Here is a 72,089-nt window from a genome sequence, read left to right as displayed (position 1 = left end):
AATAACAACAAAAAAATCCAGAAAAATGCATGTCAGAAATGTTATAAATTGATTTGCATTTTAATGAGGGAAATAAGTATTTGACCCCCTCTCAATCAGAAAGATTTCTGGCTCCTAGGTGTCTTTAATATAGGTAATGAACTGAGATTAGGAGCACACTCTTAAAGGGAGTGCTCCTAATCTCAGCTTGTTACCTGTATAAAAGACACCTGTCCACAGAAGCAATCAATCAATCAGATTCAAAACTCTCCACCATGGCCAAGACCAAAGAGCTCTCCAAGGATGTCAGGGCAAAGATTGTAGACCTACACAAGGCTGGAATGGGCTACAAGACCATCGCCAAGCAGCTTGGTGAGAAAGTGACAACAGTTGAAACACAAAATAACTGTCAATCTCCCTTGGCCTGGGGCTCCATGCAAGATCTCACCTCGTGGAGTTGTAATGATCATGAGAACGTTGAGGAATCAGCCCAGAACTACACGGGAGGATCTTGTCAATGATCTCAAGGCAGCTGGGACCATAGTCACCAAGAAAACAATTGGTAACACAGTACGCCGTGAAGGACTGAAATCCTGCAGCGCATGCAAGGTTACCCTGCTCAAGAAAGCACATATACAGGCCCGTCTGAAGTTTGCCAATGAACATCTGAATGATTCAGAGGAGAACTGGGTGAAAGTGTTGTGGTCAGATGAGACCAAAATCGAGCTCTTTGGCATCAACTCAACTCGCTGTGTTTGGAGGAGGAGGAATGCTGCCTATGACCCCAAGAACACCATCCCCACCGTCAAACATGGAGGTGGAAACATTATGCTTTGGGGGTGTTTTTCTGCTAAGGGGACAGGACAACTTCACCGCATCAAAGGGACGATGGACGGGGCAAAGTACCGTCAAATCCTGGGTGAGAACCTCCTTCCCACAGCCAGGGCATTGAAAATGGGTCGTGGATGGGTATTCCAGCATGACAATGACCCAAAACATACGGCCAAGGCAACAAAGGAGTGGCTCAAGAAGAAGCACATTAAGGTCCTGGAGTGGCCTAGCCAGTCTCCAGACCTTAATCCCATAGAAAATCTGTGGAGGGAGCTGAAGGTTCGAGTTGCCATACGTCAGCCTCGAAACCTTAATGACCTGGAGAAGATCTGCAAAGAGGAGTGGAACAAAATCCCTCCTGAGATGTGTGCAAACCTGGTGGCCAACTACAAGAAACGTCTGACCTTTGTGATTGCCAACAAGGGTTTTGCCACCAAGTACGAAGTCATGTTTTGCAGAGGGTCAAATACTTATTTACCTCATTAAAATGCAAATCAATTTATAACATTTTTGACATGCGTTTTTCTGGATTTATTTTTTGTTATTCTGTCTCTCACTGTTCAAATAAACCTACCATTAAAATTATAGACTGATCATGTCTTTGTCAGTGGGCAAACGTACAAAATCAGCAGGGGATCAAATACTTTTTTCCCTCACTGTACCAGTAGGAGTCACTGTTCAATCAGGAATCGTTGGACTGTGGTTTCAGATTTTATTTCAATATAGCAGGTGGAGGCTCTTCAGAGGAGGAAGGGGAGGACAATCCTCTTCAATGAAATTTCATAAAAATAAAAATAGTGAAACATTTAAAAATGTATCCTTTTTAGATAAAACTATACTAAATATATTCATATGTTACCAAATAATTGATTAAAATGCACTGTTTTGCAATGAAGGTCTACAGTAACTTCAACAGCACTGTCTGGGGTAGCACCATGGTGTAGCCGGAGGACAGCTAGCTTCCGTCCTCCTCTGGCTACATTGACTTCAATACAAAACCTAGGAGGCTTGTAGGCTTCACCCCCTTCCTTAGACATACAGTTGAAGTCGGAAGTTTTCATACACTTAGGTTGGAGTCATTAAAACTCATTTTTCAACCACTCCACAAATTTCTTGTTAACAAGCTATAGTTTTGGTAAGTCGGTTAGGACATCTACTTTGTGCATGACACAAGTAAGCAATTGTTTACAGACAGATTATTTCACTTATAATTCACTGTATCACAATTCCAGTGGGTCAGAAGTTTACATACACTAAGTTGACTGTGCCTTTAAACAGCTTGGAAAATTCCAGAAAGTTATGTCATGCTTTAGAAGCTTCTGATAGACTAATTTACATAATTTGAGTCAATTGGAGGTGTACCTGTGGATGTATTTCAAGGCCTACCTTCAAACTCAGTGCCTCTTTGCTTAACATCATAGGAAAATCAAAAGAAATCAGCCAAAATGTAGACCTCCACAAGTCTGGTTCATCCTTGGGAGCAATTTCCAAACACCTGAAGGTACCACGTTCATATGTACAAACAATAGTATGCAAGTATAAACACCATGGGACCACTTAGCCGTCATACCGCTCAGGAAGGAGACACCTTCTGTCTCCTAGAGATGAACGTATTTTGGTGTGAAAAGTGCAGATCAATCCCAGAACAACAGCAAAGGACCTTGCGAAGATGCTGGAGGAAACAGGTACCAAAGTATCTATATCCACAGTAAAACGAGTCGTACAGTAGGGGAAAAAAGTATTTAGTCAGCCACCAATTGTGCAAGTTCTCCCACTTAAAAAGATGAGAGAGGCCTGTAATTTTAATCATAGGTACACATCAACTATGACAGACAAAATGAGAATGTTTTTCTCCAGAAAATCACATTGTAGGATTTTTAATGAATTTATTTGCAAATTATGTTGGAAAATAAGTATTTGGTCACCTACAAACAAGCAAGATTTCTGGCTCTCACAGACCTGTAACTTCTTCTTTAAGAGGCTCCTCTGTCCTCCACTCGTTACCTGTATTAATGGCACCTGTTTGAACTTGTTATCAGTATAAAAGACACCTGTCCACAACCTCAAACAGTCACACTCCAAACTCCACTATGGCCAAGACCAAAGAGCTGTCAAAGGACACCAGAAACAAAATGGTAGACCTGCACCAGGCTGGGAAGACTAAATCTGCAATAGATAAGCAGCTTGGTTTGAAGAAATCAACTGTGGGAGCAATTATTAGGAAATGGAAGACATACAAGACCACTGATAATCTCCCTCGATCTGGGGCTCCACGCAAGATCTCACCCCGTGGGGTCAAAATGATCACAAGAACGGTGAGCAAAAATCCCAGAACCACACGGGGGGACCTAGTGAATGACCTGCAGAGAGCTGGGACCAAAGTAACAAAGCCTACCATCAGTAACACACTACGCCGCCAGGGACTAAAATCCTGCAGTGCAAGACGTGTCCCCCTGCTTAAGCCAGTACATGTCCAGGCCCGTCTGAAGTTTGCTAGAGTGCATTTGGATGATCCAGAAGAGGATTGGGAGAATGTCATATGGTCAGATGAAACCAAAATATAACTTTTTGGTAAAAACTCAACTCGTCGTGTTTGGAGGACAAAGAATGCTGAGTTGCATCCAAAGAACACCATACCTAATGTGAAGCATGGGGGTGGAAACATCATGCTTTGGGGCTGTTTTTCTGCAAAGGGACCAGGACGACTGATCCGTGTAAAGGAAAGAATGAATGGGGCCATGTATCATGCCCTTCCATCAGCAAGGGCATTGAAGATGAAACGTGGCTGGGTCTTTCAGCATGACAATGATCCCAAACACACTGCCCGGGCAACGAAGGAGTGGCTTCGTAAGAAGCATTTCAAGGTCCTGGAGTGGCCTAGCCAGTCTCCAGATCTCAACCCCATACAAAATCTTTGGAGGGAGTTGAAAGTCCGTGTTGCCCAGCGACAGCCCCAAAACATCACTGCTCTAGAGGAGATCTGCATGGAGGAATGGGCCAAAATACCAGCAACAGTGTGTGAAAACCTTGTGAAGACTTACAGAAAACGTTTGACCTGTGTCATTGCCAACAAAGGGTATATAACAAAGTATTGAGAAACTTTTGTTATTGACCAAATACTTATTTTCCACCATAATTTGCAAATAAAATCATAAAAAATCCTACAATGTGATTTTCAGGATTTTTTTTTCTCATTTTGTCTGTCATAGTTGACGTGTTTTATGATGAAAATTACAGGCCTCTCTCATCTTTTTAAGTGGGAGAACTTGCACAATTGGTGGCTGACTAAATACTTTTTTTCCCCACTGTATATCGACATAACCTGAAAGGCCGCTCAGCAAGCAAGAAGACACTGCTCCAAAACCGCCATAAAAAAGCCAGACTACGGTTTGCAACTGCACATAGGGACGAAGACCGTACTTTTTGGAGGAATGTCCTCTGGTTTGATGAAACAAAAACAGAACTGTTTGGCCATAATGACCATCGTTATGTTTGGAGGAAAAAGAGGGTAAGTTGCAAGCTGAAGAACACCATCTCAACCGTGAAGCATGGGGGTGGCAGCATCATGCTGTGGGGGTGCTTTGCTGCAGTAGGGACTGGTGAATAGATGGCATCATGAAGAAAGAAAATTATGTGGATATATTGAAGCAACATCTCAAGACATCAGTCAGGAAGTTAAAGCTTGGTCGCAAATGGGTCTTCCAAATGGACAATGACCCCAAGCATACTTCCAAAGTTGTGGCAAAATGGCTTAAGGACAACAAAGTCAAGGGATTGGAGTGTCCATCACATAGCCCTGACCTCAATCCTATAGAACATTTGTGGGCAGAACTGAAAAAGTGTGTGCGAGCAAGGAGGCCTACAAACCTGACTCAGTTACACCAGCTCTGTCAGGAGGAATGGGCCAAAATTCACCCAACTTATTGTGGGAAGCTTGTGGAAGGCTACCCAAAACGTTTGACCCAAGTTAAACAATTTAAAGGCAATGCTACCAAATACTAATTGAGTGCATGTAAACTTCTGACCCACTGGGAATGTGACAAAAGAAATAAAAGCTTAAATAAATCACTCTCTACTATTATTCTGACATTTCTTAAAATAAAGTGGTGATCCTAACTGACCTAAGGCAGGGAATTTTTACTAGGATTAAATGTCAGGAATTGTGAAAAAACTGAGTTTAAATGTATTTGGCTAAGGTGTATTTAAACTTCAGACTTCAACTGTACATGGTAATCATGACCACTTCCGGAGCACATCCTCCAACCAATCAAAGCTTTTGCAGTATGAACTGACATGTTGTCCATCCAATCATAGAATTAGGATAAGAGAATGAACCTAGTGTGTTGTATTGGGATTGTGCCACAGAGCATTATGGGGGTTCTATGTGTTGAGAAGCTTGGTGACATTGTTGGATAGATATTAAGAGTGAAGAGTGATAGTTGAGCATTTTTTGGATATTATTAAATTGAAATGAGTTTTTTCAAATTACAGGAGACGGAGGAAGTATATTATAAATCGTTTTCTTGGTTTTAGAACTTTTTTAAATTTGCCTTGCTAACTTCAGTAGCTAGCCAGCTTGCCTGCCTGAGATCAGTTTCATGAAGAAGGATGAAAAGGTGAGGGGGTTCAATACCAACTGGTATCAAAAGTATAGCTGGTTAACAGGGAGCCTTTCATCAAGCCGCCTGTTTTGCTGGCCAAAAGGTGCGTACAGTGACCTGAAAAACATTGATCGTTCACTTGATTAGAATATTCCACAACAACAGACACAAGCAAAAACTCATGACATAAATGTTGCAGCAACCTAGAATACACCTAAACATTAGACATCTGACATGCTCTATGGGATGAAAACGAGACTATTTTTCAGTTTGATCAAGTGTAGGCTACTAATAAGAGCAGCTGCCTATGTGTCCTGTCCATCTGGTCAGGGTAAACTAATTGGTAACGTTATGCATTTATAGTCCAATTGTGTGTCAGGAGAAAATGCGATGTAGTCAAATTTAGTTTGTATTCAAAATTGGGCTGGCTAGGCTGCCTATACATTTATAATCCACAATTATTAACTGGAATTAATCAATCAACATAATAGTGATGACAGATGTGAGTAAATTTTTTTTAAGGCCTGCAACTGCATAGGCCTGCATGATGCAAACATGCATAAAACAAGCTCTGCCCTGTGAGTTCTATTGTCTATCAGTTGTTGTCCAGTTGTCTGGGTAGAGGAAATCCCCCACCTAACAAATATAAGGTAGCTGCAGTTTGACAGGGTTTGACTGGTCCCATCATAGCCCATATAAAACCTTTTTTACAACTGATTAATCACTGTCATACCTCATAGGATCCAGAGTTTTCCTAGTTAGGTTAACATATAAGGAAAAACTCCAGGCCCCAGGGGGTAAAAATTGCCCCACCGCTCTGGGACCTATGATGCCACCAGTCTGCTTGCTGTTGTCAGTTATCGTCAGGTATGTGGATGATCAGGGCTTTATTCAGGAACGTTTCTTGGGCTATTTTGATGTGTCAAGTGGGCGAAATGCGCAGACTGTGTTTGACTTTATGAATTTTGAGATGTCTGAGTTTAACTTCATAGAGAAACTTGTTGTGCAAACCTACGATGGTGCAGCTGTAATGGAATGTATATGCTATTTGTATTTACAGTTATGTTCCCTCCTATTCTCTGATTAAGAGGTGATGACTACTCCACTCCACTACCATTGTCAACTTTCTCCTGACATGAACTGAAGCCATGTCTCATGTGCCCGCTCATCCACTGGCACATTGAATGTTTCCCCTCCAAGCACTGTGAGTACCCCTATCAAGTATCTCTCATTACTGTATGTAGAGTCAATCACATACACAAACACAATCACATTATTACACATCAATGATTTTACTCCTTGTTTGGACTAACTCATGCTTAGCTCTTTTGTCTAACTGTGTAGTGTGTTGTGTTATTGTTTTTTGTCTTCCCAGTCAAATCCTGTCCTGCACTGGTCAAGCCTCTGAACACCTCAATTCATGTCTCATACCCTCATTCAATCACTGCTGTGATCCCTTTCCAACACTGTAAGTAGCTCTCTCATTCCCATTCCCCATAATATTGTACTATAAATGTCTTTATTAAATGCTTTACGTTAAAATAATTAGTCTTTGATGATTTTTGAAAGATACTTTGTCGTCTCTGTGCGTTCAGCGCCTATACCTTGGGTCTCCCATCCACCCAATTTTTCAAGTCACCAGCCTCCACTGCAATATAGGTATCTGTTTATTTAGGTTCATGGCATGATGATGAAACAAGGTCGTTGATTCAAACATACCATTTTACTATCAACATTGAAACAAGGTCAAATAAAATGTCTAATCAAATATGAAATTCAACATAATTTCAACCACCCGTTTACAAAAAATATAAACGCAACATGCAACAATGTCAACAATTTTACTAAGTTACAGTTCATATAAGGAAATCAGTCAATTGAAATAAATTCATTAGGCACTAATCTATGGATTTTACATGACTGGGAGGGGAGCTGCCATGGGTTGGCCTGGGAGGGCATAGGCCCACCCACTGGGGAGCCAGGCCCAGCCAATCAGAATTAGTTTTCCCCCACAAAATGACTTTATTACAGACAGAAATACTCCTTAGTTTCATCAGCTGTCCGGGTGGCTGGCCTCAGACGATTGGCCAACGTGCAATCATTGGAAAAATGGATGATCTACGATTAAGACTATCCCACCAACGGGACATTAAAAACTGTAATATATTGTTTCACCGAGTCGTGGCTGAACGAAGACACAAATAATATAGAGCTGGCTGGGTTTTCTGTGCATCGGCAGGACAGAGAAGCTACATCTGGTAAGACGAGGGGCGGGGGTGTGTGTCTATTTGTCAATAACAGCTGGTGCGCGATGTCTAATATTAAAGAAGTCTCAAAGTATTGCTCGCCTGAGGTAGAGTACCTCATGATAAGCTGTAGACCACACTATCTACCAAGGGAGATCTCATCTATATTATTCGTAGCCATCTATTTACCACCACAAACCAACGCTGACACTAAGACTGAACTCAACGAGCTGTATAAGGCCATAAGCAAACAAGAAAATGCTCATCCAGAAGCGGCGCTCCTAGTGGCCGGGGACTGGCAAACTTAAAACCTAATTTCTACCAGCAAGTCACATGTGCAACCAGAGGAGAAAAAAAAAACTCTAGACCACCTTTACTCCACACACAGAGACGCATACAAAGCTCTCCCTCGCCCTTAATTTGGCAAATCTGACAATAATTATATCCTCCTGATTCCTGCTTACATGCAAAAACTAAAGCAGGAAGTACCAGTGACTCGCTCAATACGGAAGTGGTCAGAGGATGCGGATGCTACGCTACAGGACTGTTTTGCTAGCACAGACTGAAATATGTTTCGGGATTCATCCAATGGCATTGAGGAGTATACCACCTCAGTCACCGGCTTCATCAATAAGTGCATCGACGACAGTCCCCACAGTGACCGTACTTACATATCCCAACCAGAAGCCATGGATTACAGGCAACATCCGCACCGAGCTAAAGGCTAGAGCTGCCGGTTTCAAGGAGCGGGACACTAATCCGGACGCTTATAAGAAATCCTGCTACGCCCTCAGACGAACCATCAAACAGGCAAAGCGTCAATACAGGATTAAGATTGAACTCTACTACACCGGCTCTGACGCTCGTCGGATGTGCCAGGGCTTGAAAACTATTATGGACTACAAAGGGAAACCCAGCTGCAAGCTGCACAGTTATACAGCTGCACCATCGAGAGCATCCTGACCGGTTGCATCACCGCCTGGTATAGCAACTGCTCGGCATCTGACTGTAAGGCGGTACAGAGGGTAGTGCATACGGCCCAGTACATCACTGGGGCCAAGCTTCCTGCCATCCAGGACCTATATACTAGGCGGTGTCAGAGGAAGGCCCAAAAAATTGTCAAAGACTCCAGTCACCCAAGTCATAGACTGTTCTCTCTGCTACCGCACGGCAAGCGGTACAGGAGCACCAAGTCTAGGACCAAAAGGCTCCTTAACAGCTTCTACCCCCAAGCCATAAGACTGCTGAACAATTAATCAAATGGCCACCCCCCCCCCCCCCCTTCCATTTGTTTTTACACTGCTGCTACTAACTGTTTATTATCTATGCATAGTCACTTTACCCCTACCTATATGTACAAATAACCTCGACTAACCTGTACCCCTGCACATTGACTCGGTACCGGTACCCCCTGTATATAGCCTCGTTATTGTTATTTTATTGTGTTACTTTTTATTATTTTCACGTTAGTTTATTTAGTAAATATTTTCTAAACTCTTTCTTGAACTGCTTTGTTGGTTAAGGGCTTGTAAGTAAGCATTTCACGGTAAGGTCTACACCTGTTGTATGCCGCGCATTTGACAAATACATTTATTTTTATAATTTTTTATGTGGAGGTCCTGGGCTGGCATGGTTACACGTGGTCTGCGGTTGTGAGGCCGGTTGGACATACTGCCAAAGTCTCTAAAACGACGTTGGAGGCGGCTTATGGTAGAGAAATGAACATTAAATTCTCTGGCAACAGCTCTGGTGGAAATTCCTGCAGTCAGCATTCCAATTGCATGCTCCCTCAAAACTTGAGACATCTGTGGCATTGTATTGTGACATAACTGCACATTTTAGAGTAGCCTTTTATTGTCCCCAGCACATGCTGTTTAATCAGCTTCTTGATATGCCACATCTGTCAGGTGGATGGATTTCTTGGCCATGGAGAAATGCTCACTAACAGCGATGTTGTCACGACTTCCGCCGAGGCTGCCTCCCCTCCTTGTTCGGGCAGGCTTCGGCGTTCGCCGTCACCAGAGTACTAACCACTGCCGCCCCAATCATCATATCAATTGTCTTGTCAATCACACACACCTGGTTCTATTCCCCTAATTAGTCCATGTATAAGTGTTCCCTCTGCCCCCTTGTCCTTGTGGGTGATTGTTTGTTGTGGAGGTTAGTAGCTCGGTGGAGCTCTTTGGTATCGATGGGAGTATTTGGTATCGATGGGAGTATTTTTCCCGTGTGCCTTGTATTTTCCAGTGCACCTGTTTTGTGCCCCGAAGTGTGTTTGACGCATTTCTGCGTAAACCTGTATTTTTCAAATTAAAGCCTATTTCTGTGATTTACCCTCCTGCGCCTGACTCCTTCAACACCACCTTATCACAGATGTAAACACATTTGTGCCCAAAATTTGAGAGAAATACGCTTTTTGTGCATATGGAACATTTCTGGGATATTTTATTTAATGAAACATGGGACCAACACTTTACATGTTGATTTTATATTTTTGTTTAGTATACATTGAATTTAGGATGAAAAACAGACGTTGATTAAACAGTGAGAATATGCAAACATTTTAACATAACAACATTTTATGAAAATGTGACGTGGATCTGAGGTTGCATGTTCAACGTATTTACAATAACACATGACATAAATTGTGTTGCAATTACCACGTAGATTCTACTTGAGATTTTTAACCATTCTACGTAGAATTTTGAACAACATTTCAATGTATACATAGCTTGGATGATTACGTTGAAAATAGATTGATGTAACAACCTGTTCGTCAGGTTAAGTCATTGTATTTAAATTGAAGTTTTACCCTAATTTCAATGTTTGGAACACTGATTGAAATTATATGAAAACAGTACTGGCTTTCTGCAAATCCAAATGTGTTTCAAACATAGATTCACAATATGTTGACAAATTACGTTGCAACAACGTTGATTCAACCAGTTTGTGCCCCGTGGGGTGTATCCATTATTTTGGCAGTTAGCTGTAGGTTATAGTTCTCCATAATGATATTCATTCGACAGCTCATATACAGTGTCCTGTATGATGGTGGGCCAGTGTGTGTCTGGTTGCGTGCGTTCCTCCAGAATGGCCCCATCTTGGTCCCTGGGGAGCACCACAGCCTGTCTGTCTGCGGTGAGAAAACATGCAGGCACATACATGACCCTTACGTGTGGTGTGTGGGAGTAACATAACATGCCAATATGGGAATCATTCTCACCTCACATACATTGAGACAGACAGGCAGACAGTACTAGGGCGATAAGGCTTTGAAGGTGTCTGAATGTCTGTCTGCGAGGTATGACTGTGCTGTGTAGCTAGGCTACAGTAAGCAGAACGTCAAAGTTCATCCAAAGGGCGTTTGGCGAGAGGTTTCCGTGCCAGAGAGGCGGAACCCTCAGACATGCACTGCAGTAAAGTATCCTAAGCACATAATTAGCGCTCTCACATGAATGGAATATTACTTCTGCATGATTTAATTGGAGAATGTAATGATTTACCGTGAGATGTGCTTCAACAGGTCTCTTACCAGCCAGAGACTCTGGTTGGCTATGATTATCAAATCAAATGTTTATTGGCCGCATACACATATTTAGCAGATGTTATTGCGGATGTAGCGAAATGCTTGTAAATCTGTAGCTGGAAAAATATTCTGTTTAGAAACTGCCTGAGCTTCATTTTATGAAGGTTTGGTTTCAGGTGGATTATTTGACTGTCTACAGTATTCTGTTTTCATTGTCCTTTTGTGATGGGGCTTATCATAGTAGCAGACCTATCAAAGAGATACAGCCAGATGTAGGTCATCTAGCCCAGAGGCCTGGCCAAGGTATTTCATTTCATCAGCCTCAAATATTTATTCCAGTCCAGTGAAAGTTACAGTACACCCACTGCGCACAGACGTCAGTTGTCAACTAATGTGAATTCAACGTGAAATCAACAACAAAAAAAATCACCATGTCAATCAGTTCTACACATGGATTCAACGCCATGTGGAAACAACGTTGATTCAACCAGTTTTTGCCCAGTGGGCAGTTAGTGTGTGTGTTAAACCTCTGATTTACAGGGTCTACATGTTCCTGAATTCCAGCATCAAGTTACCTTTTCTATAGTGGAAACGTTGAATGAGATGAATGGTGTTAGCAAGTACTTCTGAAATCTAACCTTAACCCTTTTCCTAACCACAATAACATTATGGTAGGTGTTGGGTTACTTAGAAAGAAGACAACTTAGATTTTTTTTTTTTTTACGTAATCATGATGTATGTTATCATGGTAAGAAATGCAGAAGTTTATGTGTTTGAAATCCTTTTACACTGAATTTGCCATAATCAGTGATATATATATATATTTTTAAATATTTCCTTCAATGCATTTTTCCTCAAAAGGTGGGTAAACTGTTGGGCCCAAAAGCATGGTGGGTAAACTGTTGGGCCCAAAAGCATGGTGGGTAAACTGTTGGGCCCAAAAGAATGGTGGGTAAACTGTTGGGTCCAAAAGAATGGTGGGTAAACTGTTGGGCCCAAAAGCATGGTGGGTAAACTGTTGGGCCCAAAAGCATGGTGGGTAAACTGTTGGGCCCAAAAGCATGGTGGGTAAACTGTTGGGCCCAAAAGCATGGTGGGTAAACTGTTGGGTCCAAAAGAATGGTGGGTAAACTGTTGGGCCCAAAAGCATGGTGGGTAAACTGTTGGGCCCAAAAGCATGGTGGGTAAACTGTTGGGCCCAAAAGCATGGTGGGTAAACTGTTGGGCCCAAAAGCATGGTGGGTAAACTGTTGGGCCCAAAAGCATGGTGGGAAACTGTTGGGCCCAAAAGCATGGTGGGAAACTGTTGGGCCCAAAAGCATGGTGGGAAACTGTTGGGCCCAAAAGCATGGTGGGTAAACGGCGTTTGTGTTTACCCTCCACTACACCACTGCCCATAATTGTAAACATTGCTAGAAAAATTGAAATGTACTGTAGTCCAAGACAGCTGTACATGGAAAAAAATACAAATATTTCCTACTTCTCATGTATTCGTTCTACCTATGAGAATAACATCCACTGAATAAAAAGGTGCCACACAGGTGTCTTTAAAAGATCAGCAGTATGACTATCATTGCTTGTGTGATGTTGTACAAAGCTCAGTATGAAATGAGATTTAAAAAATGTTTTTAGTTTGCACAAAATAAAATACACAGTAAAACCAAAAAGTCGCTAGCTAGAACTATTTGGGCTTCTGTGATAAAAGATTAAGAAAATCACCTGTTCTACATAACATTATGTTTTAAAAACTAGGCTGAACCGTGAGTCCAGTCAGGCCACGGTTGGAAGGCAGGGCTTTGTGTACTGTGTAAAATTCCACAGCACGCTGGAAGCCTCTTGGCCCCTGCAGGTATTGGTGTAGTGTGTCAGATTCTTCTCTTCAGACGCTGCAGGTGTAGGTGTACTGTGTAAAATTCCACTGTGTGCTGATGAGTGGGAGTGCTCTCAACCATCACGCCACGTCCTTGCCAGGGTTACACCCCACCGTTCTCACCCTCCCTCAGCACAGACACACCAGACCATAACTGCGGGGGCTAAGTCTGGACTCAGGTTACTTCCATTGACACCTTTCCTGTAGCTTTTTAAGAAGTCACTGAGTGGTCACGGTGGAAGGAAATTACTTGAAAAAAAAAAAAACTTTTTTTTTCTAAGAAGAAGTCTGAAATAACACACTCAGGAAAATAAACACACTCAAACGTGACAGAGAGGAATTTAAAAAAGGCAGACTGAGCGGCCGTTTCTATGGTGTTGAGTTTTGTTTTGTTATTCGAAATAGTGGGTTTGATTTTAAGACACACCCTGCGTTGAATAAACATAATTGAGATGTTTGAGGTATCCGGAGGTGGTGCACTTTGCCATCAAACACAACCTGAGGGTTTAAGAACACCTCCTATTCTATGGTTTCCATGATTTGCGATGAGATCACTTGTGTTTAGATCAGTAACAACTGTTTACAACTATCCTGGAGGAAAACCCTGCTACATCAAAAAACACAGCATACATACAAGAGTCAAACTTATCAAATGGAAAGTCAACCTGGAGCATGGAGTTTAGTTTACTGCTATTTTAAGACCTCTTAAGGCTTTACATCACTAAACATTAGGGTCCATAATAAGTCTCTGTCAGGTTGTTCAATCATATCCACCACAGTTTTCTATGGTTTCCACCAAACCCTCTTCATTCACATTAGATGGACAAAACAAACCAACAATGTTCCCCCAATTTTGTTGTTGTTGCTAAATATCATTGCCAATGTATGTCAATTCGCAAAGTCTGATAGCTTGACCTTGCTTCTGTCAGCATTCCGGCTCTCACTTCCGGGCTTTCTCCCGCTTCAGGAACATTTTGTTCTGGATCTCGTTGAGTGAGAGGGACACAGCGCAGCGTGAGGGATTCTCCTTCCTGTACACGATGCTCTCCTTAATGGCCTCTTTTATCACCTAGAAAGGTGGATGGAGGAGGTGGAATGGATTAAACACTCTGTATTAACCTACACATGTGGCTAGTCAATTGACCGTTAACAAGCAATCATAATGAATTGAAATGTGATTTTTTTTAGATAAAAAAAAAACTAATCAGCATAGGCCTACACACAGGTGTTTGATTTCCAGGGGCCCCTAGTTAGTGATGGATAATTGAGCAAACTTTGATGTTGCTGGAATGTTTTACGTACATTACATCTGGCTGGCTGAACTGACATTTACGTTGTTGGAATATTGTTTTACATACATTAGTTCTGGCTAACTGAACAGACCTCTTCGTTGAGGGTGGTTTGAACAGGAGTCAGGATGCACATTACCATCTACCACATACAGTCCTAATGTAATATTGGGAAACCCCTTTAGTCACGGGCATTTTAGTTCTGACCGACTTTTTAGACAGCCTCACACAGTGCTTAATAACTGAATGTCAATTTGACCTTGATTTTTAAAAACACCTCACCATAACACACCAACCCAGACAAAACTAGTATGGCTCCAGCATTCAAACTGAGCTTGATGTCTGAATATTCAAAATCAACATATTTCCTTTTAAGAGCACTTATTGGTTCAAATGTTCCAAAAACTGTCTGACCTTCTAACATATTAGAAACGGATGTACAGTAGCCAGTGGTGATGTTGTTGAATGCTGAACATACCTCGATGTTGTTGAGCGTATTGAATTCCATGAGGTCGTGGAGCTGTGTGAAGGCCTGGTTTGAGTACTGGAAGTTAAAAGTGGAGTACGGTGTCTCGGGGTCGTCAAAGATGTCAAAGTCAGCCATCTCCTTCTCCTGTTCTGTCTCACGAGGCACTCCTTCAAACACACAGAAAAGGGATGATATGTAATTCAGGATGATAGTGACTATGATAGCCTATATCATATGGCTAATTCAGAACTATGGTTGTTTCAGCCCAAACTCCAGTGGATTACACACTGTCAATTCATTTTAACAATGGCGAAGTTACGTGATGGCTAGTCATTTTATTTACATGGCCATTTCTGCTCCACTAGGGGCAATTCGAGTGCCTGTTAACATCTAGTAACTTATCTAGTAGCTGTAACAGTATCTGTTAAACTGAGCTATGGCTCCGAACATCGCGGGTTCAATCGTAGTGCTAGGCACTCGTTTTTTTCATTTTATTTTTTAACCCTAACCCAAACCTTTACTCTAACCTTAACCACATGGAATGAATGCCTAAACTCAACCAAAACTGTGAACTAACTCAGAATGAATGCCTAAAGTTAACCCTTGAGGTTAGTTTCGGTTTCACTGTTGCGCAGTTTGACTGACGGCTAACAGGACGTGAACTACACAAAACAGCCACACACTCTGTAAATTGTTGCCTGCAGGTACGGCAATTCTTTCCGTCTGCCTTACGAGGTTGGGTTCTTTTTACACGTCTTCTAATAATAATAATAATATGCCATTTAGCAGACGCTTTTATCCAAAGCGACTTACAGTCATGCGTGCATACATTTTTGTGTATGGGTGGTCCCGGGGATCGAACCCACTACCTTGGCGTTACAAGCGCCATGCTCTACCAGCTGAGCTACAGAGGACCACAACTTCTCATGTGTTTGCTAATTCTACTAATTTATGATCCCTAAATGAGGGCACACTTGTCATTGACTCTACAGGGGATTACCAGACCAGTGATATAACCTACTCTCTTTCTCTCTCCTACACAGAGATAAATACATCAGCGTATGACTAAATGTGAGTGGCCCTCATCATGAGGCCCTAAACACTATAATTCAGTGTGTGAGGCAGCGCAGAAGCCAGGCCAGTGTCTATATGTGTTCCTATGGCTGATGATGTATACCCTTTTTACACACACTGCTCTCCCAGCATAGTGAGAGATTCCCCCCATAGCACCTGGTCACAGATCTGCTCCTTATGGGTTCATAAGTCACCCAACTAGGCAGCTCGTAAAATACCAATCCCACACACGGCCCAGTTCTCCACCATAAACCCTCAACTTCCTTAGGGGCATATTCCCTATGGACAAACAGTCAGTAAGGGGCCTAATCTTATGTATGGAATACATCGGAGCAGACCAGACTTGATCGGAATACACTGGACTTGATCTAGGAACCAAAACCAAGATAGGGGAGACCAGTCACTAAAATAACATAGCTTATAGCTAAAAGCCCCATAGCCTAATTGAAGAGGAAATCACTTTCAAACAGGGTTCACATAGTTCACATGTACACAAACAACCGGTACAGACATACATATGGTATACACTGTACATATACAGTACTTACCAGGGGCTTTGAACATCCTGAAGTTGATGTTGACCAGGACAAAATGGATGACAGTGGGGCAGTTCCGTTCCCCCTTTTTTGGCTTGAATACGTAGCACTCTTTCAGGCCCTCGCGGTCAAACACTTTGGGGTCGATCTTAGGGAATGGCAACTTGTTCATCCGGGCCCACTTCTCAGCCAGCAGCAGCTCCTATATACCAAACACAAGTCAAAAGTTAGCCTCTTGATTACTACGGCATAGTAAAATGATTGTAACTTTATCCTAACTACTTAATCATTTAAAAAAAATTGCTTACAAAATAATCTTCAATGATAAAATGAAATAAACACAAACATTTTAAAACAAAGTACTGGCAGGCGGAGCTTGGCATCACAATGACCTGACCTTCAGGGTGACCACATTTAAAATACCTAATATATTAAAATGCATCCTCCAATTGCAATGTGCTGCCTATGATAACATATATTGTCTCAAGAAATGTTTTTATTTGTAATACCCTCAAACACCAAGTTAGGCATACCTAATTTCAAAATAGGCCATCATCACTGTCAATCATGAATAATAATACTTCGCGTTTTACAGTGAAACGTCCAAACTGCATCTGCAAGCCAATAATTTGATGTCAATCAGTTTCATGGGAATATGCATTTAGATCTTCTTGAATGACTGTTTCGTGAGCGAATTAGAGCACATGGTGTTAACAAACTATATCCTGTATCATTCTGCGTGCTGTTGAGTTTTGGCCGCATTTTATTATTTTTTGACTATTCAGCTAACCATCCTAAAATCTCATAAGAAATCAGGTGGTGTTTTTGGTGTAACAGTAATGTTATACTATGTGATTATATTTGGTTCTGTTATGTGAGGTACTAATTAATAATTATGTGATGTTCCAAGACATTGATTCAGCTTTGATCGAACTTCACTAAACGAGAACCATTGTGATAAGTGGTGGCGCGATGCTCCGGCCACACCTGCTCCCGCTGCACTGAGTGCACAAAGGCAATGTAAAACTGTTAGGAAGGGATACTTTTAAAACATGGTTGAGAGAAGTAAAAGCAAATACAGTGGGGAAAAAAAGTATTTAGTCAGCCACCAATTGTGCAAGTTCTCCCACTTAAAAAGATGAGAGAGGCCTGTCATTTTCATCATAGGTACACGTCAACTATGACAGACAAAATGAGGAAAAAAAATCCAGAAAATCACATTGTAGGATTTTTAATGAATTTATTTGCAAATTATGGTGGAAAATAAGTATTTGGTCAATAACAAAAGTTTCTCAATACTTTGTTATATACCCTTTGTTGGCAATGACACAGGTCAAACGTTTTCTGTAAGTCTTCACAAGGTTTTCACACACTGTTGCTGGTATTTTGGCCCATTCCTCCATGCAGATCTCCTCTAGAGCAGTGATGTTTTGGGGCTGTCGCTGGGCAACACGGACTTTCAACTCCCTCCAAAGATTTTCTATGGGGATGAGATCTGGAGACTGGCTACGCCACTCCAGGACCTTGAAATGCTTCTTACGAAGCCACTCCTTCGTTGCCCGGGCGGTGTGTTTGGGATCATTGTCATGCTGAAAGACCCAGCCACGTTTCATCTTCAATGCCCTTGCTGATGGAAGGAGGTTTTCACTCAAAATCTCACGATACATGGCCCCATTCATTCTTTCCTTTACACGGATCAGTCGTCCTGGTCCCTTTGCAGAAAAACAGCCCCAAAGCATGATGTTTCCACCCCCATGCTTCACAGTAGGTATGGTGTTCTTTGGATGCAACTCAGCATTCTTTGTCCTCCAAACACGACGAGTTGAGTTTTTACCAAAAAGTTATATTTTGGTTGAATCTGAGAGAATATGACATTCTCCCAATCCTCTTCTGGATCATCCAAATGCACTCTAGCAAACTTCAGACGGGCCTGGACATGTACTGGCTTAAGCAGGGGGACACGTCTGGCACTGCAGGATTTGAGTCCCTGGCGGCGTAGTGTGTTACTGATGGTAGGCTTTGTTACTTTGGTCCCAGCTCTCTGCAGGTCATTCACTAGGTCCCCCCGTGTGGTTCTGGGATTTTTGCTCACCGTTCTTGTGATAATTTTGACCCCACGGGGTGAGATCTTGCATGGAGCCCCAGAACGAGGGAGATTATCAGTGGTCTTGTATGTCTTCCATTTCCTAATAATTGCTCCCAGAGTTGATTTCTTCAAACCAAGCTGCTTACCTATTGCAGATTCAGTCTTCCCAGCCTGGTGCAGGTCTACAATTTTGTTTCTGGTGTCCTTTGACAGCTCTTTGGTCTTGGCCATAGTGGAGTTTGGAGTGTGACTGTTTGAGGTTGTGGACAGGTGTCTTTTATACTGATAACAAGTTCAAACAGGTGCCATTAATACAGGTAATGAGTGGAGGACAGAGGAGCCTCTTAAAGAATAAGTTACAGGTCTGTGAGAGCCAGAAATCTTGCTTGTTTGTAGGTGACCAAATACTTATTTTCCACCATAATTTGCAAATAAATTCATTAAAAATCCTACAATGTGATTTTCTGGAAAAAAAATTCTCAATTTGTCTGTCATAGTTGACGTATACCTATGATGAAAATTACAGGCCTCTCTCATCTTTTTAAGTGGGAGAACTTGCACAATTGGTGGCTGATGAGCATGGAGAGCCTCACAAGTTCGACAAAATTACCTTATATCTTTCAGTCTAATATGTCTATTTACTTAATTTGTAGTTTTTCGTCAGGAGTACGCTTTTTATAAGTTGTTAGGCCAAACTGTCCTCTCCAAGTTTAGCTGGAATTTAACCTGAAAGGATTCGAGAAATGTGATTGATTGACAATAGGCATATGACATTGGCCTACGTCTTGTCTTGCGCTGCGCAGAACATCAGATCTCAACAACGATTGGAGAAGTGTTTAACATCACCAGTACCACATCCTTATGATGTATATTTTTTCATAAGCACAACGTGACTGGAAGAGACCGGTTGGAATGTCTGACTGAAATACGGGACAAAACAACTTATTTTTTCTAAATTAGTGATGTTTGAATTTGTTGCTAAAATGTGGGACATGATTGTTTGGTTGCGGGACGCAGGACAAAGGGCCAAAATGCGGCACTGTCCTGCACAATCCGGGACATGTGGTCAACCTACTGACCTTGAAGGGTGGGCTGGAGTCACTGGGGCGGGCTGAGAAGTCGAAGGAGATGATGAGGTCGACGCCACGCTGCGGCCGCAGGATGAGGGGGTACGGGAGGTTATAGGTCAGACCACTGTCCACTATGTGGATCTTCTTACTCTTCACGTCCAGTGGCTCGTAGATACCAGCAAACTCATCTGGGTCTGAGAATGTTATGGATTACAATGTAGAATAAATACAGAACGTGTTACAGTAGAAATGCGTAAGGGGACGTATGTGTGTGTTGATTGGTTGTGTGTGTGATGGTCATGTTGTAACTGTTTCCATATGTACACAGTAGAGGTCTTCATGGATCCACATGTACCCGAATACCCGAGAGGGTCTGGATCCAGAATTCTAAATAATGTCACAGGTCTGGGTGGGATCTGATATGATTGTCACGGGTCTCGGGTATGTGTAATTTTAACCGACTTGTCTGGAAGGGTCCGTGTACAGATCCCAACACGACTGCTGCAGTTGCTCTTGCTTTTCACGAGAGTGGATGTGGCGTGTTGAGCTTGTTGTTGTTGTTGTTAGCCAATCATAAGTCATCAATGGGGCAATAGGCTACAGTCATAGAGCCTCAGTGTGTGGCAAAAGTCTAATCAATGGAAGATGGAATTATAATGACAGAATTAAAAAGTTAAAGGAGAAGGATAGGCTACAATGACCAAGAGCCAACAGGTAGGCTGTTACTTAATATTCTGAATGGAGTTGTTGTTACTTGTAACTGTAGGATGAGAAAGCGCATGCACTGCAGCCTCAATTAGCCTAGCTAGCTCACGTTAGCTAGCTTGACTTGCGTCTCCAAGTTTCATGGAGTCAAGACAGGTACTACGTAATCATATTTGATGAAAGTTATTGACCTAGCTATGGCAGCTATTAGTCTACTATAGCGTGAGTCGGCTTGGTTGGTTGCTGTCTCTCATGTCTCCCTCCATCCTGCCTGCCCATTTCACTCGTTCACAGTAAGGCCCCTACCCCGCATGCTAGAGCAGCACATCAACTTCTCTCTCCCTCCTCTGGCACTTTATCAGCTCTGCTTAATAAAGCAGCTTAAAAAATGACTTTTCTTGTGCTTCCCTCACTCGGATCGGACGGGGTCTGGATCCAACCAGGTCTATACGTAACGGATCTAGTTGTCCTAAGATCCGTTCGGAACGGGGCTCTATTTCATGCATATCGGGTCCAACCTTTTGGACCAGTGAAGACCTCTAGTACAGTGGTTCCCAAAGACTAACATGACATGAAGAACTGATGATGCACTACTCAATTTTGAAATGTCACCTTGTGACTGAGTTCCTTTAAAAAAAGAAACTGTGGGGTGCGCCCCCTCTTGCTGACCCCTTGTGCCCCACCCCCCACAGTTTCTTTTTTTAAAGGAACTCAGTCACAAGGTGACATTTCAAAATTGAGTAGTGCATCATCAGTTCTTCATGTCATGTTAGTCTTTGCATACCTTAGAGAGCTATTTATAACTTGTCAGAAATGTCCTGATCAACTAGCCCATGTCAGCTAAAATTTTTATATTTAGGATGTTTAGCCCATAGATATTGTTGGAATTTCTTAGTTACTCAAATATCACATGAATACACATTAGACATGGCAAAATGTATAGAACTGCAAGAAAAGTAGCTTTAAAAACGGCAACATGTTCTTTGCACCACATGACAAAATGTGCAGAATTGCAGGAAATAAGCTTTAAACCTCCAAACTTCTCTCCATCAACAAGAGGGGTGTGAACAGTTTGTGTGAACAGTGCTTGTGCCCATAGAGATAGATGTGGTGCGTGCACGTGGGCGCAATGCTCCCCAATACTGGAAGGGGGGCCCGAGTGAAAAAGTACACAGTCTGGCAATTAGTAAAGCTATTGTGCTGTAACTGTACTGTAATTGTACTGTTTTACTACACAGTCAAACTTAACTCTATCACTACCATAACTCCACTGTAAGTTAATTGAATAGTACACAGCTCCAACAAGAGCTCTATTGCCAAGCTCTACTGCAGGGTTCCCCAACTGGTGGCCCGTGAGTGGTTTTATTTGGCCCCACAAGTTTTTATTTTATTGTTGGACACCACAGGAGCATCTGCTAAATTACTAAAATGTAAAAATGTAAATAATACAGAGATGTGATCGTATACAAATGAAATGATGATGTGTCAGTCAAATATTATATCTGTTTGGGATTCTTGCGGTCAATTTGCAGTCTACAAATTATTTGTAATTATGTTCCAGCCCCCCCGACTATCCGCTGAAGAAAAAATTGGTTGATAATCCCTACTCTGCTGGATCTAGAATTTGCTGCAGTGGAGAGGGTCAAAAGCTTCAAGTTCCTCGGTGTGCACATCACAGAGGATCTGACTTTTCGTTACTACTTGTTATTTTTTGACTTTTGTATTTGGCATTTGATTCTTGATGGATATTGATAATGTACTGCATTGTTGAGGAGAGTTAGCAAGTAAGCATTTCACTGTACTGTGCACATGACCAATAAACTTTGATTTGATTTGGTTTATCTAGAATCGAACAGGTCATAGATCTGTCATATCTGGAATCTGGAATCTAGAATGTGTCACATCTAGAACTCCTAGATATCCATATGTGACAACTGACCTGTGACAGCGTCAACCTCATCCTCGACGGAGGCACAGGAGTTCTGGTACATAAAGTCTCCAAAGGTGGAGAAGGGCATGTTGGTGTTGAGGTTGAGGCCTAGCATGAAGTTATGGACCTTCCCCGCCCGCCCCTCTCGCGTGTTGAACAGGGAGGAGTCGCTGACGAGGGAGGTGATCATTCGCTGGACCCAACTGTTCTTGGCGGTGCGGAACTCGTCTTCCGTCTCTGGGCAGAGATGGAGGAAAAGAAAGGTGGCAAGGGAGAGAGAAGGGGACAATGTTGATAAAGGGAGGCACATGGGATGTACAGTAGGCTTACAGTATGCATTTGGTAGCTAGAGATGCTTGATAGGCCTTGATCTGAAGTGCACAGCTCCAGTCCTCGAGGGCTACAGTTTAATTGATCAATCGTTCAGTCTACACACCCAGGTATAAAAATATGATATACTGTATAGTAGGTATATTGTCTGATACTACAAGGCAAGGATAGAATCTGGCATACTGGAGTTGTGCACCCGTCCCCTTGGTAGGGGAGAGCCAGGACGAAAGTAAGACGCCCATTTTCTCAGATAAGACAGAAGCTAGAATTATGTAGTGGAGTCAGCATGCGGAGGATGAGCTCCCTCTGTTTCACAGAGTTATCAACAAAAAGTGGTTTTGAGCAATGTAAGTTAAAAAAAGTGTTTTTCGGTTGTAATTACAGTTGCTAATGGTCGAGGACATACACTGAGTGTACAAAACATTAAGGACACCTGCTCTTTCCATGACATAGACTGACCAAGTGAATCCAGGTGAAAGCTATGATCCCTTATTTATGTCACTTGTTAAATCCACTTCAATCAGTGTAGATGAAGGGGAGGAGACAGGTTAAATAAGGATTTTTAAGCCTTGAGACATGGATTGTGTATGTGTGCCATTGAGAGGGTGAATGGGCAAGACAAAATATTTAAGTACCTTTGAATGGAGTAGGGTAGTAGGTGCCAGGCACACCGGTTTGTGTCAAGAACTGCAATGCTGCTGGGTTTTTCATGCTCAACAGTTTCTTGTGTCAAGAATGGTCCACCACCCAAAGGACATCCAGCCAAAAACACTGTGGGAAGAATTGGGCCAGCATCCCTTTGGAACGCTTTTGACACCTTGTGCAACTCGATATTAGGAAGGTGTCCTTAATGTTTTGTACACTCAGTGTATATAAGTTGTTTGTCATGGAAGATGGTCTAGCTCTATCGATCTTTGAGTGATTAGGAAAAAAACTAAAAGTGTTACTTTCGTCCCAGTTCTCCCCTATTTGCCTGACTAGGTTTGGGCGATATTACCATAGCATCGTCTACCAACAATGATTGACAGCCATCGTTGATGGTGACGACATTGTGATGTGACAGACAATGGTTTAGCCTATTTTAACTATATAGCCAACTACACTGCTCAAAAAAATTAAGGGAACACTTAAACAACACATCCTAGATCTGAATGAATGAAATAATCTTATTAAATACTTTTTTCTTTACATAGTTGAATGTGTTGACAACAAAATCACACAAAAATTATCAGTGGAAATCAAATTTATCAACCCATGGAGGTCTGGATTTGGAGTCACCCTCAAAATTAAAGTGGAAAACCACACTACAGGCTGATCCAACTTTGATGTAATGTCCTTAAAACAAGTCAAAATGAGGCTCAGTAGTGTGTGTGGCCTCCACGTGCCTATATGACCTCCGTACAACGCCTGGGCATGCTCCTGATGAGGTGGCGGATGGTCTCCTGAGGGATCTCCTCCCAGACCTGGACTAAAGCATCCGCCAACTCCTGGACAGTCTGTGGTGCAACGTGGCGTTGGTGGATGGAGTGAGACATGATGTCCCAGATGTGCTCAATTGGATTCAGGTCTGGGGAACGGGCGGGCCAGTCCATAGCATCAATGCCTTCCTCTTGCAGGAACTGCTGACACACTCCAGCCACATGAGGTCTAGCATTGTCTTGCATTAGGAAGAACCCAGGGCCAACCGCACCAGCATATGGTCTCACAAGGGGTATGAGGATCTCATCTCGGTACCTAATGGCAGTCAGGCTACCTCTGGCGAGCACATGGAGGGCTGTGCGGCCCCCCAAAGAAATGCCACCCCACACCATGACTGACCCACCGCCAAACCGGTCATGCTGGAGGATGTTGCAGGCAGCAGAACGTTCTCCACGGCGTCTCCAGACTCTGTCATGTCTGTCACATGTGCTCAGTGTGAACCTGCTTTCATCTGTGAAGAGCACAGGGAGCCAGTGGCGAATTTGCCAATCTTGGTGTTCTCTGGCAAATGCCAAACGTCCTGCATGGTGTTAGGCTGTAAGCACAACCCCCACCTGTGGACATCGGGCCCTCATACCACCCTCATGGAGTCTGTTTCTGACCGTTTGAGCAGACACATGCACATTTGTGGCCTGCTGGAGGTCATTTTGCAGGGCTCTGGCAGTGCTCCACCTGCTCCTCCTTGCACAAAGGCGGAGGTAGCGGTCCTGCTGCTGGGTTGTTGCCCTCCTACGGCCTCCTCCACGTCTCCTGATGTACTGGCCTGTCTCCTGGTAGCGCCTCCATGCTCTGGACACTACGCTGACAGACACAGCAAACCTTCTTGCCACAGCTCGCATTGAGGTGCCATCCTGGATGAGCTGCACTACCTGAGCCACTTGTGTGGGTTGTAGACCCCTGTAGCTCAGTTGGTAGAGCATGGCACTTGCAACGCCAGGGTTGTGGGTTCGTTTCCCACGGGGGGCCAGTATGAAAATGAAAATGTATGCACTCACTAACTGTAAGTCGCTCTGGATAAGAGCGTCTGCTAAATGACTAAAATGTAAATGTAGACTCCGTCTCATGCTACCACTAGAGTGAAAGCACCGCCAGCATTCAAAAGTGACCAAAACATCAGCCAGGAAGCATAGGAACTGAGAAGTGGTCTGTGGTCACCACCTGCAGAACCACTCCTTTATTGGGGGTGTCTTGCTAATTGCCTATAATTTCCACCTGTTGTCTATTCCATTTGCACAACAGCATGTGACATTTATTGTCAATCAGTGTGGCTTCCTAAGTGGACAGTTTGATTTCACAGAAGTGTGATTGACTTGGAGTTACATTGTGTTGTTTAAGTGTTCCCTTTATTTTTTTTTAGCAGAACGCAAGAGAGGAATGTAGGAGAAGAGAATTCCACCAAAGCAAAGCAAAATGTCCAGTCAGAAAATAGCCTATTGTTTCTCTCTCTCTCTGTTGGATGCATGGGCATTAGGCAATAGCCTAAACCTAATTTTGTTTTATAACGGACACTCCTTAACTATCTTGTGTCTAACCGTTTAAAAACATTTAGCCTATATACCCTTCTCTCTCCATTCGATAGGCTATGAATATGACTGAAGGCTACGCTTCATCATTTTATGCATGGCTTTTTCCCGATCAAACAATGAATGTAACGGAGTTCCATCTCAAAGTTTTTTGAATAGCCTAAAAATGTAAGGTATTCTAGCCTGAAATTGTTGTGGCTTTCAAAAATAACAACACTGAAAGTCTATAGCCTAAGCCTAAGCATATTCTATTCTCAATCACAGCTTTATGAGAGATACAGTTGAAGTCGGAAGTTTACATACACCTTAGCCAAATACATTTAATCTCAGTTTTTCACAATTCCTGACATTTAATTCCCTGTCTTAGGTCAGTTAGGATCACCACTTTATTTTAAGAATGTTAAATGTCAGAATAATAGTAGAGAGAATGATTTATTTCAGCTTTTATTTATTTCATCACATTCCCAGTGGGTCAGAAGTTTACATACACTCAATTAGTATTTGGTAGCATTGCCTTTAAATTGTTTAACTTCGGTCAAACGTTTCGGGTAGCCTTCCACAAGCTTCCCACAATAAGTTGGGTAAATGTTGGCACATTCCTCCTGACAGAGCTGGTGTAACTGAGTCAGGTTTGTAGGCCTCCTTGCTCGCACACACTTTTTCAGTTCTGCCCACAAATATTCTATTGGATTGAGGTCAGGGCTTTGTGATGGCCGCTCCAATACCTTGACTTTGTTGTCCTTAAGCCATTTTGCCACAACTTTGGAAGTATGCTTGGGGTCATTGTCCATTTGGAAGACCCATTTGCAACCAAGCTTTAACTTCCTGACTGATGTCTTGAGATTTTGCTTCAATATATCCACATAATTTTCCTTCCTCATGATGCCATCTATTTTGTGAAGTGCACCAGTCACTCCTGCAGCAAAGCACCCCCACAGCATGATGCTGCCACCCCCGTGCTTCACGGTTGGGATGGTGTTCTTCGGCTTGCAAGCTACCCCCTTATTCCTCCAAACATAACGATGGTCATTATGGGCAAACTGTTCCATTTTTGTTTCATAAGACCAGAGGACATTTCTCCAAAAAGTACGATCTTTGTCCCCATGTGCAGTTGCAAACCGTAGTCTGGCTTTTTTATGGCGGTTTTGGAGCAGTTGCTTCTTCCTTGCTGAGTGGCCTTTCAGGGTATGTCGATATAGGACTCGTTTTACTGTGGATATAGATACGTTTGTACCTGTTTCCTCCAGCATCTTCACAAGGTCCTTTGCTGTTGTTCTGGGATTGATTTGCACTTTTCGCACCAAAGTACGTTCATCTCTAGGATACAAAACGCGTCTCCTTCCTGAGTGGTAAGACGGCTGCGTGGTCCCATGGTGTTTATACTATTGTTTGTGCAGATAAACGTGGTACCTTCAGGCATTTGGAAATTGCTCCCAAGGATGAACCAGACTTGTGGAGGTCTACCATTTTTTCTGAGGTCTTGGCTGATTTCTTTTGATTTTCCTATGATGTCAAGTAAAGAGGCACTGAGTTTGAAGGTAGGCCTTGAAATACATCCACAGGTACACCTCCAATTGACTCAAATGATGTCAATTAGCCTATCTGAAGCTTCTAAAGCCATGACATATTATTTAGTTTTCTATTATTTTATGAGGCAAATAAAGGAAATATTATCCAGTTCTGCAGATGGTAGACTGCTTCTATCCAGCCCATGACGTAGGCCTATAACCTAGCTCACTATGGCAAGACAGCCCGTTCCTAATCAGACAGTCACTGCTCCATCAATGCAGCATCAGGGCGGTGACTTCCCCTGAACAGTTTGAATGTGTCAAAACAGACCACACACTTCTTCAGGTTTCTGTGTATTTCGTATGAATCATTATGCATCATGGATACTGCAGTTCTCACCTTTCTGAGGCCTCTCATCATTATCTAGACTGTCCTCCCCCACAATGTGTTGAGGCTTTAACTGTTCTGTGGGAAAAGACAAGGACATCTTCTTTAATGGCACTTTCACTCATATCCAAGTCTTCACTACATCTCAAAAACACAGAGGTTATCACAGCATGACATGTATTGCTTAGGCTGTCCAATTAACTTTCAATTGTTTAGGCCCTACCTTTTTATAAACTAATTTGCAACAATGGCTTACATAACAAACACAATATAACAATTGGCATTTAACATAAACCAGTAAATTCTTGGAATGGGTGTAGGTGTACCTTCTTGCAGATGCAGTGGGTGCACATTTTATGTGCACTCACTGCATCTGCAAGCAGGTACTGTATGTATTCTATTGTAGGTATGTGTGTTGGTGTGCTAAAAGTTCAAATCAAACACCAACAGCCCATTAAACAAACATCTTAATAAGCAGTTATCAATAATGACAGGAAGCTGAACATAATCTTTCTTTTGATCGAGGGGGAATCACATCCACATCTGTGAAACCCCAGTAGAAAGTTATTTTAGGAACTGCTTGACGGGTGTGATGTGAGCTGACATCAGGTACAGCTGTCACTAGCATGTCACATTCATCTGCGTTCACACAAAGAGTCAGACGTACCGTACGCAATAGGAAACAGAATACAATGGGAGGTGCAGTTGGCTTGCGTTGCGCAGAGCAGACACAACACATTGGATTGGGACTATGGGATAACACAACACATAAGAACTAAGCCTTTGGGCTAAGCACAGTCATTGTCTTCAGGTCTATAAGCTGTAATGTATGAGCTGCACAAGACAAGTCTATGTGCTGTACTAACTGTGGAGGAGACCATGATGTGGTACTTTATCTGTACAGGATGCATGACTTCATTTGGGTCAGGGATAAGACCAGAGGTCAGGGTTAGGATTGGGGCTATAAGGAAAGTGTGTGTGGTTTCTTACCAAGCTCTTCCTCCATGGTGCTCCCCCCGACTGTGTCTTTGACCCCCAGCACTCTGTTGAAGAGGATTGAGAAGGCACTCCCCCAAACCCCTGGAGAGAGAGAAACCCACTAGATCAACATCAATATCATGTAATGACTTATGAATGCCATGTTTGATGATAGCTTATCATGTGAGGTTATCTCTTCAGGAAGTCCTATGCGGAAGTGCCAGCAATATTCTGTTGTTTGTGTGTGTGTGTGTCTAAGTCTGGGTTTTCTTACCCATAAGGAAATGTAGTGGGTTCTCTTCATACTGCTTCACAGCGGTTCCCATGAAGAACTTGCTTCCAAAAAGGTCAGGGGTCATGAACGTTCCGTACTTTGCCATTCCAATCTCATACGGGCTGAACTCCACCCAGTCTGTCAAAAAAAGTGTACAATTAGAACAAAATCAATCAGTGTATGTAACTAGCTAACTATTTTATTAGGAGAGCACACTGTAGACCAGGTTTACAGTAACAGTGCAAGCCAGAAGCAACTGTCATTATGACCTCCATTACTGGAACCAAGTAACGGGGGGGTATGCCCTACATGACTGTAGTGACACAACACATATAATTGTAAGGCACAACACAACACAACACACTGTTCACACATTTTAAGTCTGACAGAGTTCCTCAGAATGACAGTACACTATCACCTTTCAGCCAATCATTGGTCCTGGATTAAGGAGAATAATATTACTACTGTACTGTAAGTTATGTGGTGTTATTTTTGCCTTTCTCTGGGATAGGTGTGAAAGCATTACCTTGTCACACCAGAGATAAAAGGTGGAGGACTTACAGTGAAAATAAGTAACTGACTAACTGATGTAATATTCTATTCCAGCTAATCTGTAAAATACACTGGAACACCAACATTCATTTGCATGAACATTATGAATAATATGTTGGTCACAGTACCAATAACTCAGCATAGAGTCATGGACTCAGTCACCCTAACAGGGGACAGGTTGTCCCTAAGGACTGTTTTGAGGTCCGTTTTTCATGTCATTATGATTCAAGCTAAAATTAGAGAAAGATCCTAGATCAGGAGTAGGGGCGTACCACAACCACATTGACACCTACATAACATCGCCCTTCCACATTGTACTACACCTACCTATTTTGTGACGATATATCTATTGTTTTGACAATGTCTCAATATTATTTTTGAGCTAGTTTGCTGTACCTGCCCCAAAACTCCAGTTTGTTTCGTTCATAGCTTGTTCTCCATCTTCTTTTTAAATAGGTAGGCAATTTGTTTTCAGCACTTTTATTTCCATGACTGATCAAAACTTTTCTCAAGGCTCTCTCTTTTCCCTCTGCAGCAGACATATGGTGAGCAATAGGTTTGGAACATCGAATCGCAAAAAAAAAATCACAGTATCGAATCGCAATACATATAGAATCGTGAGAATCAGCGAGATTCGCAATACATATCGTATCGGCACCTAAGTATCGTGATAATATCGTATCGCAATTCCCAGCACTAACACTTACACATTGTTGATGTTCCTTCTCATACTACAGCACTAAAACTACAACTACAGGAATGCCTGGGGTCAATATATTGTTAGCTACATTCGCTGTTTTGGAATACCATTTGCATAATCCTTTGTTCTTCATCACTTCCAGTTCCTCCTTACCTTCAGTAACAGAGACTGTTTCAGACCTGCAAATTGTTCAGACTCGTGTCACTATGAATTCGTTTTAAAATGATGGGGACAAACTTAACCAGCACAGGCAATATGCCAGTACATTCATGGATGACTGTTCAGTGCTGTCTAATGTCTCAAAGCAACATTTGAATATCAGCCCACCATGACACATCAGTGTGTGTGAAATGAATGATGCTCCAAAGAAATGTAGAGAATGGACATTTGCATGTGGGAGAGATTATCTGACCATCTCTGGTAACTCATAATGCAGAAGGAATACACATACTCATTGTACTAGAGATGCAAACAAACACACACACACACACACTTCAGAACTTCGATCATCCATTCCAACTACATGACCAGTACTGCGAACACACTCACACTACGTGCATGACACAGGTGGCTGGTGGTACGTTAATTGGGGAGGACGGGCTCATTGTAATTGCTAGAACAGAATGAATGGAATGGTATCAAACACATCAATGAGTTTGAGTGTGATACCATTCCATTCACTCCATCCCAGCCATTTTTATGAGCCGCCCTCCTCTCACCAGCCTTCTGTGGTGAATGAACTCCTATTGAAATGCTACGCTTCATTGAACAACTGAGAAGAGCCTCAGAGTCACACTGACCTTGTGATCTACAGTAATACATACATACACACACCAACTCCCACACACAAACGTTAACACACCATTATGAATGTAAATCAGTAAGTTCAAGGCAGGTCTTACGCAGGTCTACTCAAACTGACCACAGTGATTGTTGCGTAACCATCGTGTGAACAAACACACACACAGAACACCCACAACGCATACACACTCACTGACCTGCGAACATGAGCTCGGACACGTCTGGTTTGACGTGCAGACAAGTGAACAGAGGGAGAGGACACTGGGCCTCGTTCACCTTCTCCTGCAACTCACTCAGCTTTGTGTCCATCCTCTGATGAAAACAGAGAAACACTGGGAGTTATAGTCAGTTTAGTTTCATCCTGAGAGAGAGAGAGAGAGAGAGAGAGAGAGAGAGAGAGAGAGAGAGAGAGAGAGAGAGAGAGAGAGAGAGAGAGAGAGAGAGAGAGAGAGAGAGAGAGAGAGAGAGAGAGAGAGAGAGAGAGAGAGAGAGAGAGAGAGAGAGAGAGAGAGAGAGAGAGAGAGAGAGAGAGAGAGAGAGAGAGAGAGAGAGAGAGAGAGAGAATTGACTATGTACAGACAGCCTTGCTATTGAGAAAGGCCGCCATAGCCTGTCCTCTCTTGAGAGCCAGGTCTGCCTATGTGCACACTGCCCACAAAATGAGGTGGAAACTGAGCTGAACTTCCTAACCTCCTGCCAAATGTATCACCCCATATTAGAGACACATATTTCCCTCAGATTACAGAGATCCACAAAAAATTACAAAACAAACCCAATTTTGATAAACTCCCTTATCTACTGGGTGAAATACCACAGTGTGCCATCAAAGCAGCAAGATTTGTGACCTGTTGCCACAAGAAAAGGGCAACCAGTGAAGATGTCACGACTTCCTCCGAAGCTGCCTCCTCTCCTTGTTTGGGCAGGCTTCGGCGTTCGTAGTCACCTGCCTTCTAGCCACTGCCGCTCCTCATCTCATCTCATCATTCCATTTGTTTTGTCTTGTTTATTACACACACCTGGTTCACATCCCCTCATCAGTACCTGTATAAGTGTTCCCTCTGCCCCCCTTGTCTTTGTGCGTGATTGTTTATTGAAGAGGAGATTATAGCTCAGTGGAGCTATTGTGTTTTGTATCACCGGGATATTTACCTGTGTGCCTTGTTTTCTCCAGTGCGCATTATTTACCGCACTGGAGTGTTTTATGCATTGCTGCGTACCACTGTCTTACCGAATAAACCATTTATTCTGTGATTTACCCTCCTGCGCCTGACTCCGTCCAAATCACCCGCCACAGAAGAACAAACACCATTGTAAATACAACCCATATTTATGTTTATTTATTTTCTCATTTGTACTTTAACTATTTGCACATTGTTACAACACTGTATTTATACATAATATGACATTTGAAATGTCTTTATTCTTTTATAACTTCTGAGTGTAATGTTTACTGTTAATATTTCTTGTTTATTTCACTTTGTTAATCTATCTTAACTATCTACTTCACTTGCTTTGTCAATGTTAACATACGTTTCCCAATAAAGCCCTTAAATTGATATTGAAATTGAATTGAGAGAAAGAGAGAGAGATGGGTGAAATAATGGCGTAACAAAAACAGGTGTGTGCGGTTCTCCTCTCACCGCAGGGATGAGTGTCTCGCCGATGAGCATGCCGAAGATGTCAGTGAAGGTGACGGGCTGTCCGTTGGCCTTCTTGCTCCACAGAGCCTGAATGTAGTTGGTGATGTGCTGGGGCAGCAGCAGTCTCAGAGGGTTACTGCTCACTCTCTTCATCAGCTCCACATTGATCTCCTTAGGACCCTTAGAGGGGAACTCTGGGTGGGAGAACAGGGTCGACATGTACCTGTGGGAGGGACGGAGAGGGAAAGAGATGGGAGGAAAGGAGGCAGGAGAACACACAGGGAGAGCACATACAGTCCTCCATCCAAAAACGGGGCAAACGTTGGTGCAGAGGTAGATGGGTAAATACTGTAGGAGAAAAGAAGAGTGGGAGGGAGGGAGAGCATGGTATAAACAGATGAATAGTTGACTGACCAGGTGGATCCAGAGAGGCCAGCAATGTAGGTGGCACAGTCCAGGACCCCAGACTCATACAGGGCCTTCATCACCCCAGAGAAGCCCACCATGGCCCTGAAGCCTCCCCCTGAACCCACTATGGCAATCACCGGCACCTGCACAGACACAGACAAAGACAGCCACAGACAGGAAGAGATTGGAAAGGATTAGGATCCCTATCATAACATGACTCCTTGAGATTCATAGCATCTCAACTGTCAGTAAGCCCTACTTCCTGATGTTACTTCCCTCAGTCAGTCAGTTTACACTAGATGGCTGTTGTTGCATCACTCTACTTACTGCAGTTCCAAGGCCTCTTTTTAACTCTGCAATGACTTCTCTGAACTAGAACCACAGTCATTTCCATAGACATTACCAACAAATATTCTAACCCACTCTGACACAACAACTGCACTTCACGGAGTTGTGAAATGTTCTAGTATTTACTAGCCCCCGTGGGAATGCGGTGTGACAGCTCAGAAGTTCTGCAACAACACTTTTATGTGGTGGATTATTATCTCATTATGGCTGGTAGCTTCCGGATCATCCGAGAGCACAGGCAGGCAGTGAGAGGTGAGGGTGGAGGCTACAACCAGGAAAACAGGGCCAAATGTCAGCTGCCTCTGAACCAGCCTTCAGAGCTCTCGGTCTGAGAAGAAGATAGGGCCTATAAAATGATCACGTTTGAATACTAAGAAACCTGTGGATATGGTGTACGTGTTCTTGCATATAAAAAGTGGTGTTGTTGGCTAATATCGTCTCGTCTATGAACCACTATGCTCAGTAACTGCAGAGTAAGCCCCCTTTCTATGGCAATAAATGCTTTATTTAGCTCATGTCTATTATAATGCCCTGTCATTTTGGAATGGTTACCATTCTATGACCCATTGACCCTGCAATGCATTCTAATACATGAGGTATCACATGTAAAACACTGTATTTGACTAGAAGTCAGAAACTGATTTTAAAAAAGAACACTGTGGTTGGCAGTGGGCCGCTCTGCAAGCCTGGGCCCACAGTACTCAGGTATGCCCACCTCCTGAGGGGTGCTGGGGAGGAAGCTGGGCTTCTCCATGTCCAGCAGCTTCTTGATGCCCAGCATCACCCTCTCTCTGCGGGCCTGTCTGAATAGTTTCTCCTTGTCACACAGGGTCAGACTGAACCGCAGGTCCATGTTCGTACTGCATGGGGACACAGATACAAGATAAGGTTTTAACCCTGCATATGGCCATCATAAGCAAGACATAATGTTTATAAAATAAATAGGTCCCACTTTATTTGGATAGTCCAGATTTTCCATCTGTAGATGCTCTACAGATGGTCATACTATTAACAAACTATCTGTTGATAAGCAACTGCTTGCTATGGTTACGGTTAGGATAAGATTAAGGTCTAGGGTTAGAGCTAGGGTTAGGGTTGGTTGATAGTTGAAATGTTACTGATAGTGTGTAGATGGCATGTAGAGCATCTACAGATGGACTATCCAAATAAAGTGTTACCAATAAATATTTTAGAAGAGTCATATTTGACAAATGTAATAATTGATTATCAATGTAGATTGTTAGAGTGCTCAGTTGAATGTGTCCCACTAGCAAAAGCCTGTTTGTGGGGTCAGTGAGTTTAAGAGGTGTGTTGTTGAGTGAAATGAAGTAAGATTAGTTCAGGAGACCTACAGTAAAAAGCATAAACAAAAGCAGACAAAACATATTCACACTTACGTTATTACATTTCAACAACTGCTTTAAAACATCACATGTTTTCCCATATGGAAACAGACAAACATCTCTGTATTCTCTCTAGTAGACCTGTTAGTCAGCCATGATGATTGATGTTATGTTCTGTAGGTTAGCCAGCCATGAATGAAGTTAACTTAGGCTCCAGATCTGATAAGATCTGGTTCCAAGTTGGTCTGGTCTGATACAGATCTCCTGAGACAAACACAACCAAGACCTCTGACCTCCCACCTCCCCATTACTGAGACTACAAACATGCCAAACATGTCCTCCCCTTTATCTAAAACAACAGTCTGGTTAGAGCATTGGGCCGGTAACCGAAAGGTCGCTGGTTTGAATACCCGAGCCGACATGGTGAAAAATCTGTCTATGGGCCCTTGAGCAAGGCACTTAACCCTGAATTGCTCCAGGGGTGCCATACTACTATGGCTGACCCTGTAAAACAACACATTCTAGTTTTTTTGTTGCAACAGTACAGTAAATCTAAGCCATTTGTTTACTGAAAACAGTTACAGTTGTTAAAAGAAGAATAGAGAGAAATATGGTGGCTCCCATTGCCCTGGAAGAAGTGGTGTTCATTGATCTATCTCTTAAACAAACTACGCTTTGGCCCCATTTTTGCTAGAACAATCTATTTGGCGCAAAATTGAAAAACAATTCAACTGGGAAATGAAAAGGCATGCCCAGCCTCCAATATTTAACAATAATTCCTTGTGATCTGGAGGATGGCCTTTCACATTGCCTCAATGGTCCAAATGTGGTATCCGTACCCTTGGCGATATCATTAATAGTTTGAGGACATTCCAAGATCTGAAAGAAGCATTTATTTATATTACCAGGTAACAATTGTTTTCCTTATCTCCAACTTAGGTCAGCTATGCTGGTCTATGGAGTTCCATGGGAAACCCAGCTGTCAAATCATCCAATGATTAAATTTGTAAACAGATTATCTGGTCTCACGAAAGGACTAATCTCTGTAATATATAAACAACTATTAGAAAGCTCATACTCTGAGCTAGCCATCAAAAAAGTATGGCCCACAGATCTAAATGTAACTGAATCATCCTTTAACTGGACCAGAATATGGAAAGATGAAGATGTGGGAAGAGGGGGGATAGGTGGGATGGGAAACATGGTTTCCGGGTGGGGAGGGAGGACGCGGGCGGGTGGATGGGGACTGAGGGGGTTGGGGTGGAGGAGCCTTTTTTGTTTATTTTCCTTTCATACAGAATATTACAAAACTGCTGATGATGTTCTTTGTCTGTATGCATTTCTCAGATTTCTCATTTTGAGTGGCATCCCACAGGTACAGGAAGGGGGTACCTGTAACCCCCATCATCAAAAACGTAGAAAATACATGTTAAGAGCTTTGTACTAAAACACACTGGTGTGGGTTACATAGCTTGAGGTGAATTCCTGTGCTTTGTTTAAGGTGACCACAGTAAGAGTTGCTGCTGCTTCTGCAAAAGCTAATGGGGATCCAAATAAATAGACAGACAGACAACGAGAGGAGTATTAATGGGAGTATACATACCAGACCTCCAGGGCCATCTCTAAGTACACATTGGTTGCCTGTCAAAACAACACAAATCGCTGTGGTTATTGTAGAAGAGAAAACATTGATTAATCTGTCAACAGCCTGGGATAAAAAACAAACAAAAAATGAATCTGTCAACAGCAAAACTCCCTGGGATACAGTTCAACATCCACAAGGAGAGGGGATGAGAGATAGGAGGATGAGGGTAATGAGAGGAGAGAAGGGGAGAGAGATGCAGGTGGGTAAGCTACATTAAGGATGAGGAAGAGTGGACGAAGAGGGATAGATAGAGGGTGAGAGAAGAGAAAGGAAAGGGATATTCAGTAAGAGGTAGGAGGAGAAGAGAGGAAAACCTCACAGCCATAGATGAGTCAACATCACTCAACCGACAATTACATTTGTGTGAGAGCTAATGTCTTTCAGGCACACTCTTTCCTTCAGGATACTCTACAGACAGACAGTGAAAGTATAGAAGTCTTACTTTGCCGATAAGGAAAGGCACGGTCTCTGTCTGGCCAGTTTTCAACATCTTGGAGATGTTGTACGACGCAGTCCCAAGCGTCTCGTCCATCACGTAATTGGCGTCCATTAAAGTTATCTGATTGAGTACAGCACCAACCAACAAGCTTAAGGCTTCAGCTTCCACATCTTGACCTGACTGGGAGTTCAGTTGATTTGACTTAAATTAAACTGTGCTGAACTGACACTGTTCCATCTCTCACCTCTAGAACATTCTCCTGGTTTGGGTCCAGTATGAAGTCAAAGGTCTCATTCCATTCTGGGTGGATGTCATTGTCTATATGCCTCGTTCGTTTCCTGCTCTCAGGGGCAGTGGGAATGAACAGCTCCACATAGGGGTCAGGAGTGTCCACTGCAGACACAAACACGCAAATTCATGCGTTGCATACAGTACATACATTTACAGTACCAGTCAAAAGTTTGGACACACCTACTCATTCAAGGGTTTTTCTTTATTTTTACATTGTAAAATAATATTGAAGACATCAAAACTATGAAATAACACATATGGAATCATGTAGTAAACTAAAAAGTGTTAAAAAAATCAAAATATATTGATATATATACTTCAAATAGCCACCGTTTGCCTTGATGAAAGCTTTGCACACTCTTGGCATTCTCTCAACCAGCTTCACCTGGAATACTTTTCCAACATTCTTGAAGGAGTTCCCACATATGCTGAGCACTTGTTGGCTGGTTTTCCTTCACTCTGCCGTCCAACTCATCCCAAACCATCTCAATTTGGTTGAGGTCAAGGGATTGTGGAGGCCAGGTCATCTGATGCACCACTCCATCACTCTCCTTCTTGGTAAAATAGCCCTTACACAGCCTGGAGGTGTGTTGGGTCATTGTCCTGTTGAAAAAAAAATGACAGTCCCACTAAACCCAAACCAGATGGGATGGCGTATCGCTACAGAATGCTGTGGTAGCCATGCTGGTAATGTGTCTTGAATTAAATAAATCACAGACAGTATCACCAGCAAAGCACCCCCACACCATAACACCTCCTCCTCCATGCTTTATGGTGGGAACTACACATGCGGAGATCATCCATTCACCCACACCGTGTCTCCCAAAGACACGGTGGTTTGAACCAAAAATCTCAAATTTGGACTCCAGACCAAAGGACACATTTCCACCGGTCTAATGTCCATTGCTCGTGTTTCTTGGCCCATGCAGGTCTTTTCCTCTTATTGGTGTCCTTTAGTAGTGGTTTCTTTGCAACAATTTGACCATGAAGGCCTGATTCACACAGTCCCCTCTGAACAGTTGATGTTGAGATGTGTCTGTTACTTGAACTCTGTGAAGCATTTATTTGGGCTGCAATTTCTGAGAGCGGTAACTCGAATGAACTTATCCTCTGCAGCAGAGGTAACTCTGGGTCTTCCATTCCTGTGGTGGTCCACATGAGAGCCAGTTTCATAGCGCGTGATGGTTTTTGCTTGAATTGTTCCGTATTGACTGACCTTCATGTCTTAAAGTAATGATGGACTGTCGTTTCTCTTTGCTTATTTGAGCTGTTCTTGCCATAATATGGACTTGGTCTTTTACCAAATAGGGCTATCTTCTGTATACCCCCCTACCTTGTCACAACACAACTGATTGGCTCAAAAGCATTAAGAAGGAAAGAAATTCCACAAATTAACTTTTAACAAGGCACACCTGTTAATTGAAATGCATTCCAGGTGACTACCTCATGAAGCTGGTTGAGAGAATGCCAAGAGTATGCAAAGCTGTCATCAAGGCAAAGGGTGGCTATTTGAAGATTGATTTGTTTAACACTTGTTTGGTTACTACATGATTCCATATGTGTTATTTCATAGTTCTGATGTCTTCACTATTATTCTACAATGTAAAAAATAGTAAAAATAAAGAAAAACCCTTGAATGAGTAGGTGTGTCCAAACTTTTGACTGGTAGTGTACATACAAGCTAACATAGAAATGTACAGAGAGTGATACAAACCTACCGTAGATATATGTTTGATAAACACATAACATAGATAAACACAATGACTATATTTTTTATTACACAGATATAAGAGCAAGTTAATATGAAGTGTTTGAATAGTCTGGCAGGTCTTGAGTATTTGGAATAATTCACATTTCACGACGCAACGTAAATGATTCGTTTTTAAATACAGAACTGACAACTCCCTGTGATATGTTTTTATGTTGGAGAATTTGTGATTGTTAACATGTGAACTAGACGCATGTGGAATAACAGGATGTTGTCACACTTACACATGTCACCCAATGCTCCCTTAGTGACATTCTTAGCTCGCACCACCGTCACTCTGAACTTGTGAGAGAACTGCTGCTCCACCTGCACACAAACATCAACATAGCCTGTGAGCCAGGACAAACTCATCACACATGCACAGATCTAGCACACTTGAACTCCAACAACTGCCTAGAACTACTTAGGGACAGTGTGTACAATTTTAACTGTACTTTTTGTCTAAACCTGGGCATAGATACAATCATATGATACAAGAGGTGTCAAGGTGAGGTGTGAGTCCGATCCCTTCTCTTTCTATTAAAGATTATCAGAGCACCCTTACCCCAACTATGGGGCAGCTGCTGGTCTTTTTCTGTGGCCTTGTTATTGTTTTGTTTTAGGTTCATCTGTCAGGCAGTCATTTGTAAACATAGGGTATGATGATGTCATTTTGTCTCATCACCATTCCTCTTTCAGTGAATCTGTAGATCTGCTAGTCTTCACTACAGTGTAACAGTGATGAGTGAGACTCAGAAGCAGGCACAGACTCTCACTGGGAACTAGACTGCCATGGTGGGGCTATAGTACAGTAGCATATCTCCAAGTCAAGCCAGTAGGGCGCCTTCTTCATTTAAAAATAGTTTTTATTTGTGTTTTCTTTATTGAAATAGAAAGTCACAAATGAGAAGAGCAGACAGCTAGATAGAGTAATACAGATATGAAGGTGCAGGCAGGGTTTGAACCCATGCCACACAAGGGACAATGTGTGGTCCGGAGTCGGCAGCACTACCACTAGACCAGACTTCAGCACCAGCAGGGTGCCTTCTTTATCCTACCATGATATATAGTAGGCCTAGAGTTGCAATGACGAGAAACATGCAGTGCTGCCCACTAATGTGCTGATAGAGTGAGACAGAAAACAGATAGAGGTTTTCAACTGAAGTTATACTGCTGTCCTCATCAGGGTCTGAGCTTACATACAAGCCAAGGCAGAACAAATTATCTTAGTCAGAAACAGTATGTGTTCCAAGATAGTCTTATTATCTAAAGCAGTGGGTTCCCCCTCATTACTGGAACTGTAAATGCCAAAGACTTTGAATGAAGTGGACATGTGTGGACTTACAATAATGTACTGGTAGGGGTCAATGGAAGACATGGTTGGCTGGTTGGTGTTCCCCTCTTGTCCAGTCTCCTTGAACTCAGGAAGATCCTCCAGTGATACTGGGTACTATCTACAGACTCTGGGGACACACAAAGCATCATCATGTAAGGCAGGGGTACTTGACTACTATTTGAGAAGGTCCAGGGACACATTTCCTAGGTGGCAAAGGTCCGGATGGATATCGTCCTTTACTGGCACTGTGGTACAGGGTAGTAACGAACATAGTCGTCTACGACTTAGGAAACATCTTGTTATAGTTGTAGTTGTGGGGAGAATGAATAAATACTGTTCCGTCCACTTGTCTTTGAATATATGGTTTTCAGAGTCAACTTAGATTGAATACTGGTAACTAAGTTCCTTCTATCTGTGATATTTACAGTTGAACTGCAGTCAAATCTTTCTGTTTCTTTCTGCCTGCTTGTCCCAAGGTTCTACAGAGGATATTTGGATTAATGTGATTGGGTAACACGCTGCCTCTTGTATTTGCATATAACACGCGATTGGATTAGACGGGGCACTAGTAGAGGTGGGCGTTGCTTCGAGAGAGAGCGAGAAAGAGAGGTTGTTGAGTTAAAGAGGCCGCTGAGCTGGATAGATTTTTTAAAGCTGTCTGGAAATAATGTATTGACTTTTATATAACAAAATGCTATGTTGTCCGGTCCGGATTGACCCTTCTCTGGGTCTGGACCGGGACCGCGGGCCGCCAGTTGAGTTTGGCTGATGTAAGGGATGGTGTGGTAGCATCCACAGACTCTAAGGACGCACAGAGAATCATCATGTAACGCTGTGGTATTCAAACCTTTTAGTCAGGGACCCAATTTTTTCCTGCCAGAACTTCTGGGGACCCCATTCTTTTCACAATAATTTCATGCGACCCCACTCCACCCCAAATCTAATGACACAACCTTAAAATCGTTACATTTAGATTTATACATCAACAAATAACCTTTAATTCATTGCATTTTCATCTCTTATCAAAATGAAAAGAAACCAATCAATACATTTACTCAATAAAATTGTATATTTCAAATTATCTTTCTCAAAAATGTTTGCATATTGCTCCATTCAATAATATGTACTCATACATTTTTGTAAAAAAAAAAAAAAAAAATACGCTTGTATTTATTTGTATTTTGGCGACCTCACTGCAGTTCCTCCGCGGCCCCGACTTTGAATCCCACTGATGTAAGGGACGGTGTGGTAGCATCTACAGACTCTGGGGACGCACAGAGCATCATCATGTAAAGGATGCGATGAAAAGACAGATATGAAAGTAACTTGTGGCAGAGTTAGTGAAAAAAAATGTATTTGTACTGGTGTATGAAACAGTTTACTGTAACAGTGATGATGCAAATCCTAAAATAATGCCTTGAAATAACTGTGTAACTGGTTAGCAACTACTGTAGTGAGTGTAGGACCCGGGGAGAGAGGAAGTGTGCTAAAGCCACAGGACTTAGATAGGCCTGTGTGTGTGTGTGTGTGTGAGAGAGAGAGAGAGAAAAGAGAGAGAGGCCTATGTGACTCAGCGAAGTGAAAGATGCAACCACAGTCTGATAATGTTGTGTGTGTGTCGCCGTGCGTGTGTGTGTCACAAGCTCAGTGTGGCTACGAGGCTTTCCTCAGTTCTCAGTTGTTCAATAAAGCGTAGCATTTCTCTGAGCAGTTCATGCACGTAGTGTGGTGTGTGTGTTCGCAGTGCTGGTCACGTAGTTTGAATGGATGGTCCAAGTTCTGAATGAGCCCGTTCGGGCTGCGACGTGGTGACCTGCATGTGCACCATATTTCTGAAAGATCCACAAAGCAATAGGAGTAGATTGGACAGGAACACAGACACAGCAGGGCCTGACGTTCTGCCACTACTGAGTGGGCGTCTGGTTCTTTAGCTGCCAGGGACATTAAAGAAAGCAGTGCCAATGTGCTTAATAACTACTGGCATCATTATTGGATTAATGGAATGGAATAACAATAATGATTAATCACATTTAAAATTACAATATCATGACTGAATTTGAATGTTCCTAAGCACAAAGCCATGGTCAGAGAATATAACATCATATTTCAAACTCCTTGCACAGACGTACCGGTAACTAACATGCAGTAATATACCATGCTGGGACACTTGTGTTATGTTAAGATATCACTCTGCTCATAGAGAGTGGCGGGACACAATAACATTTAATTAACCTAAATGCTGTGACTTTGATCCAAATTAATGGCAATTACAAAAATGAAGATAAAATATAAAAATTTTACATGGCCAGTAGGGCTGAGAATTGCCAGGGACCTCACGATACGATATTATCACGATACTTTGCTGCCAATAAGATATGTATTGCGATTCTCACGGTTCGATATTTATTGTGATTCGATGTTCCAAACCTATTGCTCACCATATGCCTGCTACAGAGGGAAAAGAGAGAGCCTTGAGAAAACAAGTTTTGATCAGTCATGGAAATAAAAGTGCTGAAAACAAATTGCCTACCTATGTAAAAAGAAGATGGAGAACAAGCTATGAAGGAAAAGTACTGGAGTTTTGGGGCAGGTACAGCCAACTAGCTCAAAAATAATATTGAGATATTGTCAAAATGATTCAATATATCGTCAAAAATAATATCCCGATATGTAACCGTATCAATTATTTCCACCATCACTAAAGGCAAGATACAGCAATGAAAACAATTGCTAACACCAGTTGATAATATTGTTAAATGTCATAAAGGAGACCAGGCAGGCAATAATCCAGTTTAGTTATGTTTAATAACTCTTAAGGTAAGCAACTTAACCATGGCTGCAACTACATATGAGCAGTGGTGCAGTGAAATGTCTTTAGGTGAGGGAGAGCCAAACAATTATGTAAATGACATAATTTCCTCAATCAAAGTTTGTACTGACAGATGTAGCCAATTGAATAGCCTATCATTATAGAATATGCATAAAAGGCATCCTCCAATTGCAACGTCTGTCTATGCCCACTCATATTGTCTAAAGAAAATACCCTCAAACACCAATTTAGGCATAGGATACCTAATTTCAAAATAGGCCAAACTGTCAATCTTTGAATGATAATTCTCAACGTTTTACCGGTGAAACATCCAAACTGCATCTCCATGCCAATCATTTGATTGATCTCAAATCAGTTTCATGGGGATATGCATTTAGATATTCTTGAACTACTGTTTCGAGAGAATTAGAGGAGATAGTTTGTTAACACCATTAACCTTTCTGGTGGCGCTCTGTTGAGTTTTGGCGCATGAGCACTTTTTGTTTTTTTACTATTCAGCTTCAGCTAACCATCCTAAAATCTCATTAGAAATTAGGAGGGTTTTTTGGTGTAACAGTAATGTTATAGGCCTACAATGCTATACTATAATATTCTGTTCTGCTATGTAAAATGCAAAGGAATCATTATGTGATCTTGCAAAACATTGGATTAGCTTCGATCAAACTTTAATAAACGAGCACCATTGTGAGAAGTGATAATCTTCTATTGTAATAATAATAATAATAATAATAATAATAATAATAAGTGATGAGTATGACTATTAGGCGTAGGCAAAAGGTCTTGATGAGATGCCATTTTAAGTGATTGGAATGCCCTTCGTGGTGCTGAAAGGACGTAGCCAGGATCGCGCAATGGTGTTAAAGAAGTTGAACCAACATGTGGTGCTGATGAATAGCTCTGCCATTCGGCCAGTTCAGGAACAACCAACAACAAGCAACAATAATGTGCAGTATAGCCTAATAAGCTTACGACTAAATGGTATAGCTATTTGTAGGCTATAACGTAATTTAAATACATATACAGTTGAAGTCGGAAGTTTACATACACCTTAGCCAAATACATCTTAAGTCAGCTAGGATCACCGCTTTATTTTAAGAATGTGAAATGTCAGAATAATAGTAGAGAGACAGATTTATTTCAGCTTTTATTTATTTTATCACATTCCCAGTGGGTCAGAAGTTTACATACACTCAATTAGTATTTGGTAGCATTGCCTTTAAATTGTTTAACTTGGGTCAAACGTTTCGGGTAGTCTTCCACAAGCTTCCCACAATAAGTTGGGTGAATTGTGGCCCATTCCTCCTGACAGAGCTGGTGTAACGGAGTCAGGTTTGTAGGCCTCCTTGCTCGCACACGCTTTTTCAGTTCTGCCCACACATTTTCTATAGGATTGAGGTCAGGGCTTTGTGATGGCCACTCCAATACCTTGACTTTTTTGTCCTTAAGCCATTTTGCCACAACTTTGGAAGTATGCTTGGGGTCATTGTCCATTTGGAAGACCCATTTGCAACCAAGCTTTAACTTCCTGACTGATGTCTTGAGTTTTGCTTCAATATATCCACATACTTTTCCTTCCTCATGATGCCATCTATTTTGTGAAGTGCACCAGTCCCTCCTGCAGCAAAGCACCACCACAGCATGATGCTGCCACCCCTGTGCTTCATGGTTGGGATGGTGTTCTTCGGCTTGTAAGCATCCCCCTTTTTCCTATAAACATAACGATGGTAATTTTGGCCAAACAGTTCTATTTTTGTTTCATCAGACCAGAGGACATTTCTCCAAAAGGTACGATCTTTGTCCCCATGTGCAGTTGCAAACCGTAGTCTGGATTTGTAGCAGTGGCTTCTTCCTTGCTGAGCGTCCTTTCAGGTTATGTCGATATAGGACTTGTTTTACTGTAGATATAGATACTTTTGTACCTGTTTCCTCCAGCATCTTCACAAGGTCATTTGATGTTGTTCTGAGATTGATTTTCACTTTTCGCACCGAAGTACATTCATCTCTAGGAGACAGAAGGTGTCTCCTTCCTGAGCGGTATGACGGCTGCGTGGTCCCATGGTGTTTATACTTGTGTACTATTGTTTGTACAGATGAACGCGGTAACTTCAGGCGTTTGGAAATTGCTCCCAAGGATGAACCAGACTTGTGGAGGTCTACAATTTATTTTCTGAGGTCTTGGCTGATTTCTTTTGATTTTCCCATGATTTCAAGCAAAGAGCCACTGAGTTTGAAGGTAGGCCTTGAAATGCATCCACAGGTACACCTCCAATTGACTCAAATGATGTCAATTAGCCTATCAGAAGCTTCTAAAGCCATGACATCATTTTCTGGAATTTTCCAAGCTGTATATTGGTACAGTCAACTTAGTGTATGTAAACTTCTGACCCACTGGAATTGTGACACAGTGAATTATAAGTGAAATAATCTGTCTCTAAACAATTGTTAGAAAAATTACTTGTGTCATGTACAAAGTAGATGTCCTAACCGACTTGCCAAAACTATAGTTTGTTAACAAGAAAAATGTCTCCAACCTAAGTGTATGTAAACTTCCGACTTCAACTGTAGCTTAATATGATTGCACTGTTTGCCACGAGAGCTTTCTTGCGAGTAGGCATTCTATTGTATTGTGTAGCTTACACGCTGTATCATAAAAAAACAACGTTTATTTGATTAGCTTGAAGACATAGAATAAAAGAAAACAGAGAGGTGAACTATCAACTATCAAACCACCATTTACCTACCTCTAGGCTGCTATACATTTTGATTTTGTTTTGTCATTCTATCGTTTTTCATGGAATTGTTGTGGTAATTAAATATAATTTATTTAGAATCTATTAGAATACATTTTCCAGAAATAGTTTTACCAGCTCTGTGTATTCTCAAATTGAAAAAAGTGAGGGAGAGCCGCTCCTCCACGCTCCAGCAGCACAACACCCCTGCATATGAGGAGACCAAGGTCCAGAACCAAATACAGGTGTGCCAGTAAAAGGGTAATTTTGTCTAATATGAAAATAATAATAAAATATATATTTTGTACACAACAAATAACATCTATTAGGCTAATGGGTCAACATCTAATTATTGCTCCCAGTGTTGATCAAAGCTCAGAATGCTTATATATTCTGACTGAGTCTCCAAGGAAATGGAAGAAACACAAAATAACTGTCAATCTCCCTCGGCCTGGGGCTCCATGCAGGATCTCACCTCGTGGAGTTGCAATGATCATGAGAACGGTGAGGAATCAGCCCAGAACTACACGGGAGGATCTTGCCAATGATATCAAGGCAGCTGGGACCATAGACACCAAGAAAACAATTCATAACACACTACGCCGTGAAGGACTGAAATCCTGCAGCACCCGCAAGGTGCCCCCCCCCCCCCGCACAAGAAAGCACATATACAGTGGGGAATTTTTTTTATTTAGTCAGCCACCAATTGTGCAAGTTCTCCCACTTAAAAAGAAGAGAGAGGCCTGTAATTTTCATCATAGGTACACGTCAACTATGACAGACAAAATGAGGAAAAAAATTCCAGGAAATTCCATTGTAGGATTTTTAATGAATTTATTTGCAAATTATGGTGGAAAATAAGTATTTGGTCATTAACAAAAGTTTCTCAATACTTTGTTATATACCCTTTGTTGGCAATGACACAGGTCAAACGATTTCTGTAAGTCTTCACAAGGTTTTCACACACTGTTGCTGGTATTTTGGCCCATTCCTCCATGCAGATCTCCTCTAGAGCAGTGATGTTTTGGGGCTGTCGCTGGGCAACACAGATTTTCAACTCCCTCCAAAGATTTTGTATGGGGTTGAGATCTGGAGACCGGCTAGGCCACTCCAGGACCTTGAAATGCTTCTTACGAAGCCACTCCTTCGTTGCCCGGGCGGTGTGTTTGGGATCATTGTCATGCTAAAAAAACCCAGCCACGTTTCATCTTCAATGCCCTTGCTGATGGAAGGAGGTTTTCACTCAAAATCTCACGATACATGGCCCCATTCATTCTTTCCTTCCTTATCCTACACAGATCAGTCGTCCTGGTCCCTTTGCAGAAAAACAGCCCCAAAGCATGATGTTTCCACCCCAATGCTTCACAGTAGGTATGGTGTTCTTTGGATGCAACTCAGCATTCTTTGTCCTCCAAACACGACAAGTTGAGTTTTTACCAAAAAGTTCTATTTTGGTTTCATCTGACATTCTCCCAATCCTCTTCTGGATCATCCAAATGCACTCTAGCAAACTTCAGACGGGCCTGGACATGTACTGGCTTAAGCAGGGGGACACGTCTGGCACTGCAGGATTCGAGACCCTGGCGGCGTAGTGTGTTACTGATGGTAGGCTTTGTTACTTTGGTCCCAGCTCTCTGCAGGTCATTCACTAGGTCCCCCCGTGTGGTTCTGGGATTTTTGCTCACCGTTCTTGTGATCATTTTGACCCCACGGGGTGAGATCTTGCGTGGAGCCCCAGATCGAGGGAGATTATCAGTGGTCTTGTATGTCTTCCATTTCCTAATAATTGCTCCCACAGTTGATTTCTTCAAACCAAGCTGCTTACCTGTTGCAGATTCAGTCTTCCCAGCCTGGTGCAGGTCTACAATTTTGTTTCTGGTGTCCTTTGACAGCTCTTTGGTCTTGGCCATAGTGGAGTTTGGAGTGTGACTGTTTGAGGTTGTGGACAGGTGTCTTTTATACTGATAACAAGTTCAAACAGGTGCCATTAATACAGGTAATGAGTGGAGGACAGAGGAGCCTCTTAAAGAAGAAGTTACAGGTCTGTGAGAGCCAGAAATCTTGCTTGTTTGTAGGTGACCAAATACTTATTTTCCACCATAATTTGCAAATAAATTCATAAAAAATCCTACAATGTGATATTCTGGATTTTTTTCTTCTCAATTTGTCTGTCATAGTTTACGTGTACCTATGATGAAAATTACAGGCCTCTCTCATCTTTTTAAGTGGGAGAACTTGCACAATTGTTGGCTGACTAAATACTTTTTTCCCCCACTGTACATGCCCGTCTGAAGTTTGCCAATGAACATCTGAATGATTCAGAGGAGAACTGGGTGAAAGTGTTGTGGTCAGATGAGACCAAAATGGAGCTCTTTGGCATCAACTCAACTCGCCGTGTTTGGAGGAGGAGGAATGCTGCCTATGACCCCAAGAACACCATCCCCACCGTCAAACATGGAAACATTATGCTTTGGGGGTGTTTTTCTGCTAAGGGGCCAGGACAACTTCACCGCATCAAAGGGACGATGGACGTGTACCGTCAAATCTTGGGTGAGAACCTCCTTCCCTCAGCCAGGGCATTGAAAATGGGTTGTGGATGGGTATTCCAGCATGACAATGACCTAAAACACACGGCCAAGGCAACAAAGGAGTGGCTCAAGAAGAAGCACATTAAGGTCCTGGAGTGGCCTAGCCAGTCTCCAGACCTTAATCCCATAGAAAATCTGTGGAAGGAGCTGAAGGTTTGAGTTGCCAAACATCAGCCTCGAAACTTAATGACTTGGAGAAGATCTGCAAAGAGGAGTGGGACAATTCCCTCCTGAGATGTGTGCAAACCTGGTGGCCAACTACAAGAAACGTCTGACCTCTGTGATTGCCAACAAGGGTTTTGCCACCAAGTACTAAGTAATGTTTTGCAGAGGGGTCAAATACCCATTTCCCTCATTAAAATGCAAATCACTTTATAACATTTTTGACATGCGTTTTTATCTGGATTTTTATGTTGTTATTCTGTCTCTCACTGTTCAAATAAACCTACCATTAAAATTATAGACTGATCATTTCTTTGTCAGTGGGCAAACGTACAAAATCAGCAGGGGATCAAATACTTTTTTCCCCTCACTGTAGAAGGATGAAGTAAGAACCTAACGTTAAAAACTGAGCCTACCACAGTAGGAGCAAAAAATATACAACTAAGTTATTATAATAACTTTGCTTTACAGAGAGTAACTACTGAGACAGACAGTGATGTGGTGCTCAGTGGTGAGGATGGGGCAGGCTGCACTGCAGGAGGAAGCAGAGGAGACTGTTCTGTTGTGTGTGATTTGTTAAGCGTCGTGTCGTTTACTCTCTCTTTGTTATTCTCTTTCTCATTATTAAGTCAACCTTGACCTTGTTCATTCCTGCGTCTGCGTCCTGCCTCTTCGTATACTCAATACTCGTCACATATGATTACATAAGAAGACATTCATAGTTATAGTAGGCTAACCTCAAAGTGTGGCCATGGATGTCTTACTAATTTTAAGGTTGAATAAATACTATGACATTAGTTTATAAAATAGCCTTAACTTTAGGCTATTTACTGTATTGCAAAAGTGATATTGAATTGTGTTTGGTTGTCAACACAACCAAATATCAACATTTGAAGGAGATGTACTGTATCTTTTGTGCCACTGACTTAGTCTGTCTTTTAATTCCAGTTTGTCTACAAATGAAAAATGTATATGTTGGATTCACGTTTCCATCTCAACCAAAACTCTAAGTTAAACAATAGGAATAAAACTTTAAATAAAGTTTGATTTGATTTAGTCATCTTCTTTAACATTGATTTTTGGTTGAGATGGAGAAGTGAATCAAACATATTAATGATTACCTTGAAGATTACATTTGAAATCACCAAAGCTTGAAACCCAAGGCCTATATTTATTGTCTATTTTTAGTTGAAGCCTGGGTTGAATTGAAACTATAGATGTTGATGACTTTGCAAATGCTATATAGGCCTAAAGAGTATCATTGATGATACAGTATATGGGTACATATATGGGTACATTTAGTATATGGGTAAATTTAATTTGCTCTGTTAAACCTACCCTTTGGAATGACTTTGATAGCAACAGTGAATATACTATTGTACTACTGTATTTAGTTATTAAGAGATCATTCTCACGATAGCACATTGGTAGTAGTCAGTGACAAATATCAAAGCTAAGCTTGCTTGGTTAAAATCCTGGATGGGAGACCAAATGAATAGCTGTAGATACAGTAACTTCGCAAAGTATTCAGACCCCTTGACTTTTTCCACATTTTGTTAAGTTAGCCTTATTCTAACATGAATTAAATAAATAAAAATCCACAGCAATCTACACACAATACCCCATAATGACAAAGCGAAAACTGGTTTTTAGACATTTTTGCACTTTCATTAACAATAAAAAACAGAAATACCTTTTTTACATAAGTATTCAGACCCTTTGCCATGAGACTCGAAATTGAGCTCAGGTGCATCCTGTTTCCATTGATCATCCTTGAGATGTTTCTACAACTTTATTGGAATCCACCTGTGGTAAATTCAATTGATTGGACATGATTTGGAAGAGCACACACCTGTCTATATAAGGTCCCACAGTTTACAGTGCATGTCAGAGCAAAAACCAAGCCATGAGGTTGAAGGAATTGTCCGTAGAGCTTCGACACAGGACTGTGTCAAGGCACAGATCTGGGGATGGGTACCAAAACATTTCTGCAGCATTGAAGGTAACCAAGAACACAGTGGCCTCCATCATTCTTAAATGGAAGAAGTTTGGAACCACCAAGACTCTTCCTAGAGCCGGCCGCCCAGCCAAACTGAGCAATCGGGGGAGAAGGGCCTTGGTCAGGGAGGTGACCAAGAACCCGATGGTCACTCTGACAGAGCTCTAGAGTTCCTCTGTGGAGATGGGAGAACCTTCCAGAAGGACAACCATCTCTGCAGCACTCAACCAATCAGGCCTTTATGGTAGAGTGGCCAGACGGAAGCCACTCCTCACTAAAAGGCACATGACAGCCCGCTTGGAGTTTGTCAAAAGGCTCCTAAAGACTCTCTGACCATGAGAAACAAGATTCTCTGGTCTGATGAAATCAAGATTGAACGCTTTGGCCTGACTGCCAAGCATCACGTCTGGAGGAAACCTGGCACCATCCCTACAGTGAAGCATGGTGGTGGCAGCATCATGCTATGCAGATGTTTTTCAGCGGAAGGGTCTGGAAGACTAGTTAGGATCGAGGCAAAGATGAACGGAGCAAAGTACAGAGAGATCCCTAATGAAAACCTCCTCCAGTGCGCTCAGGACCTCAGACTGGGGCGAAGGTTCACCTTCCAACAGGACAACGACCCTAAACTCACAGCCAAGACAACACTGGAGTGGCTTCGGGAGAAGTCTATGAATGTCCTTGAGTGGCCCAGCCAGAGCCCGGACTTGAACCTAATCGAACATCTCTGGAGAGACCTGAAAATAGCTGTGCAGCGACACTCCCCATCCAACCTGACAGAGCTTGAGAGGATCTGCAGAGAAGAATGGGAGAAACTCCCCAAATACAGGTGTGCCAAGCTTGTAGGGTCGTACCAGAGCAGACTCTAGGCTGTAATCACTGCCAAAGGTGCTTCAACATAGTACTGAGTAAAGGGTATGAATGCTTATGTAAATGTAATATTTCCGTTTTTTATTTTTTATAAATTTGCAAACATTTTTTTTTTTTTTAATGGGGTATTGTGTGTAGATTGATGAGGAAAAATACAATTTATTCGATGTTAGTATAAGGCTGTAACGTAACAAAATGTGGAAAAAGTCAAGGGGTCTGAATACTTTCCGAATGCACTGTGTGTGTGTGTGTGTATATATATATATATATATATATATATATATATATATATACATACACTATCAGTCAAAAGTTTGGACACACCTACTCATTCAAGGGTTTTTCTTTATTTTTACAATTTTTTACATTGTAGAATAATAGTGAAGACATCAAAACTATGAGATTCTTCAAGTAGCCACCCTTTGCCTTGATGACAGCTTTGCATACTCTTGGCATTCTCTCAACCAGCTTCATGAGGTAGTCACCTGGAATGCATTTCAATTAACAGGTGTGCCTTGTTAAAAGTTAATTTGTGGAATGTCTTTCCTTCTTAATGCATTTGAGCCAATCAGTTGTGTTGTGACAAGGTAGGGGGGTATACAGAAGATAGCCCTATTTGGTAAAAGACCAAGTCCATATTATGGCAAGATCAGCTCAAATAAGCAAAGAGAAATGACAGTCCATCATTACTTTAAGATATGAATGTCAGTTAATACGGAAGATTTAAAGAACTTTGAACGTTTCTTCAAGTGCAGTCGCAAAAATAAATGAAGCGCTATAATGAAACTGGCTCTCATGAGAACCGCCACAGGAACGGAAGACCCAGAGTTACCTCTGCTGCAGAGGATAAGTTCAATAGAGTTACCGCTCTCAGAAATTGCAGCCCGAAAAAATTCTTCACAGAGTTCAAGTAACAGACACATCTCAACATCAACTGTTCAGAGGAGGCCTTCATGGTTGAATTGCTGCAAAGAAACCACTACTAAAGGACAACAATAATAAGAAGAGACTTGCTTGGGTCAAGAAACACGAGCAATGGACATTAGACCGGTGGAAATGTGTCCTTTGGTCTGGAGTCCAAATTTGAGATTTTTGGTTCCAACCGCTGTGGCTTTGTGAGACGCGGTGTGGGTGAATGGATGATCTCTGCATGTATATTTCCCACCGTAAAGCATGGAGGAGGAGGTGTTATGGTGTGGGGGTGCTTTGCTGGTGACACTCGCTGTGACACTCGCGTGGTCCTCTGTAGCTCAGCTGGTAGAGCACGGCGCTTGTAACGCCAAGGTAGTGGGTTCGATCCCCGGGACCACCCATACACAAAAATGTATGCACGCATGACTGTAAGTCGCTTTGGATAAAAGCGTCTGCTAAATGGCATATTATTATTATTATTATTATGATTTATTTAGAATTCACACTTAACCAGCATGGCTACCACAGCATTCTGCAGCGATATGCCATCCCATCTGGTTTGGGCTTAGTGGGACTATTATTTGTTTTCAACAGGACAATGACCCAACACACCTCCAGGCACTGTAAAGGCTATTTTACCAAGAAGGAGAGTGATGGAGTGCTGCATCAGATGACCCGGCATCCACAATCCCCGACCTCAACCCAATTGAGATGGTTTGGGATGAGTCGGACAGCAGAGTGAAGGAAAAGCAGCCAACAAGTGCTCAGCATATGTGGGAACTCCTTTTTATTTTATTTAACTAGGCAAGTCTGTTAAGAACAAATTCTTATTTACAATGACGGCCTACACCGGCCAAACCCGGACGACGCTGGGCCAATTGAGTACCGCCCTATGGGACTCCCAATCACGGCCTGTTGTGATACAGCCTGGAATCGAACCAGGGAGTCTGTAGTGACACCTCAAACACTGAGATGCAGTGCCTTAGACTGCTGCGCCACTCAGTACTTCAAGACTGTTGGAAAAACATTCCAGGTGAAGCTGGTTGAGAGAATGCCAAGAGTATGCAAAGCTGTCATCAAGGCAAAGGGTGTTTATAGTTTGATTTGTTTAACACTTTTTTGGTTACTACATGATTCCATATGTGTTATTTCATAGTTTTGATGTCTTCAATATTATTCTACAATGTAGAAAATAGTAAAAATAAAGCAAAACCCTGGAATGAGTAGGTGTGTCCAAACTTTTGACTGGTACTATATCTCTTCCTAATATTGTACAATCTGTGTGTTGCTTCATTGGCCTGGGCTATTGTTTGTTTGAATTCAAGACCAGATTGATCTCGGTTTGTCAGAGTAGTCACTCATTTTGGTCATTTGTGTGGTATTAAAAAAGATTCAGCTAATGTCTTCTATCATGTAAATAACATAGAATTGCATGAAATGGGGGGCTGCAAACAAATGTTTCCCATGTGCGGAAATCGTAAAAACGCCTCTGCTCAACTGTAGTCTATGTCACATTGCAAAAGTTATTAAAGCTTTATTATAAAGGGGCGTTTTCTTCAATAGTAAATTTACCACACATCGAATCGTTTACAATCTAGTCCGGTTGCGGTCACAACTAGACCTCATTTGAAATGTATCAAGAAATAATCGTATTTGTATACCTTGCAATCAACCAATGTACATTGTTTAAAGCACACTTTTACAAGTCTCAGTCACAAATGACAGCTCCAATAAGCCCCTTATGATGAACGACATGTGAACGAGAAGCTTGTAGAATCATGACTCTTTCTAGTTTTCAGTAAATCGTTCACCGCTCTGGACATTACTGACACAAATGAACGAAATGAGTCGAACGATTCGTTCTTTTCGCTTAATGAGTGAAAAAGATCCGAGTCAGTAAAAAGAGCCATACCTCCCATCACTAGTAGCCTACTCACCGCTAGGTTAGTCATGTTAGCCTAGTCTGCTAGGTTGGTTTCATCCGGTTAAGGATCCTGCGTATAATCAATCCCAGATAGATCAGACATCACTATTTGCGAAATATCTTCAGTGGTTGATAATTTTATGAATTGCATAAAGGTCATTCAAAGGAGAGTTGATGATTCCTTGCTGATTTGTACTAAATTAACTAAATGATAAGGATGTAAGGTATTTAAAGTTATGATCGAATTGGCTAACAATGGAATTAAATTGTGGTCTAATAAGGCAAATATATTATCTCTGCCAATTACATAAAGATCATGAAGTCAATACACTGGACACACAACTGTGCTCAGCAATCTCGCAAAGGGCAGCGTGTCCAAATGGTTAAATAGGCTATACAAACATATGCCCTACATAACAGGCCTAAGGTGTTTCTTTGTGTTGTAACAAATATGCAACATAGAGGAATGCCAGTTATTTTCCCACCTACCTTGAAAACAGTATCAGCTCATAAATCCTGGAAAATATGTCATTCCATGCAGATGAATGGTTCCACTGCCTACGAGGAGCGGGAGGTGCTAAACACTGTCTCTCGAAAAACGTATTCACTGCTGTAGCGCAACTCAACTTCCAGCTTTGATAGTTTAGGAAGGCAGAACTTTTCTGGGGACGAATCGAAACCTGAAATGTGGCGCATAGTTTGCGTTAGAGAAATTTCTATAGGCTAGCCTACTGACCTCAAAGGCGTCCCATGAGAGAAGGCGAGATAAATTGCTGAGAAACCTGCAGATATTTAAATTCCTTTGGTAAGCTGCATGCGTAGGTACGCTACATGTGTAGGTACGCAATCATTTCCAAAAGTGCGACCCTGCTTCCATCTTGGCTCTACCAGCAGCACAAACAACAACGTAACGTGTGTATGGTAATGAGGAAACCTTCAAAAATAAAAGCCCGCATTTCAAAACATTTCATTCAAAAGATATTACATTTTAATCAATGGCCCTTTAATTGTGCTAATAACGCAAGAAGGAATTTATGAAAACAATGAGAAATATGAATTATAAAAAATAAGAATATGAAAAATTTTTAAAACAAAAAATAGCACTATTGAAATATATAATATTGAGACTGTTATGTTCACAATATTGGGTTGTGGGAAAATATTATTTGTGCTGAGGTAAAAGTGTGGTTGGAAGTAGGGTGGTCGAGTAGGGTCTCTACTAAACCATACAGTGCATTCAGAACGTATATAAACCCCTTTACTATTTCCACATTTTGTAGTCTTACAGCCTGAATTTAAAATGGATTAAATTGATATTTGTGTCACTGATCTACACACATTACCTCTAATGTCAAAGTGGAATTTTGTTTGTAGAACATGTTCTAAATTAATACAAAAATGTAAAGCTGAAATGTCTTGAGTCAATAAGTATTCAACCCCTTTGTTATGTATGGCAAGCCTAAATAAGTTCAGGAGTAAAAATGTGCTTAAGAAATTGAATAATAAGTTGCATGGACTCATTCCATGTTCAATAATAGTGGGTAACATGATTTTTGAATAACTACCCCATTTCTGTACCCTACACATACAATTATCTGTAAGGTCCCTCAATCGTGTAGTGAATTTCAAGCACAAAGACAAGGGAGGTTTTTCAATGCCTTGCAAAGAAGGGCACCGATTGGTAGATGTGAAAAAAATAAAATAAAAATAATGATGCTGAATATCCCTTTGAACATGGTGAAGTTATTAATTAGGCTTTGGATGGTGTATCAATACACCCAGTCACTACAAAAATACAGGCGTCTTTCCTAACTCAGTTGCCGGAAAGGAAGAAAACTGCTTAGAGACTTCACTTCAGATTAAACTCTGTAACTGTTTTAAAGTCACCATTGGCCTCATGGTAAAATCCCTGTAATCACAGCCAAAGGTGCTTCTACAAAGTATTGAATCAGGGGTGTGAATACTTACTGTATGTAAATGAGATATTTCTGTATTTAATTTTCAATACATTTGCAAAAGTTTCTAAAAACATGTTTTCACTTTGTCATTATTGGGTATTTTATGTAGATGGGTGAGAGAGAAAAAATATGTAATCAATGTTGAATTCAGGCTGTAACACAACTAAATGTGGAATACGTCAAGAGGTATGAACACGTTCTGAAGGCACTGTATATGTTTATTTTTTCAGGGGGACTGTGGCCTAAATATCCAGCAGCACTTCATACTCCCCTCATTCCATTACACTCAATGCAATATACTGTATATAGGAGCCTGTCATTAAAGACATTAGAGAAGACAGAGCAGATAGTAGACTAGCCTGGCTATCAAGAGGCAGACTATAGACTCTGTCCATTCCATTGTCTTGCTCTTCCAAATATACAGAAACTCCTCTTCCCTCCCCTCTCTTCTCTCTCCTCTCCTCCCCTTCCTCTCCCCCCTCTTCTCCTCATCTCCTCTCCACATTCCTTTCTTATCTTATCTTCTCCCTCTCATCTCCTCACTTTAGACTCCATCCATCTATTCCATTGTCCTGTTCTTCCAGAAATACAGGAAGTCACCTTGATGATCGGGTGTGGTGCGAGAGAGAGGCATCACCCTCACATATACAGTGTATTGCATTGGGGCCAATGGAATGGGCAGAGTTAAAGACCAGCAATACTCCGCATTCGCTAGTCCCCCATGAAATGACAGATATAGATTCTACAGACCCTACTAAGTACTTCCAACCCTACTTTTACCTTGGCACAAATCTTTTTTCCCCTTCTCTATGACCCAGTATGTATTTCATAATTAGTGTATTGCATTGGTGGCAATGGAATGGACAGAGTGCGAAGTGCTGCTGGATATTTACGACACCATTCCCCTCAAAAACGAAACATATTTGGTTGGTAGAGACCTTACTGAATATTTCCACCCCCTCTTGCTGAGACGTGTAGTATGTTTTTTTCTCTACAGCCCAAAGTTAAATCTAGAATCGGCTTCCTATTTTGCAACAAAGCCTCCTTCACTCATGCTGCCAAACATGCCCTCGTAAAACGGACTATCCTATCGATCCTTGACTTCGGCGATGTCATTTACAAAATAGCCTCCAACACTACTCAGCAAATTGGATGTAGTCTATCACAGTGCCATCCGTTTTGTCACCAAAGCCCCATATACTAACCACCATTGTGACCTGTACGCTCTCGTTGGCTGGCCCTCACTACATATTCGTCGCCAAACCCACTGGCTCCAGGTCATCTATAAATCACTGCTAGGCAGTGATTATCTTAGCTCATTGGTCACCATAGCAACACCCACCCGTAGTATGCGCTCCAGCAGGTATATCTCACTGGTCATCCCCAAAGCCAACACCTCCTTTGGCTGCCATTCCTTCCAGTTCTCTGCTGCTAATGACTGGAACGAACTGCAAAAATCTCTGAAGCTGGAGACTCTTATCTCCCTCACTCACTTTAAGCATCAGTTGTCAGAGCAGCTTACCAATCACTGCACCTGTACACAGCCCATCTGTAATTAGCCCACCCAACTACCTCATCCCCATATTGTTAATTATTTTGCTCATTTGCACCCCAGTATCTCTATTTGCACATCTTCTTCTGCACATCTATCACTCCAGTGTTAATACTAAATTGTAATTATTTTGCACTATGGCCTATTTATTGCCTTACCTCCATAACTTACTACATTTGCACACACTGTATATATATTTTCTATTGTGTTATTGACTGTATGTTTTGTTTTATCCCATGTATAACTCTGTGTTGTTGTTTTTATCGCACTGTTTTGCTTTATCTTGGCCAGGTCGCAGTTGTAAATGAGAACTTGTTACCAACTGGCTTACCTGGTTAAATAATAAAAAATAATAAATAAAATATGTAATGTATATAGCCTACACTTAATTGCATTGTCACCAGCACTCTGTATTACACCAGTTGCCCAGCACAAGAGACCAGGTTTAAATTCTTAGACTCCAATAATTCCAATAACATATATTTTTGTATGTTATTAAAAGTGTATTATGTTAACACAATAGCTTTCAACATACCAGTATTTGTGTAATTTTTCAAAAGAAATGCTGGTATAAACAATAAAATATTACAATTAAAATTACATCAAATTATCAATGTATTTTTTCCAAGGTGGTTGCAATGCTGTGCAACACAGTTGTACTGCAGTAGAGTGAAAAAAAAAATCGATATTTCCAAAGTTGAGTGTCTTTCCAGGGGGAGTTTTATTTTGGAGAAAATAATACCGCCAGCATAATTTCCTGCTGCTAGGAGAACGGTAATCCATTTTCCATATGCTCTATGATCCGTGTGTGTAAAATGCCTCCACGCGAGGGCGCGGAAAGACTAGTTTGTTTGTTGATTCTCAGACCGGACATTGGCGAGATTTTATTTATCTATTTGTGGCCTACAATAAAAGCTATTAATTACATTTCCCCAAGCACCCATACCAAATTGGAATTGAAAAGTCTGGCAATATAATATAATACAAGTTCAAAGTAGACATTATTCTTTGACCAATAAAATACAATTGATTGAGATTCAGTCACTATCGAGTAAGATTAACATAAGCAATATAATATGGATTTGTTAAGTGAATTCATAGCACATTCAGCAGTCGCATTACTGTAATATCTATAGGCTATCCTATAACTTTATGAAACCTGAATAACATTAAAAAAATTGTGTGGAAATCAATAGGAAATCAATTGAATGAAATACTCATTCACTATCATTTCCTTGTATCATTAGGTATGAATAATTGTGAGTAATTGCTGTTTATTTCCTATAGCATAATTAATATTCGCTTGACTGAGATGACTCATTATGACCAAAGTTGGTATTGAGTCATCATCACAAACATTTCCACTGGTCAGTCCATTCTAATCAATCGATAAGCATAATGTTTCAATGGGTCGACGAGACCAGTGGGTGAGCGAATAGCTTAGGTTGTCACGCTCACGCCTACTATAAAAAGTGTCCTCGCTGCAGACAGGTTCATTCACAACCTCAGAGTTCTGTACCTCAAGCTGGAAAGAAAAACAGAGGTGCGCTCTCGGTCAAAGGCATTGGAATGAACAGAAGCATATCGGCGCTTTTATTTCTGTCTCTAGGCATAATATTTGTCTGCGAAGGAGGTAAAATGATGATGGGAGAGTAATTATGAAGCTTTGGTGCAGTCTAAATGTGTTTCTTTTCTAATATCGTATTTGCAATGTGTTAACAATATGTGTCTAAACATTTTATTCTCTTTTATTTTTATTTTTTATTTGAGTTAATCTAATTACTTTTCAATCAGCTATCGAACATTATGAACGTTTTCTTTTAGGGCTATATAAAAAAATATATATTTTGGAATTGATAGCCTATGCTATATTTTGATATATAGTCTACCTATGTTGATTATTTGTTATGTAGACCTACATGTATATCAAAATGTTCAGATAATTACATGTTTATGTGATCATCATTTATTACACTCAGTCGAACTGAACCAAACATGTTTCTATGCAGGCAACCCTTGCTGCTCACAGCCATGCCAGAACCGTGGCGTGTGTACGGCCATGGGCCCGGACGACTATGAGTGCGACTGCACACGCACTGGATTCTATGGCCACAACTGCACACAACGTAAGTTCAATCCTGTATGAACAAATCAACATTAAAAAAAAATCTCGCTAAACACCTTATTAATATGCTTTTATTTTGATTTAACAGCTGAATTCTTCACGTGGATTAAAGTGTCTCTTAAGCCAACCCCCAACACAGTGCATTACCTCCTCACCCACTACAAGGGGCTCTGGAATATCATCAACAGTATTTCATTCCTCAGGGATGCTATCATGAGATATGTTCTGACATGTGAGTTGAGTTCAATAGCATCATACAGTATTCTTGATGAGCTTTTCTCTCTTGCCATTTGATCATGTCAAAACTAGTGATGTGAAGTTTTGCTTAGTCAAAACTAGGCCATTTAATATGTAGGGCTACAACTGCAATAACATACAAAGTCATCACAGTTTATTTGAATTCATGTTAATTAATTGTGTTCTCTCTGTTTCCAGCTCGCTCTCATCTGATCGACAGCCCCCCGACTTTCAATGCAGACTATGATTATAAAAGCTGGGAGGCCTATTCCAACCTTTCCTACTACACACGCACCCTCCCTCCTCTGCCCAAGGATTGCCCAACTCCTATGGGAGTCGTAGGTAAGTAAGCTCTCTCTCTCTCTCTCTCTCTCTCTCTCTCTCTCTCTCTCTCTCTCTCTCTCTCTCTCTCTCTCTCTCTCTCTCTCTCTCTCTCTCTCTCTCTCTCTCTCTCTCTCTCTCTCTCTCTCTCTCTCTCTCTCTCTCTCTCTCTCTCTCTCACTCTCACAGTACAAATTCATACTCACTGAGCCACACCGACGTTCGTGTGGCATTCCCATGCTTGCTTTTGGTTTGGTGGACATAGGATCAGGTTATTCTATGGTATTGGCTATATATTTATTTTAATGATGAAAACAAGCACCATCTCCTGTATATATTATAAAACTACAACATTTAAAAAAGCAAACCTCTAAATTAAACCAATCTCTCTGCTTTCCTCCGTGCAGGTAAGAAGGAGCTGCCTGACGCTAAGATGCTGGCAAAGAAGCTCCTGATCAGGAGGAAGTTTATCCCCGACCCGCAGGGCTCCAGTCTGATGTTTGCCTTCTTTGCCCAACACTTTACCCACCAGTTCTTCAAATCCGACCAGAAGATGGGGCCGGCCTTCACTAAAGCCAAGAGCCACGGGGTGAGTACCAACACTGGACAGCACCAGCACAACAACAGCACACAACAGACCAGCACTGAACAATACAACATGGTTTCACCCAGGGATCAAATTACAGGGGGGCTAGGGGGGTCTTAGCAACCCTGGGTTCACCTTAGAGATCGAGTTAACTGAAAGAAGACAGCTCTAGGTCTACATATGTAGAATCTTAAGCTGATCACCCTGTTGCAGGAGAGCTTTCCTGCAATGTAGGACATTTAAACCTTTGAGGTTTAAAAAGGCTTCTGAAAAATTGTAATTTTCATTTAGAAAATTCAGACTTTATTTTCCCTTACTAAAAATGTATCAACCCCTACAAAAATGTCCATTAATTATAATCCACATAATAATTCACATTTCCTGTTGCTGCAGGATTATTTTCATGCTGTAGCAAACTGGCTCAAATTAAGATCCTACATCTGTATGTGACTAATTTCAAAGCTTGATTTCCAGGTGGACCTTGGTCACATTTACGGTGAAAACCTTGAGAGGCAACACAAACTGCGACTCTTCACGGATGGCAAGCTGAAGTTTCAGGTACTGGACAGATCTTGTCAACTATAAATGACCTTGAACATCACTGAACAGATTCTGTTTGTCATAGGTCCAGCTGAATATCTCTTCTCTCACCTTTGCTCTCTATAGGTGTTGGAGGGAGAGGTGTACCCACCTACGGTGAAGGAGGTAGGGGTGGATATGCACTACCCTCCCCAAGTCCCTGAGTCTCACCGCTTTGCTGTGGGCCATGAGGCGTTCGGCCTGGTGCCTGGTCTTATGATGTATGCTACCATTTGGCTGAGAGAACACAACCGCGTCTGTGATGTCCTGAAGGAGGTCCATCCGGACTGGGATGATGATAGGCTCTTCCAGACATCTCGCCTCATTCTCATTGGTAAGCAGTCTAAGCGAGCAACATGTGAAGAAGGATGTATAGGACTTGCTGCTTATTATCATAAGGAAGCCATGTGGTCAGATCCTGCAGATCTTACATAGTATCTGGATTGACATTGTCTATTGTAGCTTGTGCCCATCAAATATTGAGTGTATTTGCAAACAGCTGTATTTTGCTTCTAAAATAGAGACATCCAGATCCAATATTCTATAATATTGTATGCAGACCCAATATTCTATAATATTCTATCCAGACCCAAAATTCTATTGTATTGCGAGCTAATGAACCAAAGTTTGAACCCATATTTACAGTAGAGCTCATTGTAATGTACATTTTAGTCATTTAGCAGACGCTCTTATCCAGAGCGACTTACATTTAGTGAGTGCATAAATTTTTTCATACTGGCCCCCCCGTGGGAATCGAACCCACAACCCTGGCGTTGCAAGCGCCATGCTCTACCAACTGAGCTACAGAGGAGGCTATGGGTCTGACCACAGGAAGTGATCTTCTCCTTTTACATGAAGTTCTTGATAGTACAGTGAGCAAGGCACTTAACCCTAATTGCTCCTGTAAGTCGCTCTGGATAAGAGCGTCTGCTAAATGACTAAAATGTACATGTAAAATGTGTTAATGTCAGTTACCAAAAGCTGTCGATCGGTCACTCTGTTAATAAGCCTAATGTGTCAGCAATTTAATGGTGCCATGTAAATTGGGGTTCAAAACAACACTTGAGAGTTGATAACACTCTGTGATATTATGTCAAAATTAACTTTATGGAGGTTTTTAATAACTTCCCTCTCTTGTAAAAGGGATTTTGTCCCAGTGGGACAACCTGAAGTAAAGAGTAGAGGCATAAATAAATCATATGAAGAAACAACAAAGACTCGAACTAATGGCCCCTCCCCTTACTCCTTCCTGTAGGTGAGACCATCAAGATAGTGATCGAGGACTACGTGCAACACCTGAGCGGCTACCACTTCAAACTGAAGTTCGACCCGGAGCTTCTCTTCAAAGAGCGTTTCCAGTATCAGAACCGCATCGCGTCAGAGTTCAACACCCTGTACCACTGGCACCCCCTGATGCCCGACGCCTTCCACATCCAGGAGCAGGTCTACTCCTACCCGCAGTTTGTCTTCAACACCTCTGTGGTCACCACGCATGGAATCACCAACCTGGTGGAGTCCTTCACCAAGCAGATCGCTGGACGGGTAAGAGGCTCTCTCTGTGTGGGATTTAGGTTGTACACTGTGGGCTCTGGGTAGCTGCTTAAGGTGTGGTTCAGAATTAGGAATGTAAATGGGGCCTGGTGAACCAAGGTTGAAATATGGGTGATTGATAATGGTAATGTTGCATGTTATTATGTGGATTTCAAGCAAACTTGATCCAACTATTTTACTTTAGTGCTTACCCTGAGGGAATGTCAGTCATTCAAAATAAAGAGAAACTCATTGTTGTTTAAGGCTGGTTGACTTACATCTTATCCCTCGTCCCTCCTTAGGTTGCTGGAGGTCGTAATGTCCCCCCTGCAGTGCTGATGGTGGCTCTGAAGTCCATAGAGAACAGCAGACAGATGCGCTACCAGTCCCTTAACGCCTACAGGAAACGCTTCTCCATGAAGCCATACACCTCCTTCGAAGACCTTACAGGTGAGAACCACCATTAGCATCACAGCTATTACATAAACACTTATCATCCTAAGCATTGGGATTGAGTTAGATTGTAATATAGTGATGCTTTATTGTAATTCACTTTTAAGAGTAGAATGAACAGAGTGTGTGACATCCTGTGGTATACTGCTTTCAATTAAGCCCTGTAAAGGGATGGATGGAAGGTTATTGAAATAGTAATACAACTAGCCTGGGCAGATGGAGCCTGCTGCTGTAAGTTATATTGCAGAAATACTGAGTTCCTTTTCGGGCCTACAGCAAAGACAAACAGATCTGCACTTTAGTTACAGATAGTGTAAGCAGTTAGTGATGGCAGAGAGCCGGGTGTAAACAAGCAGAGGAGTATCTGGGAGGTCGACAGGCTCTGCACTGCCTCACACTGGCCTGCTGCATTCCTCTCAGAAAGAATAAGCTTTTCTTTAATAACAGTGTGAGAATAAACAGGACGTGTGTGTGTGTGAAAAAGAGCCAGAGACAGAGAGAGTAAGAGTGAGAGAGAGAGATGTTGAATGAGTTTGGAGGACTTTCCATGTGTATTGTATTGCATCAAGTATGTCAAGCTTAATTTCTAAATGGTCATGAAACAGCTCTCAAACTTGTATTGTTTTCACTAACACTTGTTCTGTAGACAAAACACAGACGGCAAGACATGAGGTCAGATGTAGATACATTACATCAGTGTGTCATCCTAATAATGTCCCCATCAGCTTAGTCAGCGACTGAGAAAAGCCAGGTTGAGTAGAGTACCTAACATAAATCCCTTTCTCCCAGAAGCCAGACTGAGCCATGTAACATTTCCCTCTCTCTCTGTGTTTCTCAGGGGAAAAGGAGATGTCTGCGGAGCTGGAGGAGATGTATGGGCATGTGGATGCTGTGGAGCTCTACCCAGGCCTGCTGGTGGAGAAGCCTAGAACCAATGCCATCTTTGGGGAGACCATGGTGGAGATGGGCGCCCCCTACTCCCTGAAAGGCCTGATGGGAAACCCCATTTGTTCGCCAGAGTACTGGAAGCCCAGCACCTTCGGCGGGAGCATCGGCTTTAACATCATCAACACAGCGTCCCTACAGAGGCTGGTGTGCAGCAACATCAAGGGCCCCTGCCCTTTGGCATCCTTTCATGTGCCCGACGTAAAAGACAATGGAGCCAATGCCATTAATTCCAGTACGGCACATTCGGGGAGTAACGATGTCAACCCCACAGTACTTTTAAAAGAAAGGACCACTGAGCTCTGATAAGACATCAGCTGAAATAGTTTCTGGAATTCAGCATTTAAATGTATAAACATTTCATGTATTTATTTATGTTAATATTTATTTAATTTATTACATTCTGGAAGCGTTATTGAGAAATGTTGTTGAGAATTTGTTTTGTACTGCCTCATTGTTTTGACATTACTTTTGTACGTTTAAACGTTTATTCTAAGAGCTAATTTAATGTATTATGTTATTTTAATGACCTCAGAAATAGCACTAGCAATATTGTTTATGTATGTCATTTTACTTTGTTCAACAACTGATACTTGAATTTAACACATTTAGTTGACAACCTGGCTCTGACATTCCGTCTTAACTGCATGTTACAATGTTACATTCCACCTAACGTACAGCTGCTTCTCCACTCACTGTGCAAGGGAAAAGATAGCTAGGTATGTCAAGTACGTAAAGCTAATAGCTACAAGTCATTGTACTGTGATACTGTAACCCTTAAAGTATTTTCTTAGTGTTTTTTTTAATTCTTGAGCTGACTCCTTATTGTTCAAATAAAACACTGTCTATAATGAAATACATGACTCCATCATCTTTTCACATTTGCTAAATGACACTGCAGCAGAGGTTACTATTCAGTCCTCTTACTGCATCACTGTGATATCCTCATTCTCAACTCATGTCTTTTTGTTTAAGAGGGCACTTTGTGTAAAGATAAAAATGTACAGTGCCTTGCAAACGTATTCATCCCCCTTGGCGTTTTTTTCCTATTTTGTTGCAATACAACCTGTAATTTAAATTGATTTTTATTTGGATTTCATGTAATGGTCATACACAAAATAGTCAAAATTGGTGAAGTGAAATAAAAATAATTACTTGTTTCAAAGAATTCAAAAAAATAAATAACGGAAAAGTGGTGCGTGCATATGTATTCAACGCCTTTGCTATGAAGCCCCTAAATAAGATCTGGTGCAACCAATTACCTTCAGAAGTCACATAATTAGTTCAATAAAGTCCACCTGCGTGCAATCTAAGTGTCAAATGATCTCAAAATATACACACCTGTTCTGAAAGGCCCCAGAGTCTGCAACACCACTAAGCAAGGGGCACCACCAAGCAAGCGGCACCATGAAGACCAAGGGGCTCTCCAAACAGGTCAGGGACAAAGTTGTGGAGAAGTACAGATCAGGGTTGGGTTATGAAAAAATATCAAAAACGTTGAACATCGCACGGAGCACCATTAAATCCATTAATAGAAAATGGAAAGAATATGGCACCACAACAAACATGCCAAGAGAGGGCCGCCCACCAAAACTCACGGACCAGGCAAGGAGGGCATTAATCAGAGAGGCAACAAAGACACCAAAGAGTACCCTGAAGGAGCTGCAAAGCTCCACAGCGGAGAATGGAGTATCTGTCCATAGGACCACTTTAAGCCGTACACTCCACAGAGCTGGGCTTTACGGAAGAGTGGCCAGAAAAAAGCCATAGTTTTAAGAAAAAAATAAGCAAACATGTTTGGTTTTCGCCAAAAGGCATGTGGGAGACTCCCCAAACATATGGAAGAAGGTACTATGGTCAGATGAGACTAAAATTGAGCTTTTTGGCCATCAAGGAAAACGCTATGTCTGGCGCAAACCCAATATCTCTCATCACCACAAGAACACCATCCCCACAGTGAATCATGGTGGTGGCAGCCTCATGTTGTGGGGATGTTTTTCATCGGCAGGGACTGGGAAACTGGTCAGAATTGAAGGAATGATGGATGGTGCTAAATACAGGGAAATTCTTGAGGGAAACCTGTTTCAGTCTTCCAGAGATTTGAGACTGGGATGGAGGTTCACCTTCCAGCAGGACAATGACCCTAAGCATACTGCTAAAGCAACACTTGAGTGGTTTTAGTGGAAACATTTAAAGGTCTTGGAATGGCCTAGTCAAAACACAGACCGCAATCCAATTGAGAATCTGTGGTATGACTTAAAGATTGCTGTACACCAGCGGAATCCATCCAACTTGATGGAGCTGGTGCAGTTTTGCCTTGAAGAATGGGCAATAATGGGGGGGGGTGTTGAATAGTTATGCACTCTCAAGTTTTCTGTTTTCTTGTCTTATTTCTTGTTTGTTTCACAATAAAAAATATTTTGCATCTTCAAAGTGGTGGGCATGTTGTGTAAATCAAATGATATAAACCCCCCAAAAATCCATTTTAATTCCAGGTTGAAAGGCAACAAAATAGGAAAAATGACAAGCGGAGAGAATAGAACTTTCGTAAGCCACTGTAGTTGAAGATGCTCTTGTCTCAGTGCTGCCAAACCTCCCTCTTCCTCTCCCTCGCTCTCCCCTTTTTTGTCCTCCATATCTGCTGCAGGAACTCCAAAATTACATTTGGTCACACACACAGACACACACATATTTAAAGTATAAGAAAAGTGCCTAAAAAAAACAAGGTGACATGCCCAAATGACTATCGCTCCATCCATCGCACTCACCCTGGTCATCATGAAGTGCTCAAGAGGCTGGTCATGGCCCAGATCAAGGCCAGCATGCCAGGCACACTGGACCCACTCCAATTTGCCTACCGCTCCAACAGATCCACGGAAGAGGAACACCTATGTGAGAATGAAGTTTATAGGCTACAGCATTCAACCCTATTGTTCTCTCCAAGCTCGAGACCAAGCTCAGAGACCTGGGTCTGGACACCACCCTCTACAACTGGATCCTGGATATCTTGACGGGCAAACTACAGGCTGTGAGGATTGGCAACAACACCTCCTCCACACTGACTCTCAACACAGGGGCCCCCCAGGGGTGTGTCCTCAGCCCTCTGCTGTATTCCCTGTCCACCCACGACTGTGTGGCTTTACACGACGCCAACTGCATCATCAAATTTGCTGACAACACCACGGTTGTAGGCCTGATATCCAACAGCGACGAGTCAGTCTAAAGGGAGGAGGTAAGTGAACTGGAGTAGTGGTGCCAGGACAACAACCTCTCACTCAACGTCAACAAAACAAAGGAGTTGATTGTTGACTTCAGGAAACAGCAGAGGGTGCACCCCCCTATACACATTGACGGGATTGCAGTGGAGAAGGTGGAACGTTCCTTGGCATACACATCACTGACAAACTGAAATGGTCCACCCACGCAGACTGTGTGGTGGAGAAGGTGCAACAGGAGGCTGAAGAAATGTGGCTTTACACCTAAAACCCTCACAAACGTTTACAAATGCACAATTGAGAGCATCCTGTCGGGCTGTATCACCGCCTGGTATGGCAACTGCACCACCCGCAACTGGAGTGCTCTCCAGAAGGTGGTGCAGTCTGCCGAACGCATTACCGGGGGCAACCTACCCGCCCTCCAGGACACCTACAGCACCTGATGTCACAGGAAGGCCAAAAAGATCATCAAGGACATCAACCACCCGAGCCACTGCCTGTTCACCCCGCTATCATCCAGAAGGCGAGGTCAGTACAGGTGCATCAAAGCTGGGACCGAGAGACTGAAAAACAGCTTCTATCTCAAGGCCATTAGACTTAAATAGCCATCACTAGCACATTAGAGGGTGCTGCTGCCAATAGAAATCACTGGCCACTTTAGGAAATGGAATACTAGTCACTTTAATAATGTTTACATATCTTGCATTACTCATCTAATATGTATATACTCTATTCTATAATATTCTACCGTATCTTAGTCCATGCCGCTCTGTCATTGCTCGTCCATATATGTATATATTCTTCATTCCATTCCTTACTTAGATTTGTGTGTATTGGGTATACAGTGGGGGAAAAAAGTATTTAGTCAGCCACCAATTGTGCAAGTTCTCCCACTTAAAAAGATGAGAGAGGCCTGTAATTTTCATCATAGGTACACGTCAACTATGACAGACAAATTGAGAATTTTTTTTCCAGAAAATCACATTGTAGGATTTTTAATGAATTTATTTGCAAATTATGGTGGAAAATAAGTATTTGGTCACCTACAAACAAGAAAGATTTCTGGCTCTCACAGACCTGTAACTTCTTCTTTAAGAGGCTCCTCTGTCCTCCACTCGTTACCTGTATTAATGGCACCTGTTTGAACTTGTTATCAGTATAAAAGACACCTGTCCACAACCTCAAACAGTCACACTCCAAACTCCACTATGGCCAAGACCAAAGAGCTGTCAAAGGACCCCAGAAACAAAATTGTAGACCTGCACCAGGCTGGGAAGACTGAATCTGCAATAGGTAAGCAGCTTGGTTTGAAGAAATCAACTGTGGGAGCAATTATTAGGAAATGGAAGACATACAAGACCACTGATAATCTCCCTCGATTTGGGGCTCCATGCAAGATCTCATCCCGTGGGGTCAAAATGATCACAAGAACGGTGAGCAAAAATCCCAGAACCACACGGGGGGACCTAGTGAATGACCTACAGAGAGCTGGGACCAAAGTAACAAAGCCTACCATCAGTAACACACTACGCCGCCAGGGACTCAAATCCTGCAGTGCCAGACGTGTCCCCCTGCTTAAGCCAGTACATGTCCAGGCCCGTCTGAAGTTTGCTAGAGTGCATTTGGATGATCCAGAAGAGGATTGGGAGAATGTCATATGGTCAGATGAAACCAAAATAGAACTTTTTGGTAAAAACTCAACTCGTCGTGTTTGGAGGACAAAGAATGCTGAGTTGCATCCAAAGAACACCATACCTACTGTGAAGTATGGGGGTGGAAACATCATGCTTTGGGGCTGTTTTTCTGCAAAGGGACCAGGACGACTGATCCGTGTAAAGGAAAGAATGAATGGGGCCATGTATCGTGAGATTTTGAGTGAAAACCTCCTTCCATCAGCAAGGGCATTGAAGATGAAACGTGGCTGGGTCTTTCAGCATGACAATGATCCCAAACACACCGCCCGGGCAACGAAGGAGTGGCTTCGTAAGAAGCATTTCAAGGTCCTGGAGTGGCCTAGCCAGTCTCCAGATCTCAACCCCATAGAAAATCTTTGGAGGGAGTTGAAAGTCTGTGTTGCCCAGTGACAGCCCCAAAACATCACTGCTCTATAGGAGATCTGCATGGAGGAATGGGCCAAAATACCAGCAACATTGTGTGAAAACCTTGTGAAGATTTACAGAAAACGTTTGACCTGTGTCATTGCCAACAAAGGGTATATAACAAAGTATTGAGAAACTTTTGTTATTGACCAAATACTTATTTTCCACCATAATTTGCAAATAAATTCATTAAAAATCATACAATGTGATTTTCTGGAGAAAAAAATTCTCCATAGTGTTGTGTTTTTAGGAAGTGATATTGGTTCTTGTAGAATACGTTGCACTTTCATCCATATTGTTATAGTGTTCTTAACTATGAAGTTGATCATGTTCTTAGCTTTATCCTTTCAAAAGTACAGTGGATTGCGAAAGTATTCACCCCCTTGGTATTTTTCCTATTTTGTTGCCTTACAACCTGGAATTAAAATTGGATTTTGGGGGGTTTGTATAATTTGATTTACACAACATGCCGACCACTTTGAAGATGAAAAATAAAAATAAAATTGTGAGACAAACAAGAAATAAGACAAAAAAAAAACTGAAATTTAGCGTGCATAATTATTCAAAACCAGAGCCACCTTTTGCAGCAATTACAGCTGCAAGTCTCTTGGGGTATGTCTCTATAAGCTCGACACATCTAGCCACTGGGATTTTTGCCCATTCTTCAAGGCAAAACTGCACAAGCTCCTTCAAGTTGGATGGGTTCCGCTGGTGTACAGCAATCTTTAAGTCATACCACAGATTCTCAATTGGATTGAGGTCTGGGCTTTGACTAGGCCATTCCAAGACATTTAAATGTTTCCCCTTAAACCACTCGAGTGTTGTTTAGCAGTATGCTTATGGTCATTGTCCTGCTGGAAGGTGAACCTCCGTCCCAGTCTCAAATCTCTGGAAGACTGAAACAGGTTTCCCTCAATAATATACCTGTATTTAGCGCCTTCCATCATTCCTTCAATTCTGACCAGTTTCCCAGTCCCTGCCAATGAAAAACAAACCCACAGCATGATGCTGCCACCACCATGCTTCACTGTGATGAGAGGTGTTGGGTTTGCGCCAGATATAGCGTTTTCCTTCATGGCCTAAAAGCTCAATTGTAGTCTCATTTGACCAGAGTACCTCCTTCCATATGTTTGGGGAGTCTCGCACATGCCTATTGGCAATGGCTTATTTTCTGGCCACTCTTCCGTAAAGCCCAGCTCTGTCGAGTGTACGTCTTAAAGTGGTCCTATGGACAGATACTCCAATCTAGGCTGTGGAGCTTTGCAGCTCCTTCATTGTTATCTTTGGTCTCTTTGTTGCCTCTCTGATTAATGCCCTCCTTGCCTGGTCCGTGAGATTTGGTGGGCAGCCTTCTCTTGGCAGGTTTGTTGTGGTGCCATATTCTTTTTATTTTTTTCATTTTGTATTATTAATATTATTTTTATTTTTTTAGTGGGTAGATCAGCTTTAATATTGCAGATAGATTGTAACTTCCATCAATGTAATTGTCTGCATCACTTCCAATCCCCCATTTTTTTTTTTCTCGCAAATATACAGTGGGGAGAACAAGTATTTGATACACTGCCAATTTTGCAGGTTTTCCTACTTACAAAGCATGTAGAGGTCTGTAATTTTTATCATACGTGCACTTCAACTGTGAGAGTCGGAATCTAAATCACATTGTATGATTTTTAAGGAATTAATTTGCATTTTATAGCATGACATTAGTATTTGATAGATCAGAAAAGCAGAACTTAATATTTGGTACAGAAACCTTTGAGATCATACGTTTCCTGTAGGTCTTGACCAGGTTTGCACACACTGCAGCAGGGATTTTGGCCCACTCCTCCATACAGACCTTCTCCAGATCCTTCAGGTTTCGGGGCTGTCGCTGGGCAATACGGACTTTCAGCTCCCTCCAAAGATTTTCTATTGGGTTCAGGTCTGGAGACTGGCTAGGCCACTCCAGGACCTTGAGATGCTTCTTATGGAGACACTCCTTACTCCTTAATTGTCCTGGCTGTGTGTTTCGGGTCGTTGTCATGCTGGAAGACCCAGCCACAACCCATCTTCAATGCTCTTACTGAGGGAAGGAGGTTGTTGGCCAAGATCTTGCGATACATGGCCCCATCCATCCTCCCCTCAATACGGTGCAGTCGTCCTGTCCCCTTTGCAGAAAAGCATCCCCAAAGAATGATGTTTCCACCTCCATGCTTCACGTTTGGGATGGTGTTCTTGGTGTTGTACTCATCCTTCTTCTTCCTCCAAACACGGCGAGTGGAGTTTAGAACAAACAGCTATATTTTTGTCTCATCAGACCACATGACCTTCTCCCATTCCTCCTCTGGATCATCCAGATGGTCATTGGAAAACTTCAGACGGGCCTGGACATGCGCTGGCTTGAGCAGGGGGACCTCAGGATTTTAATCCATGACGGCGTAGTGTGTTACTAATGGTTTTCTTTGAGACTGTGGTCCCAGCTCTCTTCAGGTCATTGACCAGGGCCTGCTGTGTAGTTCTGGGCTGATCCCTCACCTTCCTCATGATCATTGATGCC

General features: G+C 42.0%; 2 protein-coding genes across 3 annotated transcripts; one reads left to right on the top strand and one right to left on the bottom strand.

Annotated features, from left to right (window-relative positions):
* Window positions 1-12,362: 12,362 nt before the first annotated feature.
* On the bottom strand, window positions 12,363-54,829 carry LOC121540418 (cytosolic phospholipase A2-like). 2 transcript variants are annotated; one of them, XM_041849272.2, is made up of 18 exons: window positions 54,443-54,829; window positions 39,952-40,069; window positions 38,852-38,933; window positions 36,813-36,961; window positions 36,572-36,688; window positions 36,088-36,125; window positions 33,857-34,001; window positions 32,800-32,936; window positions 32,386-32,608; window positions 30,943-31,057; window positions 28,693-28,830; window positions 28,431-28,520; window positions 27,453-27,518; window positions 22,222-22,449; window positions 19,587-19,771; window positions 16,434-16,623; window positions 14,821-14,978; window positions 12,363-14,122 (listed from the first exon to the last, which is right to left on the bottom strand). In XM_041849272.2, exons 2-18 carry the CDS (start codon window positions 39,982-39,984, stop codon window positions 13,994-13,996), a joined length of 2,223 nt encoding a protein of 740 aa, XP_041705206.1. In that variant the 5' UTR covers window positions 39,985-40,069; window positions 54,443-54,829; the 3' UTR covers window positions 12,363-13,993. The 2 variants fall into 2 exon arrangements, with proteins under 2 accessions (XP_041705206.1, XP_041705207.1); XM_041849273.2 differs by having other exon boundaries at window positions 54,690-54,829.
* A 4,153-nt stretch (window positions 54,830-58,982) lies between these two features.
* On the top strand, window positions 58,983-65,072 carry LOC121539927 (prostaglandin G/H synthase 2-like). Its single transcript, XM_041848574.1, has 10 exons — window positions 58,983-59,096; window positions 59,473-59,589; window positions 59,677-59,820; window positions 60,024-60,167; window positions 60,554-60,735; window positions 61,207-61,290; window positions 61,399-61,645; window positions 62,567-62,853; window positions 63,144-63,291; window positions 64,133-65,072. The coding sequence occupies exons 1-10, from the start codon at window positions 59,033-59,035 to the stop codon at window positions 64,543-64,545; spliced, it is 1,830 nt and encodes a 609-aa protein (XP_041704508.1). The 5' UTR covers window positions 58,983-59,032; the 3' UTR covers window positions 64,546-65,072.
* Window positions 65,073-72,089: the final 7,017 nt, after the last annotated feature.

This window comes from Coregonus clupeaformis, chromosome 26 (assembly GCF_020615455.1).
Source record: "Coregonus clupeaformis isolate EN_2021a chromosome 26, ASM2061545v1, whole genome shotgun sequence".
Taxonomy (NCBI): Eukaryota; Metazoa; Chordata; class Actinopteri; order Salmoniformes; family Salmonidae; genus Coregonus; species Coregonus clupeaformis.
Note: the sequence above shows the minus strand (reverse complement) of the source record. Positions and strands in the feature narration are given on the sequence as shown.

Coding starts and splice junctions, on each gene's coding strand:
- LOC121540418 (XM_041849272.2), bottom strand. CDS start 39,984: ATGTCTTCCATTGACCCCTACCAGTACATTATT. Junction 38,934..39,951: donor ACCCCTACCAGTACATTATT/GTAAGTCCACAC, acceptor GTTTGTGTGCAG/GTGGAGCAGCAGTTCTCTCA. Junction 32,609..32,799: donor GGCCTCTCTGGATCCACCTG/GTCAGTCAACTA, acceptor TCCCTCCCACAG/GTACATGTCGACCCTGTTCT.
- LOC121539927 (XM_041848574.1), top strand. CDS start 59,033: ATGAACAGAAGCATATCGGCGCTTTTATTTCTGTCTCTAGGCATAATA. Junction 59,821..60,023: donor CATGAGATATGTTCTGACAT/GTGAGTTGAGTT, acceptor CTCTGTTTCCAG/CTCGCTCTCATCTGATCGAC. Junction 61,291..61,398: donor ATGGCAAGCTGAAGTTTCAG/GTACTGGACAGA, acceptor TGCTCTCTATAG/GTGTTGGAGGGAGAGGTGTA.